Source organism: Gopherus evgoodei, chromosome 9 (assembly GCF_007399415.2).
Source record: "Gopherus evgoodei ecotype Sinaloan lineage chromosome 9, rGopEvg1_v1.p, whole genome shotgun sequence".
Classification (NCBI taxonomy): domain Eukaryota; kingdom Metazoa; phylum Chordata; order Testudines; family Testudinidae; genus Gopherus; species Gopherus evgoodei.
In genome coordinates, this window is record NC_044330.1 from 100,266,092 (window position 1) to 100,338,180 (window position 72,089).

A 72,089-nucleotide genomic window follows, 5' to 3' on the forward strand; every position below is an offset into this window, starting at 1 on the left:
TAGGTCCCTTTAAACTCAAGAGTGTAGGGAACTTCCATTTGAAACAGGGCCAGTGCCTGAGGCACAATCTTGTAGGGGATTGTGTGGATCCACCATCCCGCTCAGAGCCCCCTGGCATTTTGTGGGGGAGGGGCAGGGCAGAAGGAATGGGTAGGGTGCAGCATGCGCCCAATGTGTCCGCTGAAGGGTGCGGAGGAAGCAACAGGGCCCAGGCTTCTTTCCTGCCACGTGGCTGTCAGGAGACCACACGGACTCTAACAGCATGGCTTATCATGCTTCAATATTAAGCACAGCCAGGCCTCAGTTTCTCATCTCCTCAGGTAGTCTGCTGCTTCAGTGAGTTGGGGATTTGGCCCACTTGCCAAACAAGAGGCTCCCTCTTTTCCAGCAGGAAGAACATTCCAAAACAGAGGTTCCTACAAACAATGCCTTGCCCTCCCCAGGCTAAGCCCTTCTCCTTGACTGCAGGAGCTCTGCACCAACGCTTTGCCCGGCCTAGGCCAGACAGCCTCACTGCAGGCTACAACTGTCAGCCTCTCTTGCATTGAGTGGGGGGAGAGATGTTCTCCCAGAAGTCCAAGCCAGACACTCCTAAACAAGAACACGTCTATACCAGGCCCCAAGCCCAAACTGCCATGTTGTTACTCAAGGCTTTTCCCTTAGCTTGCTTTCTTCCTGGTCCATAAACCTTCCTGCCAGAGGCAGTGCTCCCCTTCTCTTGGTCCAGGGCCTACAAACAGTTCCATCAAATGCTCTTTTACCCCACCCCATATTTTTTTCCTTCTCTTGACACTTCAGCTCTGGCTCCCCTGACAGCATCACTAACAATGACTTCATCCCTTAAGCACTTCATTCTACCACTACCCCTTTGCAGTGGGAGCATCAAGATAAGCCCTGCCCTCTTTCTCCTCAGGCCTGGCTTCTAGCCTGACATCTAATGGTCTCTGGGGAATTAGAATTCCCAGCACACCTGCCCTGGGAATAAGGACATGCTGAACCCAGACCTGTCATTAAAGGGACAACACACCCTGTGACAAATGGCAGTTGTGTTTAGCCCCCATTCAGGACACTAGTTCCTTCCACTTCTTTTAAACATGCACAATCTGTCTGTTAATAATCAATACTTATCCCACCACCCTGTCCTTCTGTACCCCCTCAATAATGGGGCATACCCATTCTAGTACACTGGAAGCTTGATTATTGACTCTGGATTTCCATTTCTTTTTAAGTTTAAGTAGCAACCTGGATATTATTTAAATATAGTTTAACTCTCAAGTTTTCCCCATTCAAGCAATATTTAATCTGAAGTATCCTGCTGTTGCCTGCAACATCTTTAATATTTCATCTCAGCCAAAAATCACCAGCCTTCAATTTTACAAATAATTACACACATTATCCTGCCATTACACCACTCAGGTTATTGTTCCTATTTTATCTGATTGTTTCCCCAAGCAACGAATATGAACATTTTACAAAGGTAAAAATTCAAATTCGTACCACCACCTTCTGTTGAAAAACTAGCAGATACAGAACCAAAGGGTTATATAAAGTGCTGTAGCTATATAGAAGGAAATTAAAAGCTAAAATCTGTAAAATTTGCTGGTTCTCACTGCAGTAAGATATATTAAAATATTAGGTATTTTTAAAAACATCTATAAATATTCACCATAATACAGGGTTTCTCAAACAGGGGTCATCACTTGTGTAGGGAAAGGCCCTGGTGGGCCAGCCAGTGTGTTTACCTGCTCCATTTGCAGGTCCGGCTGATTGCGGCTCCCAGTGGCCGCAGTTCGCTACTCCTGGCCAATAGGAGCTGCTGGAAGTGGTGCAGGCTGAAGGACTTAGTGGCCACCGCTTCCAGCAGCTCCCATTCACCTGGAGGAGTGAACTGTGGCCAGTGGGAGCCACGATCGGCCAGACCTGCCAACAGGGCAGATAAATACACCTGCCTGGCCCACCAGGGGCTTTCCCTACAGAAACGGTGACCCCTGTTTGAGAAACCCTGTATTATGGTGAATACTTATAAATGTTTTTATCTGTCCTGTCCACAAGTCTGGCCGATCTCTGGCCAGTGGGAGCTGCGTTCACTGCTCCAGGTGAATGGGGGCTGCTGGAAGTGGTGGCCAGTAAGTCCTTCAGCCTGCGCCACTTCCAGCAGCTCCCATTGGCCAGGAGCAGCGAACTGCAGCCACTGGGAGCCGCGATCGGCCGGACCTGCGGATGGAGCAGGTAAACACACTGGCTGGCCCCCCAAGGGCTTTCCCTACACAAGCGATGACCCGTTTGAGAAACCCAGCCATAATATCTGTCTGCCATTAGAAAAACAAACAAACCTTTCAACAAAATGTAGCTTTACAACTTATGAAGTGAAAGAAACCGACTTGGCAGATTTTCAGAGAATAATCAGCTTTGTGAGTGTTTTGTACATCACTTAGTACAACGAGGTCTTGGCCCATGATTGGTGCTCCTAAGTACTATTATATATTTGTATTGTGGTAGAAAAGTATTAGAGCAAAGCACATATCTCTTCACCTTGAATGCAAAATGATAATTGTCTTAATTGCAAGACTTCACGCAAGCATGTATAAATTGAAAGTTTAAGCAGTATAAGGATTGTAGAGGACTTAAATGGAACTTCACTGGTGTAAGAGTGACTTTCAACCTCCTGCTGAACTAAGTGTATCTCAGCCAAAGCTGGAATCAGCCTTCCAGGCTGTATTCTGTGTTCTGCAGTTGTTATAAGAGTGTTCTACGTCTGAACATACACAAATAGTTAATAGAATGTCAGTAGATGGCACAGGAGGATATGTAACAGCTTCCTGGGTTTTGTAGAACCAATAAAACTTGTGTGCACTGCAAATTGTTTCTGTTGTGCAGCATTTTATGACAATGCTTAACAGGGAAAGCATAATTTCCTAGTGGTGAGGTTACTACCCTTTTGTTCTGACAGTGTGTAATTCCTTTTCTGCCTCCTCAGAGTAAGTGGTGTCACACTCCTAGGAGAAATGGAGGAGACAGTTCTCTCTCAACCAACAGATGGTCTGTCATTGGTTCATGAAGAGAAAAAGCTGATGTGCAAACAAAAATATCAAGGAAATTCTCATTCTGAATCTGACTATTGTTTTAAATTATGGGAATCATACATCATTTAGCTATAAAATGGACACTTTACAGTACACTGATTATAGAAAGAAGTGTTTCACCACTGCATGGTCTCTATATTCTCTTCCCCTTTCTTTCTCTTTCACAAACTCTGGGAGCCAGATTCTCTCCTCAGTTACACCAGTTTTATGTTGCTTTAACTCCACCAAAACCAACACAATCACATCAGCATAAAACTGGTGTAACAGAGCAAAGGTTCTGACTCTAGTTTCCTTGTTGCTAGTAAAATCAATATCTATTGTATTGATTGTAGAAGTGACCCCTTTTCTTTCTCTTTATTCCTGCCTCCTTCACACACTTTTGTCTCAACTCCTTTGTAAATAGCAGAAACAAAATGCAGCTGTATCTCTTTTTCTGATGTTCTTCTTGTTTCGGAGGGTTTTCCCCCACCAAGCTCCTTCCCCACTTCTACTTTATTCCCATGGCTGTCATCTGCCTAACAATCATGTCCTCTGGGTTGCTTTAGCTTTCGTAGCCAACAGTCATCTGGAAGGCACTGACCTTAACTAATGGACACCCTCGAAACCCTGCACTCACAAATTTTATAGCACTTTATATGGTCAAAGCAGAGATCCAGCTGATTTGAGTTACAGCTATGAGCCCTCAGCACTTGTGAAAATCTTCCCTAGGTGTCTCTTGTTGGGCACCTAGAAAATGAGAAACACACAGGTAGTGGCCAACTGTCAAATTTTTAGTTTCAGTGACAAGGCCGGCATCACTGGGGAATGCTGGCAGAGGCAGAGATAGAATCCAGTTCTCCAGGACAGCATTCAACTCTATTAATCAGGATATCATTCTTTCTCTTCCTGGGTCCTCAGCCTCATTCAATACACATCTTCCGATTTCTGCAACAAATGAAGCAGAGACCCTGCTGAAGGCAAAACATAGGATGATCATGTAATTATCCTAATGCATACGCACAGGCAACCTTAGTAGCAATCCAGAATGACTGTGCACCCCATGTCAAAGGGGTTTCTGTACATCATGGTAGATTTTAGCATTTAAACAGTGCTTTGCAAACAAACAATTTTGTGATCATTACCTTAGTGAGGTAGTTAAGTGTTATGATGTCCATTCTCCATCTGATGAAACTAAAGAAGAAAGATTAAGTGTCAGAGCCCAGATTAGAATGCAGTAGTTCCCTGGTCTCAGTCCCATGATTATGCCACTAGACACTGCTGCCAGAACCCATAGGCCATTCTCGGCAGTTATGGGAGGACTGTGACTAGCCAGAGTGACCTTAAGGATAATCCAGTGACAAACATTGCCCTTCCTTCAGTGGACATTTTCACAGCTGTATGTAATCACAAGATAAAGGCCTGGAGACTTTCTTTCTTTCTCTTCCCAAGTTTAGCCTTGACGTTTTTAGGTCTTCCCCCCACAACCGAGGAGAGTCTATGGCTTCTTCGTGAACCACAAACGCTGGCTCAAGGTACAGGACTGAGCCCTTTGCAATTAGTGCCACCTCATTAGGCCACAAACTATGAAATATTAAGTATCCCTCTCCAGGTGCCAACCATCTCCAAATCCTATTGGCCCAATGGGGTTTGACACAGCTGAGCCATTTGTAAGATTGGGCTCAGTTTTTTTTTTTTTTTTTTAACTGCCAGCAATAGTTAAGACACCACCTCCTGCCAACTTATTCTTTTTACAAAAAATAAATTAATGGCGCTCCATCCATTCTTTCACATTCCAATGCTTGGTAGCTGCTTTGCCTCAGTGTGAGAACACAAGCATAGCTTTCCTTTTGTACCAGTGGCACTGTACAAGACGATCACTAGCAACCTTTTATATCCTCATATTAAGTGGATTTACAATGAATAGGTCTGTGTAATAGATCAGCGTATGTGTTCACTGAAAAAGTCATCTCCATGATGACAATGCAATCAGCTGCACAAGAATACATATTCTTACCTTCCCCGAACAAGTCTTCCTCCTAACAGTCTTTCATTCTTACTGATGTATGCAGTGCTGAAGAAGACCTCTGTGTAAGGTTGAAAGCTTGTCTCCCTTGCCCCCCCCTCCACAACAGAAATTGGTCCAGTAAAAGATATTCTCACTCATCTTAACATTCTTATTGATGTTGATTATAAATCATCCGGACATTGACCTCTGCTGCACATTAGCACTGAGAACCTTTTAATGGTTAGCTCATAATTGGGTTGCTTCGGTATTCCTATCCTCTTTTATTTTGACTTAAAATTTGGATCTGATTTGGTAATTCCCCAGGTAATTTCTAAACTGTTTCCAATAGGAAAACTAATTTAAAGGAAAAGAGAAATTACATATTTTGGTCTCAATTTTTTTCCTTTCTAATCTCCATTAAAGTCCCTTACAATGTGTATTATCTCACTGATTTTATGTCTCTTTTTTTTCTTCTGTAATTTTGGACTAACTGAAAAATAACAAATGACAGTCTTAGAAAAGAGGCCTAAGGAATGGTATTATTTAGCCTATATTAATTGTCTGCAGCTAGTTAATCTTAACTTCTGTCATGAATAAACACTACAGTGATAGAATAACCACATTTGGGGGACTCTGAGATCAGTATGGGTACAGTGCCCATTGGGGCCCTGGATCATGACCGAGGATCCTAGTTGCTAGGTAATACAAATAAAAATATTATTTATTATTGTTTTATTAACAACCTTCATGACACAGTACTATATGTAAAATCGAGTATCTTCATTTCAAATGGCATTAAAAAATATTTAATTACTTGACTGGAATTTAGATTACTCCACTTCAAGTAATAATGGACCCTAACCAAAATGCAATTTTTTGTGCGGATTCTCTGTTCTTTACAGAGCTCTGCTCTGAACTGAATCTTGACCTGAAGTGGAGACCAGCTTTTTGGGTCTCTCTGCCATCATCTCTCTTTATCTCCTGCCAATCCATCCCTCTGCTTTCCTTCCCCTCCCCAAAGCTTTTTGTCATTGGGTGTTCTTTGTTTTAACCATTGTGCCCAATAAAGCCCCAATCCTGTAAACGCTTATGCACATGCCTCATTTTTACCTCCATTGATGTGTATAAGTGTTTGCAGGATAAGGACCTTAGCTTCCTCTGATGTCTAAGGGGACACCAATATGCTCCATTCTGGAAAAAACAAGATACATCTAAAAAGGAATACAGATATAACCTCATAGTTAGCAGTTTCCTCACTCATCTTAATGGAAAGCTGTAATGCTGCATTCCTGCCAATAGATGGTGTTATGTGAGGTTAGGAATTTGTGGCACACCCAGGCTTGCTCATATTATTATTCAAAGATGGCAGCTTTGTGCAATTAGTAAGTACTGCTGGCATCTTTTGAGCACTTGGACATGCTAGAGAACAGTGTTCTTGAAGTAGGAGAGTGCCCAGATCCCTGTTTCTATGATTGAGAATGGAGGGAACTAGTTTTTCAGAACCATCCTGCAGTTGGCTCTCCTTTGTCTTCTCTGGGAACTCCCTATTAAGATTCAGGGAAGAGGATCAATATTCATAGATTCCAAGGCCGGAAGGATCATTGTCATCTAGTCTCTGACCTTCTATATAATGCAGGCCACGTAATTCACCCAAATTAATTCCTAGAGCAGAACTTCTAGGAAAAATAAGCTTATCTTGACTTAAAAATTGCCAGTGATGGAGAATCCACCATGTCTCTTGGTAAATTGTTCAGAATGTCGTGTGTAATTTAATCCTCTAGGGGTATTCCACCTGGGCCGCCCCACTAGTGCAGTGCTGAAGCTCCTGCAGGAGGGGCTCTGCATACAACTCAAACAAGGCTCTCTGTGGTATAAAACTCTCAAGAGATTGATGTTTTCACCTCATATTCCATTCTGTGCACAAGTATATTGGTTCCTCTTTATGCCAAGCATACTCGCAGCGTATTTGCATGCAGGATTATTACTTACAGTTGCCTGTGTAATAACGTCTCCCAAATGTTTTTGTTTTAAATAGAAGTATAAAGGCTAGATACAGACTATCTAGGTCATCCCCCTGCAGGGGAATATTCCCTAATGTGGTTTGTCCACTGATTTAGCATTCACTACTTTTTGTGACTAGAATTCATAGTTTAGGGAAATTTTTTCCTGATGTTGAAACTAAATTTTCTGCTGTTCTTTCCCAAATTCCTGCTGCCAAGATTGGAGGCCTGCCAAAAGATTTCAAGATAGGCTATTTGCTAAAGGAGCTAGATAAAATGCATGGAAATCTCTCACATCCCAGTAGGAATTCCTGCCCCCACATTTGTCCTGGTGGAGGAAAACACTATTTCTGCAATATCAGGTGGCTGGATAGGAAGCTTGTCTTTTTTACACCATAAAAGAAAATTCAACAAGAGAATCCCCTGGAGTATTTTCAGAAGAACCTGTTCCCAGTTTGCTAGCTGTTCCCATGTGGCAATGCATGATGTTTTAGCCAGACTATGTCAGAAATGGAAGGCCAAATCCAGAAATTGTGCCTCAGTTTTAGATTTTAGCCCAGGCAAAAAAACTCCAAGTCAGTTTGGGAGAAGAGAAATGAGACTGAAATAACTGTTTGTTTTTTTTTTAATTTATCACTATTTTGATATTTCCTTGATTTACTTAGTACCAAGCATAATAATAGTGCTCACATCTTTACTGGCTGATGCTCACACATAGCTTATTGATTTTCAAAGCAATCTTGCACGAAAGCAACGTGTCTAGCCTTATATCTTTCCTATAATGTATTCCAGTCTCTGTCTAAATAATCACAATCTCCCATTTCTATTTATCTGGGCCTTTCCTATGGATTTTATTTTATTTGTTCATTCATTTCACAGTCCAGTTATTCTTTATCGGACAGATCTACTTAAGACTCCTGTAATTAGTTTATTCCTTGTAACATTTCCAATAATATTTTTTTATTATTACCAGTTTCTCCCAAGTCCACTTTTTGAATGACAAACCGCCTTCAAAATAAATCCCCATTTGCCAACATCATGCAAATTCACTTGGCTATACCTTCAGCAACACAACATGGCTTCTAAAAGAAAATTACTGACTTAAGCATAATTATACTTAATAAATGAAACTTTTTTATTAAAAATAGATTCTGATTCATTCACTTTTTTTAAACTTTGCAGGAAAAATCAAGTTGTCTCATTTGAATTGAAGCGAGCAATGCTGTTTGCTTTGTGCCTAGAGCTAAAATGTGGTCCCAGTACACTTCAGTCTTTCCCCTCAGATGACTGCCCTGAACTTAGATTTTCCCCGTTATCTCTTTTGCTGTGCAGATAGAAATATCATGTAATGCTCATTGCCATGCTGGCAGACTGCTAATGTCAAGGGCTACATTCTGGCGAGGGCTGCATGTAGGCAGCCAGGGATGAGTAGGAAGTTGCACTCTCTCCACCTTTCGAACCCACCGAAAAAAAATCAATCAAACAGTGCTACTGTTGGGGAAAAAGAAATAAAGAAGGAAGGGAGTAAGTCTAATGAAAAATACTGTAACTGTACAATTTTAGGACCAGAGTTCTAAATCTAAAGTACAGGCTTCACTTGAGCTAGATAATCTTTTTTTCTCTCCAAATTAAATCACTTGTTTGACAGAAAATAGGTTTAAAGTGCAAGGGGACTGGAGGGATGGGGAATCCATAAATGCCAAGCTAGTTTTGCAGAAACTCAAACTCCATTAGGTTTGTGCATGACGTAATTAGGGGTCTGATTTTGCAGTGTTTAAGTCAATATAACATTGACCAGGAGTAGGGGCCTGGTCACAGGGTCCACCTGTGCAGGGCCCTGTTGACTTGGCTGGAGTGAGTGGAGCTGTGTCTGGGTGGAGGCAGCCACACAGCCCCCAACCTGGAAAACTAGTCTAAGACAGTACATTTTACTTGGGTCTTTAAGTTTCGTTATATGGAATCTTAAAGAGTAGATATGTATTAATAAGGTGATCTGCTAACAATGGAGACGAAGGACAAAAGTTATCTGGATTAGAAGAATAAGCATAAGTGCTGAAGGCTTAATTATGATTCCTGTTTCTGAATCCTTGTCATCCTCTGCAGCATGAGCCACAGTTGGAGATGGGACATTGAATGAACAGTGTGGACCAGTGCTCTGAGGTCGTATAGAGAATCCTCTTCCTTAGCTGCCTGCCTGGTGAGACTTGCTCAAGTGCTGTTCAAACTGATCATCAGATTTGGGAATGGGAAATGATTTTCTCCCACGTCAGACTGGCAATTTTCTTGGGGGAGAGGGGTAACTCTCCTCTTTGGCATGGGGCATGGATTGGAATCATCTGGGCATGCCTCACTTAGTCCATTTCCTGCCATTGCAGGGGACTCAGGCATTGGAGGTGCTACCCTTGTTCTCTGCCTTTGGCACACAACAGTCTAGTCCCCTGAGGGCTAAATGCTTTGGTCTAACTAGTCATTCGTGCCAATATAGGGGTAAGTGGGTGAAAAGGCCTGTGATGTACTGGAGGTCAGACTAGATGATCTAATGGCCTCAAACTCCAGGAAGTCTATGACTAGTTAGAAATATAAGCAAATGATGACAGTCTTGATTTTTAATCTTGTACCTTCAAACTCCAGTTTTCACTCTGTCAGCAAAACAGCTACATACAATGTGTGCAGAACTGCTAAGAACGATATATTTCCAGTGGTTTATGTTTTTAAAAAATTTTTCAGCATTCTAGATAGTGGCCTTGATATGTTTCTCTCAGGTTCGTGCATTCTTTCTATGTGCTTAAACAGCAGACTGGGCTCTTTTGCACAATAATCCAGCCGAAGGGTTACACATGGAACAAGAACATGGATACTCTCAAACTGTCAAGGCCCACCTGCTGGGGTCCATTATATGGCAAGGTGGGTGGTCTAATGGACCGGGCTCTGGACTAGGCTCCAGGAGGCCTGGTTTCTGCTCCCAGCCGTGTCAGTGACTAACTACGTGACCTTGGACAAGTCACTTCACCTCTCTGTGCCCTGTTTTCTCTCCGACCCTTTGTCTTGATTTTTCAAATGTGAAACCCGTTGGGACAGGGACTGCCTCTTATTGTCTGTACAGTGCCTGGCACAGTGGGACACCAATCTCATTTGGGGCCTGTAGTTTCTGCTGTAATACAAGTAATAGTGAGACAAAATTGATCAGGGACACAATATATTTTCATGCAGGAAACTTGAAATGAACAGAGTAATGTCTTTGCTAGAAAGGACTCTTTTCATAAACTCAGATGCAGGAGTCTTTATTTCTGATAGACATGATTTTTTCCCAGTAAAAATGTGGAGTACAGGGCTAAAATGATCATTGCCTCTGGAAATTAAGAAAATTTGAGAGATCTGCTCGCGTGGATTCCTGTGAAGAATTGAACCTTTCTCCTCATAATCTTAGGCTGTTATACAGCTATGTTATTAATGTGTTTAAAAACGATGACACTTCACAGCTAACACACTGCAGCTCTCTAGACTCCTAAATATGTCTATCATATTTTCAAAGGGGCCTTGATACAGTTTGAAAAATCTTAATAGTGTTAAGAATAATTGAATCCTCGCCTTATTACATATGGACTAATTTGAAAGCTCATTATTTATTTGGCAAGTATGTAGCATAAAAAATTAATCTAAAATGACACATGAGAATAAAGTAGGTAACTCGGAATGAAAGCTGAAATCAAGATTAAAGGTGCACGATCAAGCCTCTCTATTCTAACACTAATAAAATCTTTTGATATGTCAAAAGACCTGAGATGGGTATGGCTAAGCAAAAAAAAGCCAATACAAAGGAAAGGAATACAGACATAGGCAACTTCAGATCGAGAGCTCATTCTTAGCAGGCAGGAGGAATATATGAAATGTAACTATGATGTACATCAGTGTTTCCTAAACTTGGGACGCTGCTTGTTCAGGGAAAGCCCCTGGCGGGCCAGGCCAGTTTGTTCATCTGCCTCGTCCGCAGGTCCGGCTGATCGTGGTTCCCACTGGCCGTGGTTCACTGCTCCAGGCCAATGGGAGCTGCTGGAAGTGGCGGCCAGTACATCCCTCCGCCCACGCCACTTCCAGCAGCCCCCATTTTGTGATTTTTTTTTTCCTCTTTTTTGGTTGTTTGTTCATCTGTATATTTAGTGCCTGATTCAGCAAAGCATTTAAGCATGTGCTTCGCTTTCAACAGCTGAGTAGGTCCATTGAATTCAAACTAATGCACATTCATAAGAGTTCTGCTGGTTCAGGGCCTTACTCATTAAAATATACGACTGAGGACACCCCAGCTGTTAGTGTGAATCCGCAAGATTTTCCTCACTAAGGCCTTTGAGCAATGGAGCATTTGTTATCCAATGGTTTTGCCTTTATTGTGAAATGTTAATTTCAGTGAAATGCAGATTCAAACTACAGTTGTGTGGGATATCCATATGGAAATGAATCTATTTGAGCTTGCTTAGAAAAGCATAAGACAGAGTAGCTATATGAATGTATATTAGCTATTCAGTATCTTTTAACTGTCAGTTACTCTCAGAAATCAAAGAAACAATAACCAATAGCTTAGCTGCCTTTACCCTGATCATCAAGGTTTGGGGGAATAGAAGAAAACACTAGTTTTAAAATACAATGAGAAACCTGTACAGGAGTTCTCAAAATAAAATTCCAGGCAGATACTTGAAATATCTTAGCTCAGTGGCTCTCAATCTTTCCCGACTACCCCTTTCAGGAGTCTGATTTGTCTTGTGTACCTTCAAGTTTCACCTCACTTAAAATTACTTGCTTACAAAATCAGACATAATAGTCCAAAAGTGTCACAGCACACTATTGTACTAATCTGAAATGGAACCAGATTTCATTAAAAAATGTTTCATAATTCTTTCCCCAATTTTTTTAAATATGTATCAAAACCTTATCAAAATGGTTATTGACAATTTCCATTTCCCTGTACAACCAGGCAGGGGCGGCTCTAGGTATTTTGCTGCCCAAGCACAGCAGGCAGGCTGCCTTCGGCTGTTTGCCTGCAGGAGGTCCCCGGTCCTGTGAATTCGGCGGCAACCTGCAGGAGGTCCCCCGAAGCCATGGGACCAGTGGACCCTCCGCAGGCATGCCACCGAAGGCAGCCTGCCTGCCGCCCTCACAGCGACTGGCAAAGTGCCCCCCGTGGCTTTCTGTACCAGGCACGCGCTTGGCGTGCTGGTGCCTGGAGCTGCCTCTGCAACCAGGGTTATTTTTATAGTTTATAGGAGGCAAATTTTGGAGGGGAGAAGCCAATTTGGTAATGGTTTTTAATTTTAAAAAATTCCAAAACATATTGGGCGGGGGGAGGGACATAAAATCTTGAAAATATAAAGTTGAAAATTTTTTGGCAATGTACTTGGTTTTGCAAAAGGCCATTTTTCAATTTAAAAAAACAATTCAAACCATGTTGACTAACTCTATTACATATAATATAAGAGGTATATTTATCTAAATGAATGTTCTTCCTTGCTGATAACCTTTTTCTCCATATCTTAGGTTGGGAAATTGATCTATTGCAGGGATCAGCAACCTTTGGAACATGGCGCACCAGTGTAAGCCCCCTGGCAGGCCAGGCCGGTTTACCTGCCACTTCTGCAGGTTCAGCCGATCACAGCTCCCACTTGCCGCAGTTCACCATTCCAGGCCAATGGGGGCTGCAGGAAGCAACAGCCAGCACCTCCCTCTGCCTGCTCCGCTTCCCGCAGCCCTCACTGGCCTGGAGTGGCAAACCACGGCCAGTGGGAGCTGTGATCTGTCGAACCTGCAGAAGTGGCAGGTAAACAAACCAGCCCAGCTCACCAGGGGGCTTACCCTAGTGGGCTGCGTGCCAAAGATTGCCTATCCCTGACCTATTGTATTGGTAGACATCCACAATATGCTTCCCTGGACAAGTTCACCCCAAAGTAACTAATGATTAGAAAGGGTCAAACACACCATACAGTGGGAAAGGCTCATTGGAAAATAGCTAATTCAAGAGGCACACATTTTAGGGAAAACAAATGTTCCATTTCCTGTGAGTGAGAGTCACTGGTGCCTGTTTGGAAACCCTGTTAGAAGTAGTTCACTGTTAGGGAGAAGAGAGAGAAGATGTAGCATATGATAGTATTGGAATGAGTGAAGCAGCTTTTAGGAAGGCCACAATCATGGCTGGCTGTGGAAAGACAGAGAAGCAAAACAAAAACCTAAAGGTGTTTCGCTGGGAGAAAACTACAGAACAGTTCCAATTTCTTAAGACTAACATCATTGCATAAGGAATGACCCTTGATGGGACACAGGGGAAATAACTCTTTCTATGGGGTGGGGACTAGGGACCTGATGTCTATTCAAATCCTGTTTCAAGGGCTGAAATGCATCCAAAGTAAATGAACAGATTTTACTTTTCTTTGTTTGTTGTTTAGTCTGCATTTCCCTTCATGTGGGAGCCAAATAATAAGCCGCCTCAGTTGGAGAACTGTGCATCCAGCTTCCTGGCCTTCTTATTTCTCAAGACACACACATCCATCACAGGCTCCAACTGTAAAAGAAAATGGGCCTGCTCACTAGCCAACATAGTTTGCTGCAACTTTCCATGGTCTGTATTATGCAGGCTGAAAAGTTAATCATGCTTGTGTCTTGTTTATTGCATGTAATGGCTATATATCATAATAACTGGCATTCAAATTTGCAGCTGTTGGAATAAGAAAAATGTATGTCTTGGGGTCGTCTTGCTCTGACTGAAGTTAATGAGTTTTGTACATAAGCCACATTGCCAGTGTTATAATGCATTTATTTTACTAGTCAAGTATTATATAAAAATACTGTCAAGGTGATCCTGGGTGACTTTGGGGAAAATGATTGTATTGCCTATTTTAAAAAGCCATATCCTAAAATATGTTGCAAATAAATAGAGATGGGATGTTAAACATACAGTCTTCATGACACAGATTTGTGGCCTGCATGACACAGTTAGATTCACCATTTTAAGCTTTCATTTTAAAAAAAAAGGGTTTTTAATAGATATTTTACTGAGTGTAAAATTTCAGGTTGTCTGCCTGAGTCTGCAGAGAGCCTGAAGCAATGATTCAATGGTGTGGATTTCCCTGTTAATGTAATTGAAGGATCAGTGTTAAAGCCCAGTGCTGACACTCTCTTTTTTTTTTTTTTTTTTTTTTTTTTTTTGTGCACATGACCTATTTAGTCACCAATTATGTTAGTGGGTGGAATGCATAGTGGGTAGGAGTGAAGCACATTGGGTTAAGAATTCTGAGGTTCTGCAGAGTAGAAAAACTAGAGGGAAGAAAATAGTCCACAGTTCCTACTATACCATGAGTTTGATACCCATTGTCAGGAAGTGGGACCTGCAGCTGAGCCAGGCTCTGGGCAACCTCATCAGTGCAGCTGGCCTGTAGTAGGGTTGCCTAAGTGGCTACCTAATTGGCTGGAAAAGTCAACAGACTGACTGACTCTTAAGCCCTGCAGCTGCAGTTCAGTGATTGCTCAAAGTCTTTGCCTGACCATGTTTATGATGTCTGCTTGTACAAAGCCTTGGACCCAGCCCTGCTTTTCCCTTGCCTCGCTCCAGCTAACCTGTTTCTGACTCTGGGGTCCGGCTCCTGACTCTGGCTATGTTTCCTGTCTCCTGCTTAAACCACTAGGTCTGTGTCTCGCTGATGTTGTTCTGATCACCGACACCCATGACCTAGAGAAGGTATTCTGTGCTTATTCTTGGGCCCTCATTTTCTTATCAACACATCTTCGCTGATGTAGGTCCCAGTCAGAGCTGCCACCACTGCATCCTGCTTGCATACCTTTAGAGATGCCAATCCTCTGAGACTCTTTGGCAGATAGAGCTGGCTGATGTTTGGTTTGATTTAAGTTTATTTTAAATATGATGAATGTTGGCCATTTAACTGAATCTAATAAGCATTTCCAACAAACTCTACTTAGATGCAAAGCCAAGTCTTAGAGAGAATAAGCACAGTGCATTGGCTGAAATTCTTCTTCTCCCAGCAGCGGTAATGTCTCCACACTGCCCCTAGGTGCTGGTGCTGGGGGGGCTGCTGGACCCCCTGGCTTGAAGTGGTTTCCATTATATACAAGGTTTACAATTTGATTCAGTGGGTCTCAGCACCCCCACTAAACCAACTGTTCCAGCCCCCCTGCAATGCTTCAGCAGTGTGCCTTCACTATGAATTGGAGGGGTCACCTCTAGTGGGCAGAAGGACAATCTTGTTCCTGTGCTAATGCAATCTTTGTCCTATCTCCTTGAGAGGACTGCTGATTTATCCTCTGAACAGCTGCCCACTAGGAACTGGAGTTGAGACAACTAATTTTACATCAGCCACTGAACACTTCACATGGTAAATCTTCCATCATTCACAATGTGGGAGAGATCTGAGCTGCTGTTCTAGAGAGGAAAGGCTCTGTTTCCCATTTCTAATCCACTGCCTTTGGTGCAGTCATTTTTAAGGCATTCATTTTTTTTTATACTGAAGATTAAAACATTGCTCAGAATTCATCTTATTGGTCTTAGTGTAGCCCAAGGTCCAGCGTGCTTCAACAGCAGCCCTGGGAACTACAAGTTGTGGACTGCTAACTGCAGCATGGTGGGAGAACTTCCTGGTTCCTACCAGGATGTACCCTCTGCCTCCCCAGCAGAAGGTCTCAGCACTGACTGAGCTGGGAGCATGTAGCAGGCAAGTAGAGAAGAGGCTGCTGGACTGTAATCCTTTTCTGTGTTCTTATCAGAATAAAGCCTTGTTCTTGGTGGTCTGGCTGAGTGGGTCTGGTCTGAGGGCAACACTGACACAACTCAGAGCACACGAAGAAGCCTTAGGCCCAGGTTCCCAAAGTTTTTTGTAAAAAGTCGCAACGCAGGCTTCCCCTATCTTGAACAACCTCCTAATGGACCATGGAACAGGAGAAGGGGGTTACATTAGGAATGTTGATCTGACTAACTATTGAGCCCAATCCAAAGCCCATCGAGTTAACTGAGTTTTGGATCACGCCCTGGCACTCTAAAATGAGTTATCATGTAGATTGTCTAGAGCTGGTTAGAAAATGGGTTTCTTAAGCAGTTTTTAGGTTTCCATTTTTTTTTTTTTGATTTTTTTTTTTTCAGGAAAGCTGATACTGTCAGAGAAAATCTTCACTGAATCGACACCTCAATTTTCCATCAAAAACAGATTCAATAGAAAACTTTCAGCCAGCTGTAGTATCATGCTACAATAACCTGACACAAAGGCGTTCTCTAGCATTTTAGTTTCAGCTACTTATGAGGTGAAATTCTGCCCTCACTGAAGTCAACTGGAACTTCTTTCATCTAAGTACACACAGACACATGGCCAGCTCTACATTTCTTCCTCATGAGAGTCGTCCCATTTGATTTCAGTGGGTTTACTCGTGGGGAAAACAGAATTTGGTCAACAACTAACAATCAAGCTTCACATTTAATATGTGGAAAATAATTGCATAATAAATTATGGAAAATGAAGATCAGATAATTAGAAACCTTTCCAGTCTCTTCAAATCTGTTTAAATGTGCCCTCCACCAGAGATTATTGGCAGGACAGATAGGGGAAACATACCATCATTTGAGTTTTTTAGATGCTGTTTATGTGAAGAATCTATTTTATGCAAGACTGATAATCAGAACCTTAGATGTCACTGACGTATGAGTAAGCCTTCTTCATCAAGCATTAGTACTGATAACATTTATACGACCTAAAACACATTGCTTTTTAATGTCAAGAGAGGTAACATTGTCACCAGTAACACTATCTGTTTCCTTCTTTCATATATTTGTTCCCTTCCACAAAGATATAAATTAGTTTAGAACATAATGTTACCTCACAAGAAGCATTTTCTTTCATGGTCCAAAAATTCATTTTGTTTAGCTGCTTTAATGAAATTCATAGATTCATAGACTCTAGCACTGGAAGGGACCTCGAGAAGTCATCGAGTCCAGTCCCCTGCCCTCATGGCAGGACCATTATTTCTTCTTTAAATGTGTAGTAGATATTTTTCGATTTAACTTTCTGGGGAATATTGAGTATTCTATATTATGGTGTATCACAGTTGTCAGTGCCCTGCATGAAGTAAACCACATTCCATCCCTGGTGGAATTCAGTCCCGATTGTCCTCCTCTATTTTGCTCACATACAGAGTTCTCCTGCATCAGTAAGAAGTGCAGAATGTTGTAATAGTGAAGTAGTAATTTTAATATTTGATTTTCACAAGAAAAATCTTTCAGTGACTGACAAAAAGCCAAATCCTCTTTATGATCAAGTCTGAGCTCTCTCTCCAGATGAACAGTGCCTATGCTCTCCCTCCATCCCCTACATAGGGTCCATGGGATCCAGCACCATCTGGTAGCTCTAGCCACTTCCTGACCTGTAGCCCTCCCTGAGCCAGGGTAGAGCTGGAGTAGCTTTCAGGTGGTGGTTGGGAGGGGACAGGGAAGAAGGGCCATATAATGCCATCTCAGTTAATTAAGTAATGGATGGAATTAGACCTGGGTGAATAATTGATTTTTGGGGTTCAACTGGATTTCTGAAAAATAGGGAAAAATCAGTTTGGGTGAAAGTGAATTTGCAATTTTTCAGAATTTTTGGTGAATTTAAAAAGACCATTTCAGGGTCTGCTCCAGAATGGGGATGTGAACCTGTCTCCCACATCCCATGTGAGTGTGCTAATATTTGGAGTAAAGGTTATAAGGTGGAGTTGAGGCAGGCAGCAGCATTAGCATCATTCCCTTTTCCTCTGACTGTTTTGTAACTATTTGTGTCAAATTCAGGAATAGTTTTGGGTCAGCCAAAACTGCATTTTTTCATCAAATAAACTGTCCGCAGAATTTCATCCAGCTCTAGATGGAACTGCTTGTAGATCCATTGTTGTTGTTTCCCCTCTTGTTTCTTTCCCTCTTACCTCTTGAAGAAGACGAAGTGTGGCTGAAGTTAGAAGCACTAGAGAAAGGAAGAAAACAGAAAATATTTCTTATAAATGAATTATGTAGGATTTAGGGGGAAGCAAAGTGAAGAACCTCGTAAAGAGCCACTGAGCACCATTTGAGTTGCTATGTTTCTTCATGTATCTTTGAAGTCAATGGGAGTTGAAGGTGCTGAATGCCTTCCATGATAGAGTCCAAAGCATTTAAATCAAGAAAGGTATGACTTAATACATTTCTGTTCATTTTCTGCAGATAGAGACTAATCCAGCAGTTAGGTACCCAATTTCATTGGGAGTACTCAGTGTTTAAATGTTGTGCTGAACTGGGCCTGAAGATGACATGCTGCTTGGTGAGGTTTCAGTAATGCTCTGCTGTTAGTTTTGATTACTGATTTCTAACAAATAGATGCACCATTTCCAATTACACTGCTACTGCGATATAATGCCACCCGATACAACACAAATTTGGATATAACGCAGTAAAGGAGTGCTCCAGGGAGGCAGAACTGTGCACTCCGGTGGATCAAAGCAAATTCAATATAGCAGTTTCAGCTATAATGCGGTAAGATTTTTTTGCCTTCCAAGGACAGCATTATATCAAGGTAGAGGTGTATTTTTAAACTGGTTTAAAAATGACAATTTTTCCACAGAAAACAAAAAAATCTTTTGTGAAAATATGCCACAATTAAAAAAAAATCTTAATACAAAAAAAACCCCTCTGAAGACTGAAAAATTGTTTCTACCAGCTAATCCTGTTGGGTTTTGAAAACCATTTTTAGCAATTTTTTTTTCAGTAAACATTTTTATTGGTTTAAAAAAAATCTGCACTGAAAACCAACATTTACCAAACACATTGTGTTTAGGTTTCCTATTCTAATTTTTTTCTGAGAAAATTCTGATTTTTGACAAAATTTATAAAATTACTTTGACCAAAAAAAGACTATCTCTAGTATCTGTGCCTAAAGAAGTCAGAAATCCTCAATAAAATCACCAATATTATACTTATTAGAGTTTGAATATATCCATTTTATTTTAACCCCTCCACAAATAAACACTATTGGTATTTCAACACAAAATCATTAAAAGCCAAGGTGAACTCAAGTTTAATGAACAGTATTTAATTATCCATCTTATAATCAATCAAGTGTCATTTCCCAGTAGAAAATTCTCACGCCCCTCATGGTCATTTTCTGTCTGACAGCTCTCTTAGATGTATGACCTTTTATAAGAGAAAAAATGTATTTGGTGCTTCTCTTTTTTTTCATACAGACACTGACAACACTATCTTGTTTATACTACCTTACTGGTTACCTTTTATGCTTGCTGTCTTACATTCCTATCTCTTATTTCACTTCAAGAATATAGTTTTAGGGACAATGTTGTTCAAAATCTACAATGTTGTGGGTTTCTTTTAGGTTTTTCCCCCCCCCCCCAGAAACTCATATTGATTTACTACCTCAGGGCTGGTAACACACTAATTCATGTGACTGATCTTCATGAGTTGTTTCTGTACTAATCAATTCCTGGTTTTCTGACATCAGATTCTGGCTCACTCAACTCCAGTTAATATTAGATTGGAGAAAATGTATATGCCATGAAGTGGTAGATTTGTAAAGAGTGAACAATCTTTCCTCTATGCAGTTAAGTTCCATCTGTGCCTTTTTCCGACGATCACAGTGCCCACTGGTTCTTTGGATTCACCTTGTACTTTTCTCGAGTGCTTTCATCCTTTTCACATCTGTGATCCCAGCTCTAGTAGTCCTTAGAAGCAATTCCTTCCTGAGTTGGCTAACCCAAACCCCTGTTCCAGTGCAGGAGTTTCTCTAAACTAATTGCTGAAGAGATGAATCCATAGTCTCTAACACACTGTTTTTCACATGACACAAAAAAGTCATGACATAGTCCCAGCCCCAAGGAGCACAGTCTTGGTTTGATAGAACTTTTACTTTTAAACTCCAGGAATCAAGAATATTTGCTTCTTAATAGCAAAAATCCTAAATTGTGGCTGTGGTTTTATGTCTTATATTCCTGTGGAAAAATGTAATTTGAACAATGGGATAGAGCAGTGTTTCTCAAACTGGGAGGGTACTCCCTGCTGATTAGCTCCTCCCTCCCCTTCTCCCTCTTCCTCCCAGCACCTCCTGCATGACAGGGAACAGCTGTTCAGTGGTGTGCATTAGGCACTAGGAGGGAGAGGGAAGAGGAGAGATGGGGCATGCTGGGGAGAGGGCAGGAAAAGGAGCAGGAGAGGTGGAAGAGGGGTGGGGCCTTGGGGGAAGGCATGGAGTGGCAGCAGGGCCTGGGGCTGAGCAGGGAGCTTGGGGATCTACAAAAAATGTAAAATGAGGGTCATCGGGTTGCTAAAGTTTGAGAACTGCTGAAATAGAGTACAAATTTCAAGACATGTTTGATGTTGCTGTGGGCATATAAATAGGCAAGATAAGCAATTTCTCTCTCCAAAATAGAATGCTGGACTACAGATTTCATCTCTTTCTGGATTCTTGGAGTGGCTGGAGTTCTGTGCAGTACACCTGAAAGGAGGTCTGGAGGCAGCTTGGTTTGGTTTGGCTCGGCTCCTAGCACAAGTTAGAGCAGTGTCATGCGCTCACCGAAATGACTCCTAGGGTTGCTCCAGTAGTCTGAGATCTGAGTGCATCGTACTGAGGCCAATCCCTTTACATCCTGGCATTGTCTAGATACGCTCAGGTGTGTGTGGGGACTGGTGGATGAGCTCTGCTAATTCTGTGCCATACAGTTGTCCTCCTATGCTAGAGGAATTCTCAGCTTCAGCAGCACAAATGGGCTGGACCTGAGGCCAGGTATCTGACCCATTGTTTTCAAGATCCCTGCTTTGAATGATCGTAAGCATCATTTTTTCTCTATGACTAAATACCTGACAAAAATATTTTAAAATTAAAATTCTTGCTAAAAATGTTATTTAACCCGATATATGTACTTCACAGGAGCACACTTGCATATATCTTTAATTGTTTTTATGAAAATGCAGCAATGTATTTATTTGCATTTGTGTAGAGAGTGAATTTTTCCTTGTGCTTGTTGTTTATTAGGCTCCAGTTTCTTAATAGTAACATTTTCCAACATCATAGTTCTGTTGAATATGTTGGCCCAATTGTTCAGGGCAGCAATTAAAAGCTCAGAATGAAAATAAGGACAGGAAATATGCCCATGTGCACAAACTATGGATGGGAGTATTTCTGGGTTAGAAATACAGTTTTGCTGTACAATTTCTTCTGAAATTGAATACTTAATACTTCAGAGCAGAATTCAGTCAGTGGAAACACACAAGTGGCATATCAGTGTGAAAATATACATCTCAGCAATTGTGTGTGTAGTTTATTTGAGAAAACTGTGCCCTCGTTTGGTCCCTCAAAAATGCTAGTGCAATTCAGCACCATGCAGCATTTTCAATATGCTCCTGTTGCTGTAGAGCAGTGTTTCCCAAACTTGAGGCGCCACTTGTTGAGGGAAAGCCCCTGGTGGGCCGGGCTGGTTTGTTTACCTGTTGTGTCCGCGGGTCCAGCCAATCGCGGCTCCCACTGGTGCGGTTCACCACTTCAGGCCAATGTGGGAAGAGGCAGCCAGTACGTCCCTTGGCCCAGGCCACTTCCAGCAGCTCCCATTGGCCTGGAATAGCGAACCGCAGCCACTGGGAGCCGTGATCTGCCGGACCTGAGGACGGGGCAGGTAAACAAACCGGCCTGGCCCACCAGGGGCTTTCCCTACACTAGCGGCATCCCAAGTTTGGGAAACACTGCTGTAGAGTAATCTCCTGAGGTGATTTTTGAACTTCGGCGCTGGGATCATGTTTTTTCTTTGCCCTCCCAACTACTGTCCTTTAACCTTTAATTTCAGGTATTTTTTTCTTGGAATTTTGATTAAACTGATGTTATTCAGAAGCAAAAGAGATTTAATTAATGTTACAATTGTCCCTGATCATCTGTGCTATATATGTATATGAAACCACCACCAACAAAAAACACAATTCCACCACTACTTTATTAGAGAAGAAATTCCTGCCTCTGTCAAACTTTTCTCTTCTTTTTTTTTGATTATAATAATACTCAGGTCAGATATAGGGCTTTTCATTCTTAGATGGGGAAAATGAGTCACAGGGAGGTGAAATGACTTGTCTAAAGTTCACCCAGCTAACCTGTGGAAGAGCTGGGAATAGAATCCACAAATCCTAAACCCCAGTTCAGTTCTCTGTCTGCTGGACCACTCTGCCTCCTGTAAGTCTTTGTCACTTAAATTTCAACAGGCTGATTTCTCCAACTGCATGCATATGACTGCCACTGATGTCATTGTCATTATACAGATGCATAATTATTGGAAATATCAAACTCTAATCATCTCCATGTCTCTTCCAGCCATACTGTGTCCTCCCATCTATCCATGTCTTCCTACCAGAAAGAGATCAACTCTTTATAACCGTAAAAGTAATTACACAGGGCCATTTTGTGCAATTTTACTCATGTTTTTCAGCACCTTATGCCATGAGTAGAGTAGTGGGGAATGAATCATTGGGATTATACAAAGTAAAGTACAATCAACCTAAGTAGGTGTGCCAGAATATGGCTCTTAATGAGGTTTCCTGTGTATTAGAAAAAAAGATCACCACATGGCAAGGCAGAGTGGGGTAGAAACAGGAATAGACATGGCTGAAGATAGATCAATGCCATGGTGTTTAAATGAAGTAGTTGTAGAGGTTCATAGATTTCAAAGCCAGAAAGGGCCATTAGATCATGTAGTCTGACCTCTGACATAACAGTGGCCATGGAATTGCATCCATTTACTCCTGTACTGAACTTTAATATAACACAAGAAGCTGCCCTGAGCTGATACAAAACAAGATTTTTACCATAGGCAGGTAAAAGAGAAGAGCAAAGCAAGCCAAGCCAAGCAGAAAGGAGTGAGAGTAAAAACAGAACAAAGCTAGAAAAAGGAACAGCATGGTGTGAAGGGGAAAGATGAGTTTATTTATCTATAAACATGTTAGTAATATGGGGTGATATCCGGAGCCCACAGAAGTCAATGGCAAAATTCAGTGTGTTCAATGAGGCCAGAATTTGACCCCTGTATGCTGCCCAGTACTTGGGGTTGCTGAGTATATAAATAGTAACGAAAAACTTCTGACATCTTAGTAGTGCAGTGAGACAGTCAGATCTAGTGAAACAACTTCAGCCCTGGTGTAAATAGGCGTAACTCCACTGAGATCAATGGAGTTCATTTGGCCTAGTGTGTTTAATTTGTGGGGTCTTTAGGTATCCTCAAAAGAGTAATTAAAGAGAACTCTAAAATACAGGCAGTTCTGAAACTATGGTAACAGCTCCCATTGACATCAGTGCGAGATCTGGTACAGGCTTTAGGATATATGTGACCCTAAAGTACAATCCTCTGTCCCACACAATGCCAAAAGCAACGGTCATTGCCGAGATGAGGTTCTGTTGTGGTAGTGGGTACACAATTCTCCCCTCCAGGCTTTAGCGTGGTAGTGGAAAGACCTTGCAGCTGGTATCACTTCCCACCTGCCCCTAAAGCACCAATGTTTTGACCTAGGTTTCCCTGCTGTGGAGAAATGGAATTGTTTAGCTGGTAAATCTACACAGATAAAAGTGCCAAGAAAACTGGGACAAACTCAATTTAAAATCTTAAAATATTTGGGGCTTGATGGGGAGTATGCGGATTTTTTGGTGAGAGGGATCTTATCACTATCTGACACCAGTTTAAAGGGACAGGTGATAACTCGGAGGGATAGTTTTGAGATGGATATGAACAATGACTGCTGATGAGTGGAAACAAACCATAAAAGAAGGGCAAGTTGACTGATATGTGGATCAGCATTATGTCATATTTTGTTTGTGCCGTATATCCTCAACCACTAAAAAAAGATACAGGCAGTAAAATAGCTTGTAACTATATAAGACTGGTATCCATCCAAAGGTCATACCCAGTACGGAACACGGATCGGGCTAGAAAACTGGAGTTGTAATGTGAAGACAATTAAACTCCCTTAATATTTAAAAGCAAACAGATTTCTGGGCTCTACCATATAAATAGTGGAGATGTCTGTATTAAATGAAAAGAGAGAAAAATGGCCTGTATGAAGAATTTCTATGAAGACTTTGGGAAAGGTTATGTATTTCCTGCTTGGAAATTACATGGCAAAAAAACCCTAAACCAAGTAATTGGATCCCCATCTGCTCATCAGTTACACAGCTCCATAAACTAGATAACCAGCCACAGGTCAGGTGGAATTTTAAGCCTTCAGGGCTGCAGGAAATCACTTCCAATCAAGTTGAAGTTGTCAGGTCTATAGTCACGACCCTTTAATTCATGCTCTAGTTTGGCACTGTTGTCAGATACAGTAAATTATGAACTAGAGGTTTAGGGCCAGATTGGGAATCCCTTAGACACGTTGACAAGCACTTAATCGTGTGAGAAGGCCTATTAAAATCAGTGGGACAATCACCAATGGGTGACAATATAAAACCCTAGAATAGATAGGAAGATTACTGTGATGTACCTTCAGGACCTGATCCCTGGGAGTGTTGAGCACCTGCTGAGAAATACTGGATGCCAATATCTCTCACTAACCTTCAACAACTTATGGTTGGGCCTCTGAGGAGAAGAACTATGCCAGGACACACTCCCATCTTTGCAGAAACAAATTAAAGTGACTGAATGCAGGGTCTGGAGATCACAGCGAGGTCCCATATCACAGGTGCTGAAGTTGGTACCATAATTGAAAGTCTACAGTAGGGATGAGCCTGAATCAGTAACATTTAAGTGAGTGCCTGAGGTCTGGATGTCCAGTTTGTGAGCTATAGGGACTGAATGAATACTCTATGTGGTTCTTCGAGTACCATCTATTTGTGAATGTGACAATTTCCAAATCGTATAGTTAGCCCAGCTTTTCTATTTTCTCCAGGCTTACGTTATCTCTAATTGCTTGTTTGAAACATTTAGATGCTTACAAAAAATAAGGATAACATTTTTTTTTAAATCCCAAATTTTTACTTACACTCTACACAAAAAAACTTGAACTCCGTATTTGTGAGACACTGCTATACTTAGAACATAAAATAATGGTGGTAATATGGTAATCATAGAATTGTAGGACTGGAAGGGACCTCAAGAGGTCATCTAGGCCAGTCCCTTGCACTCATGGCAGGACTTTCACTTTTCTGAATGGGATCAGTTTCACTTTCAAGTTCTCAGAATTCAGGCACTGCGTGGGAATGTTTTTGTTTAAAAGTAATTGTTTCCCTTATAATTAAAAAAAAAGTATACAAACTATCAGTTTTCTATCTATAGTATCTTGTAAAAATCAAAGCTGCTTGTAATAGCATTTGACTTGACTTTATCCTTCACTGATGTTGATGGAAACTTAAGGGGTATTATGTCATTATGCATTGTTTGTGCGTGTGTTTGTGCAAAAGGAGGGGAAAAGGAAACAAGAACAAAGAGATGATCCAGATTGTTTGAAACCAGCTTTCTCTCTTATACTGATGTGTCAGCATGATGGAGTGCAAGTTGTGGAGACTCTAATGGTTTCATCAACTAAGCTGATTTCTATTAAAAACTTGTTCAGATCCATTACTGATGTCATAGTAGAAAGGATAGGCCTCTCCAACAGGGATCAAGGAATGTAACTCAAATGAGTTGACCTTCAGTATCCAGATACCTTATACAACTTTTGAATGCAGTGATGGAACAGCCATTGGGTTTCTCTCAAAGCTGTATCTTTGACACAGTCAGAAATGTTTAACTAACAGCTAGCATTAGGAGGGACTGATGGTACTAATATGGCAAGACTCTTCTTTCAGATCCACACAACAGTACTCAGCTTTGGTATTCTCATCTAATTACCTGGCTGTGTGATACTGCTCCTGATGTCAGTAGAATAACCTAGAGCATGTGTATGGAAAGCCAAATGCCCCTGTTTAGTATTATTGTGCATAACTTTTAATTAGCCAATATGCTGTCCTTATGCTAGATTCTGGGCTACCCTACAGCTTCTTTTTGCACAAGGCATTGTATGAAATTTCCATACAGCTGTGCTGACTGAGCATAGAGAATTTTCTCAGCATAGGGAAACCCCAGCTGCCGGGTGAAGAGGGCATGCTGGGGGGGGGGCGGAGTAGCATGTGACTGGAGTACTGCTACAGTTGGACAGTCACTGTCTGTGTACTGCTCTGTACGAACCGTGAATGTACTCTGCCTCTGGCAGCCCTAGAAATTGGAAGCAGGGTAAAGGAGTAATACAGACACCTTCTGCCCACCTTCCTGGGCTCCTACAATGAGCATAGCTGAGCTGAACCCACGCCAGCCCTCTGTACTGAGATGTCTGCAGACCACAGTGGAACTATCTATAACCGGATTGTTTCTGGGGATACTGAAGCCACAAAAGTATAGTTAAAACTATTAACATTAGCCAGGATTCAGCAACTGTTTTTCAGTTTTTAGGTGACCAAACTCAGATGATTTTTAAATCCCTGGTTATCAAACATGGAGTGGAATTTTCCCCTTATTACACATTGCACAGTCAAGTCAGTGGGAGTCGCCCATGTATGTATGGGAGGCAGCATTTAGCACTAGAAATGTTTTGTTTTTTACATCTACTTTGTGACAGTGCTTTGGAGATTGGTAAAATAATAACAGTAATGCAACATTAGTTCTATTCCAAGAAGGTAGGAAATAAAGTAAAGCATATTTATTCTAGATTCATTGTTGAAGTCAGGGTGCGTTAAATCAATTCACAGCTCCCTGCCGGGTTACCATTCATAACAGGGAGTAAAAGGCTGAAATTGCAGGCACTATCATTCATTGACCAGGGATGATTAAGGTTCCATCACCAATCCAACTGAAACTAATGGGAATTTTGCTGTGGACTTCAGTGGGAGTATAATAAAGAAACCTGTATAATTTATACTGTGTTTCTTAATACACATGTCCTCTTTCATCTCTCTGTGCAATTACATTGACCCAGTGTAACCGTGCCAAATTCAGGACAAACTGCTGAGAAATAGGGTAGCCACACCCCAAACTGGTGGTTATTCCTCCATAAGATATACCAAACCAGCAACAAAAGTAAATTTCTGTTTCATCACACTGGCTAACAAGAAGTCATATAAACAGTTTCCTTAGGTATGACAGTCCTTATATTACCACCAAAACCACTAGACTTAGAGATGAGTGGTTCTTTAAAATCAGTCTCCTCAAATAAAGAGTTCTTCTGATCCCAAAGGACCAGCCACACATCCAAGTCAACATACAACTCAGATCTTACCCCAAAGCCATGCTGATGCTAATCCTTTAGTATCTAAAATCTAAAGGTTTATTTATAAAAAGAAAGAAAGGTGAGAGTTAAAATTGGTGAAAGGAATCAAATACATACAGTAATTGCAAAGTTCTTGGTTCAGGCTTGTAGCAGTGATGGAATAAACTGCTGGCCTAATAAGTCTCTGGTTGCTTCCATATCATTGGAAGGACCTCAGTCCCTTGGTTAGAATGCTCCCCTTAGTATAAGTCCATAGTCCTGAGGCTTGAGCAGAATAGAGGCAAAATGGAGGTGTTTCCAGGGCCTTTTATAGCTTCTTGGAGGGAAACCCATTGTTTCAAACAAACCTCTCTGTGGAAAATTACAGTAACAAGGTGGTGTTTGGAGTCACATGGGAAAGTCACATGTCCATGCATAATTGTGCTTAGTCACAGCAGGAAATTACCTATGCCCCATACAGAACATTTACAGGACAGTCCATTCAGTGTAGATGGGCATCTCCCATGGTCCATTCTGAGTAAAGTGTCCCTTGATGAGCCACTTAATTTGAATAGTCCCTTCAATACCTTATGGGTGTTACCTGGATTTCAAATGTTTGCTCCTGGGTTATAAAGCCAATACTGATAACTTCAAATACAAAAATGATACATGCATACAAATAGCGTAATTATATTCAGCGAGTCATAACCTTTCCATAGATATCTTACATGCCACATTTTGTACAAGATTTGTTGCAATTATATAACAGTGGTTGCAACAATGATCTATATTGTCATATTGTAATCAGATAACATCACACCCAAACATTAGACTGTTGGGATGCTTTCTAGTTTATTAAGGACTCACTGACCTCAAAGAATTCAGCCCATTTTTACTTCAAAAATGTCATTATCTATAACTTGTAATGTGTCTGCCCTGTCCATTGTTCTCTTATGATTGACTTGATGGTTAGAGAAACCAGTATCATTGGCATCCTGCCTTTTCATGATCATTTGTTAATGTTATTTGTTGAGAGCAAAAGTAGTACTATTGTGAATTTAGGACTCAAAACCAGAGCACTTATACAATACCTTAGAGTGATCTCTTTTATGGTAAGGACCACCATCAATCCCTAACACCATTAAAGTATGGCTATCAATGTCATTAGTGAGTAGCTATAGCTCCTTAAATCCATGAAGTTATTTTACTGGGACATATAGACATTATTACAACTGGAATAATAATGCCCAAAACACAGTCCAAATGCACCTCTTCATTCTGGCATGTTAATCATTAACGTTATTGCTATTACTCTTACAGGGTTTATGCAGTGACCCCATAATAACAGTGGGGAATGGAATGGCAGCTTATCATAAACAGATAGTAGGAGTTAATAGAACAGAAGTACTTTATATCTCTTTTGCTTGTAAAGGGTTAACAAAATCAGTGAGCCTGGCTGTCACCTGACCAGAGGACCAATCAGGGGACAGGATACTTTCAAATCTTGAGGGAGGGAAGTTTTTGTGTGTGCTGTTAGTGTTTGGTGGTTGTTCGCTCTGGGGGCTCAGAGGGACCAGATGTGCAACCAGGTTTCTCTCCAATCTCTCCGATACAGGCTCTTATAAGCTCATAATAGTGAGTACTAGGTAGCTAAGGCGAGTTAGGCTTATGTTTGTTTTCTTTATTTGCAAATGTGTATTTGGCTGGAAGGAGTTCAAATTTGTATTTTGCTGAAAGGATTTTAATTTGTACTTGTGTACTTAGGCTGGGAGGGTATTCCCAGTGTCTATAGCTGAAAGACCCTGTAACACATTCCATCTTAAATTTCAAAGATAATTTTTACTGTTTTTCTTTCTTTAATTAAAAGCTTTTCTTGTTTAAGAACCTGATTGGTTTTTTATTCTGGTGAGACCCCAGGGGACGGGGTCTGGATTCACCAGGGAACTGGTGGGGAGAAAGGAGGGAAGGGGGAGAGAAAGGTTAATTTCTCTCTGTTAGGATTACTTTCTCTCTCAGGGATGGTCTGGGAGGAGGATTGAGAAGGAGGAGGGAAGGTGGATTTTCCTCCCTGTTTAAGATTCAAGGAGTTTGAATCACAGTGATCTTCCAGGGTAACCCAGGGAGAGGAAGCCTGGGGGAAAGGGTTTACTTTCCTTGTGTTAAGATCCAGAGGGTCTGGGTCTTGGGGGTCCCCGGGCAAGGTTTTGGAGGGATCAGAGTGTACCAGGCACTGGAATTCCTGGTTGGTGGCGGCGCTACAGGTTCTAAGCTGGTAATTAAGTTTAGAGGAATTCATGCTGGTACCCCATCCTTTGGATGCTAAGGTTCAGAGTGGGGATTATACCATGACACAGCTACTACCTAATTTTCTTCAAGCAATCTTGTGGTTTAAAGTAGATTTTGTTTAAGGATATAACTTCAAATTGCTCCTCAGATTTAAGCATTACACAAAAGGTTTTGTTTTAGTTTAGTGTATTGTGTTTCAGCACATTGATTTAAGGCTTTTATCATGCTTCATTAAGTTGAGTAATGACTTATCAGTATCTACATGATGCTTGAATGCTTGTCTTGATAATAGAATTTGTTTAATTTCTGAAGCCTCAATTTTAAGCATTAAATAATACATCATTGACATGTAATCCTTCGAGGCTAGTGCAAATGATTTTCAAGCCCAAGTATTAATTTTATTTATGATCTAAAGGATAAGATTATTTATAACATTGAAATGGCCTTTTGGCTTAGGAAAACCCTAAGTGAGCAAGAAGGAGCAGTTAATGTTAATCTGTGTCTCAACCTCATCTAAGGATACTTGTGGTAGTTAATTCTGCGATATAAAATGTTCTGTCACAGTCACTTTAAAGTATTGAACCTTGCCAAAATCTTTATGCAGGGAACCAATACACTGAACTTAAAAGGTGTCATAGGTGCCCCTGAGAAAAATTGAGTAGCACTGCATGCAAGTGATCTAGTTAATATCTTAGCTGTGAGACTGCCACTATTGTATCTGAATGCAGTCCATGTAAAATCAATAGCAATGGGGTGAGCACCATTAAAATCTTGACTTCTCTTGAATGGCAGTATTAAATGGTACTACAAAATATGGAGTATTCATTAATAGAGATGGTCAGAAAAAAATCTGACAAAATAGATTTATCAAAATTTGTCAATTCACTGAAATGGAAACATTCCACAGGACTGTGTCAGTTTTGAGGAAATTCCGGAAGGAACTATGTAGGTTTCTGATTCTGTTGGCATGGCTCCTCAACAGCATACCATGCGGCTAATGAGGACGTGAGTGTTCAAAGTCCTGAGAGCTGTGGCTCTGAGGCTCATAGTTCATCAGCAGCCTGGGCTTCTAGGGCTTCCAGGTTTGTGGTTCCTCAGCAGTCCTAACTTCCAGTGGCCCCTACTCTAGGTCGGGCAATCGGGAGGACTGGTCAAGGGCTCCCAGAGTCACCAACTCTTTGGCAACCCACCGGGTAGGCTGCCTCACAGTCAGGGCTTCCAGGAATTCCAGAATTCTCTCTCTAAACAGACATAGATTCATAGACTCTAGGACTGGAAGGGACCTCAAGAGGTCATTGAGTCCAGTCCCCTGCCCTCATGGCAGGGCCAAATACTGTCTAGACCATCCCTGATAAACATTTATCTAACCTACTCTTAAATGTCTCCAGAGATGGAAGTTCCACAACCTCCCTAGGCAATTTTTTCCAGTGTTTAACTACCCTGACCGTTAGGAACTTTTTCCTAATGTCCAACCTAAATCTCTCTTGCTGCAGTTTAAGCCCATTGCTTGTTGTTCTATATTAGAGGCTAAGTTGAACAAGTTTTCTCCCTCCTCCTGATGACATCCTTTTAGATATCTGAAAACTGCTATCATGTCCCCTCTCAGTCTTCTCTTTTCCAAACTAAACAAACCCAATTCTTTCATCCTTCCTTCGTAGGTCATGTTCTTAAGACCTTTAATCATTCTTGTTGCTCTTCTTTGAACCCTCTCCAATTTCTCCACATCTTTCTTGAAATGTGGTGCCCAGAACTGGACACAATATTCCAATTGAGGCCTAACCAGCGCAGAGTAGAGCAGAAGAATGACTTCTCTTGTCTTGCTCACAACACACCTGTTAATGCATCCCAGAATCACGTTTGCTTTTTTTGCAACAGCATCACACTATTTACTCATATTTAGCTTGTGGTCCACTATAACCCCTAGATCCCTTTCTGCCATACTCCTTCCTAGACAGTCTCTTCCCATTCTGTATGTGTGAAACTGATTGTTCCTTCCTAAGTAGAGCACTTTGCATTTGTCTTTATTAAACTTCATCCGGTTTACCTCAGACCATTTCTCCAATTTGTCCAGATCATTTTGAATTATGACCCTGTCATCCAAAGCAGTTGCAATCCCTCCCAGTCTGGTATCATCTGCAAACTTAATAAGCGTACTTTCTATGCCAACATCTACGTTGTTAATGAAGATATTGAACAGAGCCGGTCCCAAAACAAACCCCTGCAGAACCCCACTTGTTATACCTTTCCAGCAGGATTGGGAACCATTCTCTCTGAGCACAGTTATCCAGCCAGTTATGCACCCACCTTATAGTAGCCCCATCTAAATTGTATTTGCCTAGTTTATCGATAAGAATATCATGCGAGACCGTATCAAATGCCTTACTAAAGTCTAGGTATACCACATCCACCGCTTCTCCCTTATCCACAAGGCTCAGATACTCGCACTCCAAACTCCTTCACTGGTAATTTTTCCGGCCATGCCATAGATATTATCATACAGTGTAACCCACATGCTTTGCCCATCTAGACTCTCAGTGCTGTTCATCTGAAGCATGTCTGGGCTTAAATGGCTCTTCATGAGTTGCTTACCTATCAAATCTCACTCTCTTTAAATCAACCTGAATTTAGATTGTGGCATCTGTGACCGATTGTGACACCCTGATAGACAGAACCTGCCTTCTGACTTGATTTAGCTTGTAAACTCCTTGGAGCAAGGGTCGTCATCTTCTGTTCTGTGTGTACATGGCCTAGAATTGTAGGGTGTGACTGGTAAATGGAAAATATAAGTGCACCTGTAATACAAATAATAATTAGTAGTGAAATCAGATGTAGGGAAGTGATAAGTGGGTTGAGCACTCCATCAACGGTATGGCTGCTCTGAGGACAGTGGATGGGGATAGTATGAAAATGGCATAATTCTTAAGACTTCAGGGATGGTTCCATTGCCTTTTTAAAGGCAGTTGCCATCTTTGATAACTTTGCTTTTGTAATTTGCTGCATAAGAGCAAAGGACCAGACCCTGAACCTGGGAGCCTCTCATAAGTATCTTCTCTTAGAGAAAGTAGCTTTGAGAACATTTCCATTAGAAATAGAGACACTATTGGAGTATTTTAGGAGACTCCTATGTGTACCAAGGTATTTTCAAATCTCTATTAATGCCCTAGAAATGTATTGGACAAAACACATATTGTTGTTGCTGAAATGGCCTAAAAATCGATGTCGATGTATGTCAATGGTCATGTTTATCAATGTAGGGTCTGGCACTTTAACCTGAATAACTTGAATAAAGTCCAAAGTTTTAATATTTTCAAAGATTGGCATACAAATAAACCACATGTTGTTTATACTCCTGAGACTGAGAGATGTACTGTATCACTAGCAGCCTGTGAATAACAAAATGTTAGTGATGGATAAAGTGTTACCATTAAAATCCCTATTAAGTGGAATCATTTTGTAGTGACTCTAATGGGCCAGAGTAAACATCTTCTCCTGACAGCATCCTATTAACCTGTGTGTCCTTAATAACAGGGATCCATCCAATCAAGTAGCCTAAATTCTATTCGTATTTTTGAACATCTCTTATGTTTGTCCTGTGTACTAATATGAGCATCTGGATGGTCTTTAAAGTATATAATCTGCTCTTTTAATTCATACTGTGCCAAACTGAGCATGACAGAATTTGTCATTTGGAATGATAAAGGATTATGGTTCAGAAGTTATACCCATTAATAAATTGAGTATAATGTGACAGTCTTGCAAAGAACTGAAGCAATCTACATGTTCTCCCAATAATATATATTTTCCCCTTAAATCTATTCTTAATGTTCCTTGTACATTAAAGATAAGGTTGAAAAAATGGATAATATTCTAATTTAATATTCTGACTGCTCCCCCCAACCCCAGCACATACATGCAAATACCCACACTTCTGCAGACATAACAGCAACTCAAACTTTAACATTTTTCACTAATGAAATTTACGGTGTTTAACAACATAGATGCCATGCAAAGATTGACTCAGCATAGACAGGGATATTGGAGCCTTGTTCATGTCCTAAGCAATACTGACAGTCTGGGAAGGCTTCAAATTCAGAAACAGTTAGTTACATTTAACAAACTATGTGAGGTGGAGCAGTTGTCACAGTGTTCCTTTTGCAGCTGTAGTGTGGACTCCATTTTGAGCCAGTTAATAAATACAGTGAATAAACAACAAACATTTATTCAAGCCTCCATACATCTGCAGCAGACTTTTTTCCTTAATGAGTTCCGGTATGTCACAGATGATGTTTAAGGCCAGGTATTCAAAATATTGGCATTTTGAACTGAATCATTATGAAATGGGAAAGGAATGAAGAAAACAATGCATTGCTATTTCTTATGTATTTTGATAACTTCTTAAATGTAGCTCTTTTTATTTGAGTATATTTAGGGTATATTTTTCCTGCTCTCCTGCATCATGAGTAGCCATTTACACCATGTAAATGTAAAATACTAAATAAAAAAAATGTCAGTGTTAGCTTTTATATTCAGTTTGCACAGTGTAAATGACAACATGAGGTGCAGGGAAATAAGAATCAGGACATTAGAATTTTAAATGAATGATGGGAGCTTTCTGAAAATCCCAAACATGCAATGTTAAATATCTCGAGTTTCATGGATTCACCGAGAGGTCCAAAAATATATCAGTTCAGATTTTATGTTAACATTACCAACAGTCCTTAAATTACACCATAACATTGTTTGTAGTAAATACAATTAGTTGTTTGTTGCTATTTTAAAAAAGTATTCATTTGTCTTTTGTTCAAGCTCTCTTCTAAATTGTCTGCAAACCCACATTTACAAATAAAATATGAATGCAAATAAATTTCTACTAGTAAAATATAGACTACAGACTTTCATATTATGTGATAAATTAAAATAATCATACAGTAAGCCATAGGACTAAGAGGAATAAAAGGTCTCCAGATTCCTCTATATGTGAAAAGGAAAAGGAGGATACGTTCACACCTGGTTAATTTGCATACTAAGTTCTCTGGCTCCTTTATAGATATAATGGGAACATTGCAGGGAGGGGATGTCCCTGTCTATTACCAGTTATAATTTTCATATGCTCCAGTGCAACACAAGAAGTACTTAATGTTGTCTTATTTGGAATTTTATTATGTTCTATTCTTAAGAATTGTGTTGACTTATGGTCCGTCATAAAAGTAGACCAATATCTCAGTGTATGAATTTATGAAGGTCATGCCCTTGGAGAAGTGGGTCATCTTGTTCTGGAAGTCAGTGGGCATAGACTAGCTAGAGGAGCCCAAGTTGGACGTAGCAAAAGTAGGAATCCTATTTGCAAGTATTATTTTGCTCTGATGGGAAAAGTATCGTGTTTGGCAGAATGCCCCTAACTTGTAAATATTGGCTTTCCTTCATTATATTTTGCTTGCACTGGGTTAAATTACCCAACGCATATAGGAAGGTTATTTATTGTATTCCATGATTGCTGTATTTTATATAACCATTAAGGATCCTGAATTATCCCTCAAGGTAGCCCCCAAATTCAGCACATGTATTATAACTTATGATTTAATTCTGAATGCCCTATTGTCAAGGGGAGTGTGTGTGTGTGTGGGGGGGGGGGTTCACGCAAGCTTGGGTCTATTTCATGTTGCTCACAGTGCTTTAAATCATTTTTGCTGTGTGATTTACACCATTCTAATATAGTACAGGGGGTGGAGGAGGTGTATGTGGAGGTGTGACTCAGGTTCATATCATTCATTTACAAACTGTAGTAAGTGAAGCTCAGTACTACTTCTGTATACTAGGGATTCTGGGCCTCCCTGTTCATATGGAAAGGTGAGAGAAGCCAATTTTTTATTGGAATTTTTCCAGTCCAAATGAGTTTCTTTAGTATAGAATTTGCTTGTGTGAGGTACTGGTTGCATGACAGATGGCATGCTCTGCACGCCATAAAGCAGTTTTGGCAACAATGACCATTTTCACAATGTGCACTTTGCCAATTAGTGCGATTGGCAGTTTTCCTGTACATCACTTTTTTTTTTCAATGCTTTGCAGATTGTACTGTTTGCGCCAGTTTTCATCTCATTCCCCTCCATAAATATCAACACTCAGGTTTTGTATCCTTTTAGGATCCATTTAAAGGAAAGCTGTCGGACATGTTCCTGTTCAATTCCCGTAGCTGAGAACAGTGCTGGTTTTATCTAGTTTAGGGACAGGCTCGACAATTTGTCATATTATCAAGAATCTGCTTTAGTATCATACCTATATTAGTGAGGTAGAGGAATATGCTATAGCTGCAGAGAGAGACCAAGATCATGTTAGTTATCTCATTGAAGGATATGCCATTCTATGGAACTTATTTTCTCATTACAGTTGCAAGGAAGTTTGTCAGTTAGATCGAGATTGAGTTTAGGCCCAAAATTATAATATTGAATATAGGCCTAATGTTCATCATATCGTCTTTAGCTGTTGAACATTTTGACCTTCATGTATAAGAACCAAGAGTCCAGAAATTTTTAATCCACTTGGACACTTTGGGTTAGATGCATAAAGGAATTTAGGCTCAAACACTAGATGAAAGCACCTAAGTCCCTATTTTCAACATCACTGTGATCCCCCCAAACCCCTGCTTGACTGCTGCCTAATCCTGGAGGTGCCTGAACTCACTTAGTACCCAAGTTTTTTGCTCTAAAAGATTTTTAAGTTTCTGCTTCTGGGTATGCACGTTACTGCATCACTCTAGGCACTGGATGCCAATTTCACACTTAAGCCCCAGTGCAATCCTCAAACCATGGAAGCTAGGTGCTCCTCTGCCTATTTTCCCTATCAGTGCCAATCTGGTAGGTTCTAGATGTTCTGAGCATACCTAACTACACAAAATGGTGGCGGGGGGAGCAGGAAAGGCACCTTCCAACATAACCACTAGCCCAGGGGTTAGGGTACTCACACAGAATACGCGAGACCTGGTTCAATTCCCCCCCTCCACCTGATAAGGTATTTGAAGGGGGCTCCCCTCTGCCTCAGTTGAGTGTTCTAACTATTGGGCGATACAGGGATTATTTTTCTCTGCCCACTTAATATTTAAAGTGGAATGGCTTCAGCACAACAGATGGAGAAAACCCCTGTAACGAGGCATGCACCATCCATGCCCTCTGATGCCCAGAAACTTCTCAGACTCTCTAGTTAGTGGCACCTAGATGTCCTTTATTTATATCCCCACCACTAATTCCAATACAATCTTGTGCAGCTATGTATTTGCAGTGGTTTCTTGTCCTTTCCCATAGGGCTAGAGAGGAACAGAGATCTCCCTCAAGCATACCGGGCTCAGCTAACCCAATCCTCTTCCTCCTTCCTTTCTGTGTCTTCTTTTACAGTCCTCAGCTGATAGCTAATTTTTCATCATCCCAGTCTGATCAGCTAGTTAGTCACATATCTCCCTGAATGAGCCTTCTCCAAGGGAACAAATGGGTGCCTGAGTGATCCAGAGGGCTGGTTCATTTCTTAGCTTCCAGCACTCTGTCACAGAATCACATCAAAATATCTCATCACCCATTACAGGAATCTGGTCTCCAGGCCCACTAAGACCCAGACCACCATGGTACAATCATTAATAGTTAAAAATTAGTAAATGATTAATATATGCTTTAGCAGATGTATTGTGTTAGAATCCAGCTGGTTACAAGGTAGCTTATGACTATTTATAATAGCTTGAACTGATTTGCTTATAACCATCTCTAGTAGCTACTACTCATGTCTGTATATGCTGGCTGATAACATCTATTAATTTTTTATCTCTGTAACAGGATCAGCACCCACCTTTTATGCGCACTCCCGGGTGTGTCCGTGTTCTTTTAGTTCTGGTGACCCCTTCCAGTGGTTCACAGGCAGTTTTTTGAGTCACACACACACTAGCTGCAAGTGAACCAGATCAGACCCCTTCCAGGGTATACAGTCCAACAGGACCTGTCTCGCTAGCCCTCCCCAGGCTCAGTCTTTAAGTATTCCTGGCCCTGGTATGGGACCATACCCCCAGGGCCTCCTCCATGGAGACACTATCATTCTGCAACCCTCTCAGGGCTCAGCCCCCAATCAGTCCTAGCAACCACCCAGAAGCTCTCTTGCTCCCTGCCAGCAGACTGTCTGTAGTCCTGCTGCTCTGCAAGCCAGGCACTCAATCCTTCCTTCTCCAGCTCCAAGCAGCAACTAACTAGTGCTTTGTGCAGCAGATCCTTTTATATGGTCCTCCTGGCCTCTGAGTGGCCATTCCAGTAGCCCCTCTGATTGGTTGCTTCTTTGCAACCACTCTAGGCCACTTGGAGGACCTCTCTATTGCTCCTTTTCTTGGGATAGATGTGGCAGAACCCTGAGGCCTCCAGCAGAGGGCCTTTGAGCCTTGTCCACTCCATCACAATCTCTCTGTATCCTTTTTATCAATGGATCTTTAATATAAAGTGTGATGATATCTTTTTCGCATAGGGTTTTCTTCATATTATTAACATCCCCTCCCCCCCCAATTCATACATCTTAAGCTGTAGTCCCAAGAGAATGGAAATTTTGCAGAACTGTTGAATAATTGACTCACTCTTGTGGACCAATGGCAGGCCTAGGAGATGAGGAATTTCTTGTTAATTGGGTACAACCCTTAATTATTTGAGGGGCAGTTTGCTGCATCTCCTGTTGGCCCTTTCAGTAGCAATCAGCATATTGTAGTTATGGGCTTGATACAGGACTTACAGGGTGAATTTCAATCACCTGTGTACTGCAGGAGTTCAGAATGGATGATCTAATTGTGCCTTCTGACCCTGAAGTCTATGAATTGATCAATCAATTTTCTTTTAACTTGGGAGTTTAGTGATTGTAGAAATGTATGACTGTCCCTCCCTGTCAGTCTTCAAGGGAGACCACAGATCCTCGCTGTCATGCACTTAGAACGGTAATCTGTAAAAGGGGGGAAATTTGCTGTCACTAGGGCTCTGGCCTTCTTGTCTGGGCCAAGCATTAATCTGTTGGCCTGGGCTCCTGGACTATTCACTACTCTGCCCTGCCTGAGAGCCAGAGCCCTCATGCTGTTGGAGTGTTCCACCCTACTTGAGGCCTTTTGTGGGCTTTTACCCTATATTATACCGATTTCACAGAGGAGACCAGAGTTTCTCAGGTTGGAGATCCTGATCCCAGAGGGAGTTGCAAGGGGGGGTCACAAGCTTATTTTAGAGAGCATTGTGGGTATAGCCACCCTTACTTCTGCACTGCCTTCAGAGCTAGGCGGCTGGAGAGCTGCAGCTGTTGGCCAAGCATCTAGCTCTGAAGGCAGCGTCCTGCCAGAAGAAGTAGGGGTGGCAATGCCAGACCATGCTACCCTTACTTCTGCGCTGCTGCCTGCAGAGGTGGGTGGCTGGAGAATGCTGGCTGCTGACTGAGGGCCCAGGAAGTAAGGGTGGCAATACCATACCATGGCATCCTTCTTTCTGTGCTGCTGCTGGCGGCAGCTCTGCTTCAGAGCTAGGCTCCTAGTCAGCAGCCACCACTCTCCAGCTGCCTAGCTCTGGAGTAAGGGTAGCAGAAGTAAGGGTAGCAATACCACAACTCCTCCTCCAATAACCTTGTGACCGCTCCCCAACTCCTTTTTAGGTCAGGACCTCTACAATTACAACACTGTGAAATTTGAGATTTAAATAGCTGAAATCATGAAATTTACTATTTTTAAAATCCTATGACTGTGAAATTGACAAAAATTAGCCCTGAATTTGGTAGAGCCCTACCTATAAGGCACTGTCCCTGGACTTTATTAAGTGTACCTTCCAAAGACAATTTCCCTGACCAACACAGGCTCCAAAGGGCCAGAGGCCTGGTTCAGAGGCCTTTCACTTAGACTCAGAAGCTAAAGACTAAAAGTATCTTGCCATTGCATTGGTGTAAGGGAACCAGCTCAGCCTTTGAGGGGAAAATAAAGAAAAGCACAGAATCTGGTATTTTAAATTTGAAGATGTTTTAAATAAATGAAAATAAGAATTGAATTTTTCATAATGTTGCACAGCAAGTCTCTAAATATGATGATCACGGGTTGAATTAGTCAGTGATCTGCCAGTCTCTGGTACTCTAATACAGTGGTTCTCAAACTGGAGCCACCGCTTGTTCAGGGAAAGATCCTGGTGGGCTGGGCCAGTTTGTTTACCTGCCATGTCCACAGGTTCAGCTGATCACGGCTTCCACTGTCCGCGGTTCACTGCTCCAGGCCAATGGGGGCTGCAAGAAAGGCGGCCAGCATGTCTCTCGGCCTGCGCCGCTTCCCACAGCTCCCATTGGCCTGGAGCCGAGATCAGCTGAACCTGAAGACACGGCAGCTAAAAAACCATCCCATCCCCCATTCTGTAAGTATGACCTAGATTTTTTTTGTTCCTAGATGTGTACATTTACATTTTGCCATACTAAAGTGCATATTGTTCACTTGTGCCGAGCTTATCAAGAATTCCAGATTGCTCTGAATCAGTGACCTGTCCTCTTCATTATTTACCAATCCCCCAATATCTGTGTCATCTGCAGACTTTATCAGTAATGATTTTATTTTCTTGTAGATCATTGATGAAAACATTAAAAGGCATAGAACCAAGAACTGTTCCCTGCAGGACCTTACTAGAAACGTGCGTACTCTGCAGTTCCTCATTTTGAGACCTATCAGCCATTTTTTAATCCATTTAATATGTGTCATGTTAATTGTAGATAGTTCTAGTTTAATCAAAATATCAGACACCTTAAAGAAATCTGAGTATATTACATCAGCACTATTACCTTTATCAACTACATTTATATTCTCAGCAGTAAAAAAGATACCAGATTAGTTTGACATATTTTCCATAAACCCATGTTGGTTTTCATACATTATATTACCCACTCCATTATTTTCCCTGGGATTAATGTCAGATTTACACACCTATAATTGCCTGGATTATCCCATTTCCCCCCTTTTAAATATTGGTACAATATTAGCTCAGATACTAAGCCCACCACAGCATCCTTTGTGACCTTGGGCAAGTAAATCACACTTCCTCAGTTCCCCATCTGTAAAATGGGAATAATGGCACTGTGCTACCTGACAGGAGTATTGTAAGGATAAATACATTAAAGACTGTGAGGTGCTCAGATACTATGTTGTTGATGGGAACTATATAAGTACCACAAATTGATAGCTCTCCTTCCTGATGCACCAAGAACTGGGCTGCTTGCTTGGTGATGCAAGGCAGAGATTCCCTAGGCTTTCTCGCTCTCTTCTCCATCCAAAGCTTAGCTGAGGGCAAGCCCTTATTCTGGCCCTCTTCTCCCTATTAATATTTAACAGGTCTACTCTTCTATTTTGATGACTCATCCCTGCTTATGCAGCCACAAAGGTAATGGTGCTTTGGAATAAAAAGCCAAGTATTCCCCTGTCAGTCTTTCACTAACGTTACTGTGATAAAATGAATGAATCTAGGTTTCTGTTCTGGAAAGGTCAAATAAACAGTGGGGTTTTTTTTGTTTTTGTTTTTTAACAGAGCTGATTTGATCTGCATTGTCCCCACTCTTTTGAGGAAGCTTGGACAGCCTGAACAATATGACAAGGAAGCAAGTGCTTTCTGCATTTCAACCTCCATCACTTTGTTGAAATCAAAAAACATTTTGTCATGATGACATTGTCCAGTAGCGCTGCCTGTCTTCACTGTCATTTTGAGTCTTCTCTCTCTTTGTGCCTATTGACTATAAATCATTGTCAGGGCTTACCATATGCAGCATGCATCAGGGAACATAAGCTGCTGATTGCTAAACTCTTTTTCCCCCCACATTCTACCTGAAGGGCTATTGTCTCCTGACTATAGTTTAGTAAAATATTTTCTTGTCAGCAAAAAATTACTCTTCCCTCAGTGTAAGCAGAAGATGAGGTTGCTTTGTGTCATATTTATTATATTAGAGGACTTATGCTGTATTCATCTTGGAAAATCTATTGCTCAGTGAGCTTTCTGTAATATAATAGTATTTGATGCAAAATGAGTTTCAGACAACTACTCTAAAATTGTGAAATGGGAAAAAATAAAAGCTGTCAATAAATGGAGCAACACACTGTAGCTGCCTAGCAGGGGTCCTGCTGAAGCAGTGGGGAGCTGCTCCTCACTCATATCCTCCTAGTGGTGGGGTCCAGCCACATTCTTCCGCCTATGAAAGGTGGAGCACTCTACTGCTTGGCAGAGGTTCTGCTGAAAAGTTCCCTTCACAACATTTTCACAAGCTGCTCTTTTCTGTAACCTTGTACATCTGCCACTCCCCCATGGCTCTCACCACAGACACTTCTGTAGTGTAGCATCCTTCCTCCCCACCGGCTCCATTTCCCTTCCTTTTTTACTGGCACCCCTCTACAGTCCCCTACATATTTCTCTTCCCTCTCCAACTTGATCTCCTCACTCCTCCCACCATCACAAATCCAGACCCCACATACACACCTTCCCCTGCATCCTCCCTCTCACCTCTAGTGATGTTTGCCCCAACCTGGCCCTCCCACCATCCTCACCCTTTCCATCTCCCACACTCAACCCCTTCATCACATATGCCCCTCTCATGACATCATTGCTAACTTCATGCCCATCCCTCTTCTTTCCCCCTTGCCCTCTCTTGCTGTCTCTGGAATGCTGACTCTGTCTCTAATAAAAATCACAGCCATCTACAACCTCTTCATATCTCACTACTGACTCTCAAAGAGACCTGGTCCCCTTCACCTGACGCTGCCTCTGCACCTCTACTCTCTTACAGAGGCATCTCCTTCTCTTGCCTTCTGCCCAGGATCAGACTACAGTTGAGGTGTAGGGCATCTCTTCTCCCATTCCTGCCACTTCGAACCCCACTGCTCCTAATAATAATCCTATTTTCAATTACATGGTCAGGAAAAAAAAACCCAAGGATATTAAGAACACTAATTAATTAGGTTATGGAACAGCATTGTAGGATAACTGGCTTGTAAGATTATTGTACACATTTTACAGAATGGTTAATCGAGACACTGAGATATTAAGTGATATTAAGTGTCTGATCCTAAACCAGCTGGGAGTCTTTTGATTGACTTCAGTGGGTTTTGAATTAACTCCTAAATGACTTTCCTCAAGTCATGTAGAGGGTCAATGGTTGAGTTGGGAATAGATCCCAGGAAACTTCCAGTGCCCTTCCTCAGCCAGTAGAAACTTTGCCAACTTAAAAATTATCTTTGAGTAATATGAACATATGAAATATGTCTGCTCCTTATGATATATCATTTCCTATATGCACAATAAGAAAAGTCATTGCTATTTTTAAATTGAAGTTACTTTTTAGTGTTTAATTAAACTTCTAGTGTTCTAATCATAAATTATTTTTAACTGCTCCACTGTGTGTCCACCTCTGTCAAAAGATGTGTCAAGTGTGAATTCTGCAAGCTTATTAGATTTGTGCTATCATGATAATTGATTCTTGTGAGCTGGATTTGGCAATGTGACATTTCTCAGTATGCCCACCATGAATAACTGTCTTGTGAAAGCTGTAGCAATGATGAATATTGTGTAATAAATTATTGTATGATTTGCTTTAACTCTGATTAATTTAAAGAGATTGAATGTTCCTTGGGCTGAAATATGATTTCACCGAAGGAGAACTTGTCCTTATTATTATGTTTATTTCATTGTATTTGTAGTGGTCAGAGACTAGGACCCATTGCACTAAGTACTGTACATACGTAATGTAATAGCAGTCCCTGCTCCAAAGAGCTCCCAATCTAGGGCCCCAAACCAAGAAGGCACATGCTTAGCTAGAAGCATGCAAAAAGTCTCATTGACTTCAATGGAGCTGCTCACATGCTTAAAGTTAGGCTCAAAGTACCATGCTGAATTAGGGCCTCTAATGCAGGGGTTCTCAAAGTTCATTGCACTGCCACCCCCTCTGACAACAAAAATTACTATATGGCCCCAGAAGGGGGACTGAAACCCAGGGTGGGGTCTAAAGCTTGAGCCTCTCTGCCCTGGGTGGGGTCCAAAACCTGAGCCTCGCCCCCCCCCCCAGGCAGAGAAGGGGTCAAAGCCTAAGGCCAAGGGACCTGTAACCTGATCCCCACTGCCCAGGGTGGTGGGGCTTAGGCTTTGGCCCCAGCAAGTCTAAGCCAGCCCTAGCCACCCCATTAATATGAAGTTGTGACCCACTTTAGGGTCCCGACTCACAGTTTGAGAACCGCTGCTCTAATGTCTAGACCTCTGTGTATTTCAAAACCACTAACCATGAGAACTATTTTGATTGTGGTTAATCACCTGTTTAGGAGCACCTTTGAAAGCCATTATCAGCATCATTAAAAGGAGCAGGCCAATGGGTTCAGAATTACTGGTAGCTTCAACCACCACAGAAGTATCCTTCTGAATGAAAGCACTATAGAACTATTAGTGCCATGGGGATGCCATTGTTCTCCATCCTGTGCTGACACTAGAAGAGAGGAGAGTAAATGGGACGGAGGAGAGTTTGAGGATATGGGGCTTAGAGGCTAAGTTGTTCTTGCTAATGACTTTCCTTTTAAAGCATTATAATATATAAAAGGTCTCTCTTTTTTACTCTGTGCTTCGCTAAATTATTGCTTCACTCCTGCATTCCACTGGGCCATGTATTTGTTGTGCTTGTGCTGGACTTTTTGAGATTATGCATAGAAATTATGTAATCATTTTGGTTTTTTCTAGTGGGTTTCATCTGTTAGGAAGCTAAACCTGCATTCCACACTCTCTTCCTGCTAGTCCATCTCACTAATGCTGTCTCTATTGATTACTCTGTGTTGTTTAAGTACCTTAAGTAAGAAGCAGGTATTTCTTCCACTCTCTGCTTCTGGTTTGAATCTTACCTCTCTCGTTGTCTGTTTATGAACGGCGTCTTTACATTGTCTCTTTTTTTGCTTTGATATTGAATCTCCCAAGTCTTAACAACTTTTCAGTGGGAAGTCTCTCATAGTTAGTTTCAGCTTTTCAGACCCAGAGAACATTTCTCTGCAGCTTCCTTGGCTGGCTCTCTGACACATCTATCTATCATTCCATCTGCTTCTCTTGACTCTCTCTCTCTCTCTGCTTCTAGCCACACTCACTTCCAACTACTGAATATTTTAGATATTGAGGTTCTTTTGAGCAGAAAACTGATTGTGCCCCATGTTTGTGACTCCAATACTCTTTAATTCAGACCTTTACACCACTTTCAAGAATCGAAATCATTGTTATCCTTGACCCTGAATTCTTTTCATCCTCCATTTCCCTTCTTTGTACATGTGCCTGTTGCCTTCTTTAGAACATAGCCAGAAATCAGTCCTGAAACAAGTAGCAGTTCTTTGAGGCACCTGGACCTCTGCCCTGGATTGAGAAGAATTAGAAAATCAAACTAGAGCATGATAAATTTCCCTTCAGGGCAGATCCCTGTTCCACTCCCTGGGGTTAACTTATCAAAAGAGCTTTTCAAGTGGAATGATTCTTGCCAGAGCTGCTACTCCAGTGCCTCATACTTTGAAGTGCATGTGCATGGACACCAAAATAGCAGTAACAGCACTTCACTGAACCTGCTCAGCAGGCACAACAGAACCTTGAGTGACATTCAAAAGATACCTACAATTAACATGAGTTAGGGTGCTCCACCTACAATGTTAACTTACAGCCTATCCAGAAGGCATTGAAGTCAATGGAAAGACGGGGACAGGTGAGCAAACCCCACAGGTAAGTGGGGAACAAGACCTGGGAGATGGGTTGGAAACAGGAGGGAGCACGGGCTATAATGGCAGAGAGAAAGGAGGGCCAGGGCAAAGCTGGGAGGCAAGATCAAACTAGTATCTTAGATGCCTATATACAAATGCAAGAAGTATGAGTAATAGGCAGGAAGAACTGGAAGTGCTAATAAATAAATACAACTATGACATTGTTGGCATTACTGAAACTTGGTGGGATAATACACACGACTGGAATGTTGGTGTGGATGGGTATAGTTTGCTCAGGAAGGATAGACAGGGGAAAAAGGAAGGAGGTGTTGCCTTATATATTAAAAATGTACACACTTGGACTGAGGTGGAGATGGACATAGGAGACGGAAGTGTGGAGAGTCTCTGGGTTAGGCTAAAAGGGGTAAAAAGCACAGGGGATGTCGTGCTGGGAGTCTACTACAGGCCACCTAATCAGGTGGAAGAGATGGATGAGGCTTTTTTCAAACAACTAACAAAATCATCCAAAGCCCAAGATTTTGTGGTGATGGGGGACTTCAACTGTCCAGATATATGTTGGGAAAATAACACCGCGGGGCACAGACTATCCAATAAGTTCCTGAACTGCATTGCAGACAACTTTTTATTTCAGAAAGTTGAAAAAGCTACTGGGGGGAAGCTGTTCTAGACTTGATTTTAACAAATAGGGAGGAACTTGTTGAGAATTTGAAAGTAGAAGGAAGCTTGGGTGAAAGTGATCATGAAATCATAGAATTTGCAATTCTAAGGAAGGGTAGAAGGGAGTACAGCAAAATAGAGACAATGGATTTCAGGAAGGCGGATTTTGGTAAGCTCAGAGAGCTGATAGGTAAGGTCCCATGGGAATCAAGACTGAGGGGAAAAACAACTGAAGAGAGTTGGCAGTTTTTCAAAGGGACGCTATTAAGGGCCCAAAAGCAAGCTATTCCGATGGTTAGGAAAGATAGAAAATGTGGCAAAAGACCACCTTGGCTTAACCACGAGATCTTGCGTGACCTACAAAACAAAAAGGCATCATATAAAAAATGGAAACTAGGTCAGATCACAAAGGACAAATATAGGCAAATAACACAGGAATGCAGAGGCAGGATTAGAAAGGCAAAGGCACAAAATGAGCTCAAACTAGCTATGAGAATAAAGGGAAACAAGAAGACTTTTTATCAATACATTAGAAGCAAGAGGAAGACCAAGGACAGGGTAAGCCCACTGCTCAGTGAGGAGGGGGAAACAGTAACGGGAGACTTGGAAATGGCAGAGATGCTTAATGACTTCTTTGTTTCGGTCTTCACTGAGAAGTCTGAAGGAATGTCTAGTATAGTGAATGCTTACAGGAAGAGGGTAGGTTTAGAAGATAAAATAAAAAAAAGAGCAAGTAAAAAATCACTTAGAAAAGTTAGATGCCTGCAAGTCACCAGGGCCTGATGAAATGCATCCTAGAATACTCAAGGAGTTAATAGAAGAGGTATCTGAGCCTCTAGCTATTATCTTTGGGAAATCATGGGAGACGGGGGAGATTCCAGAGGACTGGAAGGGGGCAAATGTGGTGCCCATCTATAAAAAGGGAAATAAAAACAACCCAGGAAACTACAGACCAGTTAGTTTAACTTCTGTGCCAGGGAAGATAATGGAACAGGTAATTAAAGAAATCTTCTGCAAACACTTGGAAGGTGGTAAGGTGATAGGGAATAGCCAGCATGGATTTGTAAAGAACAAATCATGTCAAACTAATCTGATAACATTCTTTGATAGGATAACGAGCCTTGTGGATAAGGGAGAAGCGGGGGATGTGATATACCCAGACTTTAGTAAGGCATTTGATACGGTCTCGCATGATATTCTTATAGATAAACTAGGAAAGTATAGATACTTGATAGAACAAGAAGCAATGGGCTTAAACTGCAGCAAGGGAGATTTAGGTTGGACATTAGGAAAAAGTTCCTAACTGTCAGGGTAGTTAAACACTGGAATAGATTGCCTAGGGAAGTTGTGGAATCTCCATCTCTGGAGATATTTAAGAGTAGGTTAGATAAATGTCTATTAGGGATGGTTTAGACAGTATTTGGTCCTGCCATGAGGGCAGGGGACTGGACTCGATGATCTCTCGAGGTCCCTTCCAGTCCTAGAGTCTATGAGTCTATGAGTCTATAGCCATTGATTTCACAGGGCTTAGAGTCAGTCTGATAGTCGCTGCTGATTGCAATCATTATATTTTTGAGGGGAAAACCTAAGCTGAACCTCATGAGAACATGTCAATATGAAAAGTTTGGTTAGCTTTCTCCATCTTTCTTGTGTTACATGCATCTCTCTTTTTACTCATTCTGGGTGAGGCTTCAAGAGGAAGGACTGTGCTGAAATACTGCAGTGTGAGGGGATGTTTCCTAGCCTAAAGTGGAATAGGATGGAGATTTCATGACAACCTCTTGTGACATGTTTTACACTAATTTTTGCATATTTTAGGTAAGGTCCATAATAAATATAACTACTGAAACTACTGGGGTTCACTTATAACTTGCGTTAGTCTCTGCCTTTCTTGACTATGACCTTTCCATGCATGCATCTGATACTTCCAGAGCTAGAGCTGGTCAAAAGACCCGGGGAGGGGGGTGAAATATAAACTCTTTGAAAATTTTTCCCAATTTTTCACTAGAAGATTTCCATCCGGAGCCCTGACTGGGTTGAGAGCTTGCAGGAGAACCCACTTCTGAATTTTTGCTTGACACCGTCATCACAGTTCAGGGCAACTAAGCCTGTATTCCCCATCGATGGCCCAGCAAGTGCACCCACCTTAGACTTCCTGCTCTCTCTTGGCTGGAGACCTGCATCCAGGGCCGGCACTTCCATTGAGGCGAACTAGGCAATCGCCTAGGGCGCCAGGATTTTCAAGGGGCGGCATTTTGCCGGCGGGGGCGGCAGGCGGCTCCAGTGGACCTGCCGAAGTCGTGCCTGTGGACGGTCCGCTGGTCCCGCACGGCTCCGGCGGACCTCCCGCAGACACGGCTGTGGCAGCTCCACTGGAGCCGCGGACCAACGGACCCTCCACAGAAATGGCTGCGGCAGCTCCACCGGAGCCGCGGGAGCAGCGAAATGGCCGTGCGCCTAGGGCGCAAGAAACTCTAGCGCTGGTCCTGCCTGCATCTCTCTCTCTCTCCCTTCTGAGAGGAGTATTTCCAGGCTGAGTAGTTGCCTGAATATACTGTGACCTCTCTAGCAAAAGACAAACTGCCTAAGTTCATCTATTTCATTGCTGTTAGGATCCAAAGGTGCAGGTCTAGAACCAAGGCTTGGGTGGGTCCTTAGCTCTCTGATGCTTACTTGTCGTCACCAAGGGAAAGCAGCAAAGCAACCTCTTGCTACATCTGGAAGTCAACAGCACATTCTCCATTGGCGTATCCAAGGCCTGTGGCTGCCTGATTTGCTCACACCTCCTTAGACCAGGAGATGAGTTGGATGGGCTTTCTAAGCAATTATGAAGACTTCCTGCTGATGCCACTATGCACCCTGCTCTTGCCTTCCTCACACATTCTGTATCTAACTCTATTCCTCATCTGCTCCTCTCCTAGCTCCCACTGTGCTCCTGCTCCATGCCTGATCCTGGCATCTCTATGATTCCTGCCCTTTCATCTTGCTCCTGACCATTGGCTACCAGTCCTGGCTCTGGCTCAATCCTTGGCCCTGACCTTTGGTACCTTACCCCAGCTCCAATCCTCAGCTTCAATTCTTGACTCTTTCTTTGCCCCTTGACTATAGCACTGACCCCTGCTTCCATTTCCCTACCTGGACACCTGCTCTGCCCACAGGGAAGACTATGTCCTGTTCTTATCAGTTGTCTCTCTGAGACAGCACACGCTGTAATTGCCACCACAGAGCACATTTATTCTTAAGGTGAAAGAATATTATCAAAAAACAAACAAACAACCACAAAAAACCTATACTCATGCTAATAAGCTTATCCTAGGTCGCCCCCTCTCTCCAACAAGGGCTATGGTTGGTGATTAGTCCTTCAAACCACAAACAATGGGTTTATCCATGGTCACAAGTTCATCACAACTTGAACTCAGAACCAGCCCACTCATGCATCTGAAACACCCCCTCCCCATCCTGTTTGGGTCTCTGAAGGAACTATGACTAGGTAATCAGCTAAACAATGTGTATCTACTCAAGATGCAGCTTCAAAAGGATGGATCCAGAGGTGGGTCATTTGCATTCCTCTCCTGTTTGTCTAGCACATCATTTCAAAGAGTTATATGAAGTGCATAGCACATCCTAGGGCAGTGGTTCTCAAACTGGGGCCGAAGCTTGTGTAAGGAAAGCCTCTTGCGGGCCAGGCCAGTTTGTTTACTTGCCGGGTCCACAGTTACGGCCCCAGTTTGAGAGCCACTTTCTTACGGTTTACATTAGCTATGTCTGCACCTTAAAATAGCTACATACAATAAAGCTTAAATATTTGCATCTTTAATGCAATAAATTCCTAAAATACTTAAACCTTAATTAATAAAGTTTAACCTTACTAAAGGTTTAACTAGGATATTGTCATATCTGTCTCAAGACTTTCTTCCTATTGGAGGATGGAAATGCCAGAAGAGAAAATAAACCCTGCCCAAGTATGAACCAGTATTTTGGCCCATATGTTCCACTAATCCAACCTGCCACTGGCCTTACCGGGTGTTATGTATGTTATGAAAAGACCTTGGCCCTAATTATATTGGGAAATATGCCACTGTTTATTGCATGTCGCAGAGGGAAGTAGATGTTCTCAAGTTTTGTCAAAAACCAAATCCAAGAAAACTCTGAGAACCTTTTGTGCATGTGAACAATGTCAAAGCATCATTCTCGCACATTGATCAGAAGACATAATTAAACTTTTGGAAATCTGCACTTTAGCACAGTGGGACATGCTTACATAGAAGAGAGTACTCAAGGCTCAAATGTCCACCATAAATACTCAGGGTTGGCAAATTTCGCCATATTTGTCTTTTTTGGTTTTTGTTTTGGCTCCTGGAGACAACTTACAATGTGGGAAGAATCTCCACTTTCATTGACGGTGGGGGTGGAGGAGGAAGTGTCTAGCCTTCCTGGTTATAGAGAAAAGTTTGAAAATGTGACCTGAATGCAGTCAAGAAGACCAGAAAGCAGATAAAAGTACCCAGAATTTGTCCACTATTATTTCAAATTAAAGTCACTGAGTAAAGCTCCTCCCCTTCTCTATTTCTGCCACTTACCTTCATCCCTTGAAATGCTCACTTGTAATGACCTTATCTCCTTGAAGCATTTCAGTCATTCCCATGGCATTTAAATTAACTTTGATTTGGGAAATGTATATAGCATTTTAAAAATAGCAAATCCATATGCAAATTAAGTACAATGTAGCAATGCATCCGTGGTATTATGTATTGTTGATATGGAATCTGTCCTGCTTACTAAATCAATGAAAGACAAAAAACCTTGCTAGTATCATATTCTTAACATAATATGTGTATTTTAACTGGTGGGCTCAATCCTGCCTACTTTGAAATGTTAATGGTAAAACTATAACTTGACTCTAGTGGGAGCAGGACTGGGCCTATGAACTTTAGCGCTGTTAACTCTCTGATCTGTGGTTGCTTTAATTTTTTCCAGAGGCCAGTTCAGCCTCCGGGACTTAAGAAAAGGTGACTCAGAGTCACTTTTGCCTGCTTCCCCACTATATATCTGAGTTGAGCAGAATATTCAGCACAAAGCCTTTGAGTTGCAGTAATTTGTCTTTTGTAAATATTGTTGCCAGAATTGTTAAAGACTCCACTAGTTTTGAAGTGGATGCTTCATTTCATATATATTATACAGCCTTGATATTTTATTCATGTGAATTCATATGCTTTTTCTTTATGAAGACTTTAGGTGCACATTAACAAAACTCTTTCCAGCATTCTGAGCTAAGAGGAGAAAACATTATCTAAAAGTTGTATTTGTTCTGGTAGAGGTACAATTGCTAATTTTTGGAGCTCTAGTCAACAGAGCTCTTCTGTGTCCCTTCTATAAACAAAAGCTTATTGAACAGACTTCTTGATAGCAATACACTCTTACTACAGTGCACAGGCATAAGCGACATGTAGAGCCAAAGGAAAATTGGCTCACAATACCTGGGTACAAACTATGAGACCAATCTTGCTTCCTTTGAAGCTAATAGAAATTTTACTTCTGAATTCAGTGGAATTAGGTTCTCTAGGAATTTTTGTTGACTTATCCATCATTTTAGTGTTCATTTCTGATTAAATGTTAATATGAAGCAACATAGACAGAAGTAGGATGTATTGCAGGAGGCATTACTCTACTTTGAGAGTCACTGAATAGCACGATTGTAGATGCTTTTGCTAGACCTATTAGTCTTTAGGCATAACAGTTACATTTTGTAAAAATGCTTTTTGTCAGTTGTGATGCCTTTAGAAAAATATTTAGCTGCTGAGCACATCAGCAGAGAAGTTTGTTCTGCCTTAATCTCTCAGTCTAATTACCAGTTATACCCAAAGCAAAAGGAAAAGAATTAAATGATGCTAAAGCATGACAAATTGTGCTTCAAACACAGTCCAGAATGGCTGTGAATGTTCAGACTTTGGCTGTGAACAATTGTATTTCAACTCACCTGTCAGATTTTAATTCAAACTTTGTTTCACTACAATTAGTGGAATGAAAGTTTAAAAAAAATGTACTGGAACGATCATTGATAGACCTGTAGGAGCTCATAAACCTTCCCAGAGATACAGTCAAATGAGAGAGAGATTGTAGTAAAAATGAAATGCATTCCCAGACAAGTGAAATAAAAATGTATTTGGGGTTAATTATGAGTGAGCCCAGGTGTTGTACATTGATTAAAAAATGCTGATTTTTCCTTCAGCACAAAATGATAACATTAAATTTCTCTGCAAAATACCTAAAATATTGGCACTGGCAATAAATATAAACCTGACAGCTTTTTTTCATAAAGCTATGTTTGGACAAGTCATTATAGCAAATGACAAAAGAATAGCAGATATAAATTTTTCTTTAGATTTTTTCTATTTAATATTGAATGTTAAGATAAATCTCTGTCTTCTCCTTAGTTTTTTTATGGAGTGAGAATTTCCTTCTAGGAGACAAAGTCAAAGATTTACCACATGATGACTTTTTAAAAATAGTGCACTTTGTAGATGCAAAAGACTCCATCATTACAGACAAGTATCACCTTGTATTAGTCAATTATTAGTCAAGTATTAATTATGTGATTCATTAAAGTTATGAATGTTTTCTACTCAAGTGTGTTCAGTATAACATAGTAAATTGTTTAGTTTTAAATGACAATTTAATAACAGTCTTTTCCAACTGGCTGAATTCACAGTCCCTGTGTTATTACTACAAATGTTTATATATTTCTACCACACTAATAGGAGATAAATATTATCTAAGTAGCATATTATTTATACAAATGAGGAGCCACATTTGCCATGGATTCTGATTAATGCTCTGTAGTCCTGCCACAGCACCCAGCCATAGAGACATTTCCCCCTTGGCAATTGCTTTGTAAAGCTGTTACATGGCACGTGTACATTAACTGTGAATGTGTAACTCACAAAGTGTATGCTGTACGCCTCTCTAGTATCCGGCTCCCTAGAGGCTAACCGTGTACTGCTGCTATTAGCTCATGGAGTTATTCTGCTAGCTCAGTTAGGGAAGGTCTGTGCTTCAGAAATTTTGTGTTCATATCTCATTGGTGACTAGAGCTGTGCAAATAACTGATTTTCTTTTTGTTTTGGTTGCCAAACCAAAAAAATAAAAATTGCAGAAAAGAATTGTTTCAGGTTGAATAAAACTTTGTATCATTTTGGGTTATCTTTAAACTTTTTTTTAATTTGAAAAATCAGAATGTTTTGTTCTGAAAATGTTGAAACATAGTATTTCAATATTTTTAAATGTTTATTTAACTCACAAAACAATTTGGTGAATCTGAATCTGCATTTTTCTTTGAAAAATCTGAAAAAAAAATGTGCCTTTCCCTACTGATGATCCCAGCCTGGGTCTTTGCACAAGCTTCTGAGTAGAGATCTGATCCATGGTCCACTAAATTCATCATAAACAAATGCCATTGATTTCAATGGGTGTTGGATCAGACCCAGTGACTGGAGTGTAACCAACATCCAAGAGGAAAGCAATTCATCTCCTTGACTAAAGAGCTTGCTCTCCACTTCCTGGCTAGCTTGGCAACTCACCACAACACAGGAGGATTCCTTTGTACTTTTCTTGGCCTGGGGAACAGGTCGGACACTATTCATGTGAAACGTGCCTACTCAAAAACATTAGAATTTGAGTCGAATGAAGAGATCCACTTCCTAACTGAACAGGTCTTGCTCTCTCAGATGGTTGCCCAAGGCTCTTTTAGGTGGTATGTTCAGTTGCTCTGAATGCCTACCAGCATCCCTGTGAGAATGATCTTCAATTTTGACTCAATGAAAGCAGAAAGGAAAAGACCCTAAAAACACAATGGCTGGATAGTGTCAGAAAGCTGTCGCACACAAGCATCTCACCTTGTAACATGCCAGATTTGGCACAGGACAGAACATTATGGATGCACATGTTGGCCTCTATGCTGTCTAAGGGCTCATCTACATTACCTTCTGGATTGACAGGCAGAGATCGATCCAGTGAGGGTTGATTTATCGCATCTCGTCTAGACGTGATAAATTGACTGCTGAGCACTCTCCCTTTGACTCCGGTACTCCACCAGGGCAAGAGGCGCAGGCACAGCCTATGGGAGAATGTCAGCCATCAACTTTCCACAGTGTAGACACCATGGTAAGTAGATCTAAGTACATTGACTTCAGCTACATTATTCATGCAGCTGAAGTTGTGTAATTTAGGTCAATATCTGCCCCTCAACCCCCAGTGTAGACCAGGCCTTAGTGACAGCATGAGCACTGACCTAACTTCTGGGGAACAAGCCAAACTTTTTTCTAAATTAATACCTTTTAAAATAACACTTTAGTCAATGTCCATTTAAAATATATAAATTTTTAAATGACATCCCTTTTCTTGTTTCCATTCGTCTTCTTTTGTATGGCATTAGTGGAACAGTGAAAGCAACAGTGTGACTACAGTTGGATCTTCAAGTCTCTCATCCAGTCCAGAGAAGAGGAGGTAACCCTGTGAATGGCTCTGGCACCTCCAAGACAAGCATGAATTGGGCATGATGCGTCTGACAGTTCGTAGCCTGCTACAGTCACAATTCGGTGATTCCCTGACTTTCCATCTATGGAGTAATATGTGCATCTTCCATGCCAGTGCAGATATGATTTAGAACTGTTGCATCTGGACCCTGAGGAAGAGAATCCTGGTACTTGGACAGTTGGGTTGTTGATTAGATATTTTTTTGTCTGGTACAACAGCAGCCGCTCAAACTTCAGACTCTCGTTTCTATTATGTCCCTCTCAGAAACTCAGATTTGTATATATAATTTTCTCCTCCTTTGTTTTCTACTTTGTCGCATTTTTCTATCTCTCCATCTGCAAACTTTATTGAGAAGTGCATAATTTATAATTCAGTTCCTTCTGAGTATTAGGACCTTTCTAAGTTATTGCTGATGGAAAATTAATTGTATTTTTGTCTTACACTAATTGGCAGATTATTGTTATGGTCCCTGTTAATTGGTTCACAAGATTTGTAAGAAATTATTAGTTTATTCTGTTTCTCTTTTCTTTCTTCTGTGAATTCAGAGTTTGTGTAAGATGCTGGATTGACATCTTTGCAGGCTTTTTCTCATCCACAGAGAAAATTCAACATGGGAAGCAATCATGCAAACATCCCCTTTCAATGTGTTAGTTCAGAACAGGAGACATGACCTCTGTTATTGGTGCCTCTGATAGTGTTGCAAAGTTGGTTGCCAATTAGGTCCTGATCCAGCGAGCACTTAAGCACATTTTGGACTTTAAGCATGTGAGTAGCCTATTGATTTCATTGACTTTTCCCATGTGCTTAAAGTTAAATATGTTTTTAAGTGCTTTGCTGGATGCAGGCCTTTGAGATTTTGTGATGTGGGCATGTGTTACATGGACTGTGGCTACTAACGTAATTTTATGTAATTATCCTGGATAATCACTGTCTGCACAACATGCCAAACACTTTTCTCAGTTTTTTTGTTTCATTATTAAATATCCAGCTGGATCTATTTGTGCCAGTGATACATAAGGCCCTGTACGATCAGTGAAAACATTTTCATTCATGGTAATAAATGTGATGCTATAGTTGGGCAGTTATTAATAGCTGGAAATACATTTATTTGTAATAACGGCCTTTTGGTGAAGAACATAAATTATGCGCATCTCATTTTCTTTTCTGACAAAACCCCAGATAGTTCCATTGAGTTTTAATCCATTGAGTTTTAATGAGATATAAGGGCAGAACTGAGTTCTTAGTTTGTAGTTTTGCAGTTTGAAAGAGTCTGATGTAAGGAAAGTTTCCGATATTAATTAAAAGCAGTTTGATTTATTTATGTTGATATAGTTACACAGTTATCAACAGAAACAATAGCTGATCACTTCAGATATCCTTTTTACTTTGCATTATTGTAGCATAAATGCTTTGTGGGGGAGAGTCTGAAGGTGGAGGCGCTTGTTTAACAGTTTGATTTAAATCTCCAATTAGCCATGCAATTGTGCTATATCTTTGCTTAAGAGTCAGAGCTCAACTACTTTCACATTTTGTCCAGAACATGAAGTTTTCAGAATAATGATATCAGCCTATCTGAAATTACTTATATTTTTTAGACTGAATAGTGAAATGCTTCCTGTGATTCCTGACATTTAAGATAAAGATTACAGAGGTTTCATGCTGATGAGTCTAAAGACATTCATTCTGCTTAGGATTCAATCTGAATGCTTACTGCAGCATGCACTGAAATTCAGTTTGACATCTCTTGACCAATTTTCCTTTTAATGAATGATAGCCAAGAGGTTTGGAAAATAAGCGAACACTATTTGTACTATAACTGTACCAAAACTGACTCATGTCTCTTCCCAATAGATAACAACAGCTTTCAGTATCAGTTTCCCCTGCTTCAAACTAGAAATCAGATGAACTGGTTTACAAATGATTTGTTTGACTCTCTCGGTTACTTTACTTAGGGTAAATGAAAGCTAGCAGATTACATTCCAGGGATACTAACCATCCTCTCCTAAAACGGTACTTGCAGGAGGGGTGTACTGGTTATTTAAAAACACAGTTTAAATTTTCACAGGTTAGTGTAAATAGATGGCAGCCTCCTGCAGTGTTTGGGAAGGAAATTGGATGCCTGAGTAGTGTCTTGGATCATATAATTGGATATTCTGTACTAGATTTTTTAAAACTGTTTCAGTTCATTTGGGTTCATCCCTCCGCCCCCAGTTTTACTATAAGCTGACCCACACTACATGCATGATACTCACTCTTTCTGTGAGCTGTCTAAATAGTTGCATTCCACTGGAAGAATAAAACTCTTGAGTGTAGGAGACAGAACTGTCTCAGGAGCTGGACCATGAAATTGCCACAGTCCTCACCAATATCCCAAACTAATGTTAAGTTCATTTCTTCAATTTGTCTCTCACAATAATTGGTTCACAATTTTAAAACTACAAATAACCAGCCAAAAAACAACCTCCTGTTCCCACACACCGCAATTAAAAACAAGCCATTTACTCCTCTAAGAAACGAACAGAGGGATTTTTGTTTTGGTTTAAAAAAAACAAAAAACTGATGGGGCTCTTGGTTTCTTTGGCTTTTGTGGCTATCTGAAACCCTACATAACACAGATAGATGGAAGTAAGAGGCTGAGATCTGAGTTCACTTTAATCAAGGCCTCATATGATACATAATGAAGTAAGACTATCTCTTTAAAAGCTCAACTCCTTTTCTCTGTTACAATATTTTTCTAGACTTTTCCAATAAATAGGTTTACCATGCAAACTGGTGTCTGTATCTCAAAGACACCAGATGAGAATAACAGATGACAGCAGAGAGTTATTCATATAATCAATAAAATACAGAATGACCAAATGCTTCATGCATGGAACGAGACATTGCACTGCAGGTAAGTTTACCTTGCAATCAGTTCCCCAGTAGGTTTTCCAGGATGCCTTGTAATGGAATAAGAACCCCAACTCAACCCCCTTTTACTCATAATGGCTACACCTGGCTACACCTGTGCCGCTGCTCAGACCTCTCTTCCACATTCCGATTCAGGTATGTAAAGGCTCACCTGCATCCACTAATAGTGGAAAGAGCCTCAGATAAAAAAATTCCATTGAAATGTAAGAGTCAGAGACAGAATTGCCACTGAAATCTTCAAAATACATCCAGGATATGATGTGCAACTAGGTGACAGCTGGGTCAGAGCAGCCTCTTCAGCACTTACACAAAAAGTAGAATGAAGTCCCGTCCAACTCACAGCTGAAAAGCTGAGACCGACAAAAGTGGTACGTACAGCATGAACTACCTCGGGCCTTTGAACATCCCCCTTTGTTCCTGCCTATATGTCAGCAGGGTGACAGGAAAAAATATTTTGACAAAAAGTTTTCTTTTAATCAAAAAATGTGTTTTTATGAGAAATATTTTTGCCAAGGTTTTTCAATTTTTACTATTTAAAAAAAAATCAGTAAAATAAAAATTGTGGGAAAATGTCCACTCTATTTTTTTACACTTCAGATCCACTTTTCCCACTAGAAAAGTGTGTGTGTGGAGGGGGAGTGTAAATCAGCTTAAATAAGGGAGAGAAAGTAATACTTTCACTTTCAAAAGTAATATTCTCTTTTTTTCATTAAAAAGAAGTCTGTGTTACTTAAGTGTCTCACTTAAAGAGCGATACAATTTAACATTTGTGAGAGTGACCTAAAATAACACACACATTTTTTCTGTGCATCTGGGTCAGTTAAAGAATGAGAGAAGGTAGGTTTTGTCCCGGCAGAGTAAAATTTCCATTGAAAAGATTTTTTGTACAAGAAATTTTGAAATATTTTTTTTCATTTCCCCCACCCAGATTTTGTGAGAGAATAATAATTAAAAGATAGACTGGTTTTGATCGGCACCACAATGTGGAAAGCATTGCTTTTGGGCTTACCCTTGGAGGGATATGCTGCCCTTGAAGAGAGAAGGGCACAATATTCAGCAGAAAGAGAGCAGACAGAATCAGATTTCAGATACTGCACAAGCATTCTGAAAATGCTGCTCTTAACTGGGGACTTAGCAATTTAAGAATTCTTAGTGCTTTAAGAGTAGACACCAAAAACTGGTGAATCCAAATGCTGATAATAAAACATGCACCATGCGTCTTCAAAGATCCGGTTATCTTTGTTTGCACATGTTGCCTTTTGCTGTGGTACCGTATTGTTATGTGGGTGAATGCAGGGCTGGTGCTTCCATTTAGGTGGCCTAGGCAATCACCTAGGGTGCCAGGATTATTGGGGGGCGGCATTTTGCTGGGGGGGTGGCAGGTGGCTCTGGTGGACCTGCCGCAGTCGTGCCTGCAGAGGGTCCCCTGGTCCCGCGGCTCTGGTGGAACTGCCGCAGGCATTCCTGCGGACGGTCCACTGGTCCCGCGGCTCCGGTGAACCTCCCGCAGGCACGGCTGTGGCAGCTCCACTGGAGCTGCGGGACCAGCGCACGCGGCAGCGAAATGGCCGTGCGCCTAGGGCTCTAAAAACACTAGCCCCAATCCTGGGTGAATGCCCATAAAGGATTTTCTCAAATAATGCTGTCATAGTTGAGAGACAAGGTGGAGGAGGTACTTCACCCACCACTTTGTCCCTCTAACATCCTGGGACTGATATGGCTACAACTACATTGCATACTGGCATCGTTGATTTGAAGAACACAGTTCTCCTCGCTATTATCTCCTGCCTACTTACAGCCTTCATTCTCTCTATCCATTTAATGTTCAGATAGAATTTGCTTCCTCTAATACTGCCAAAGGCAGTGTTTGCAGCGGTTGTCTGCTCCGTAATTGCTAGTCAAAGCGAGTTAAAGCCGCCTGGGCCAGTCATCTCTGGCACTTGACATTTTAATTTCATTTTTTAAATTGTTTTGTGCATGCATGAGTAGTGATGAGGCAAATGTATTTGGAGAAAACTAGGTTCTCTCTGAACATTAGCATGGTTGCATGGTTCATAATTTTTGTTGCTATGGGCTTGATTCTGCATATCCCTTTACAGCGGATATTAGAATGGAGCAATCTGTATGTTCTCTGGCAGCAGAATGGGCTTGGAAACAAGGCAACTAGAAGAGTCAAAAGAGGACTACAGCTTTGCAAATTCCAGAGGTTGGGTTTCAGATCTAAAATCAGTTGTCAAACTAATCCATATCTCATTTCATGTGAACATGCAAAATTGGTGGGTTGGATACATGAGTTCTGTTTTGGCCAGTCTCTAATAACCACTCCCAAAAAGTCTTTAGCATCCTTTTCTTAATGTGACGTAGCAAATATATCTGCACATTAAAGATAGGTCACATTGTGAGCTTACTGGAAAAGAATCTTTTCCTTTTTGGATTGCATTGGTTGACCTCCTTGTGCTTGATTTCCTTCCCTCGAGATTCAAAGGCATTTACACATTTGTATTGGAAGTGTTTGAATCAAACTCTTTTTCCATTTCATATGTAGGCATGCATACTGTAAAGTGGACCTAGGTTTCCAATCCATATCAAGAAACCTAAATGAGTGGAGGGATCTTCTAAACAACTTTCATAGTTTATTGTGAATTTTTGGATGCTCAGCACTTCAGACCATCTGGATATTTATTTAGGTGCCTAAATTTGTATTTCGGAGCCTAATACTAGAAATGATCATGTGCAGTCAGTGCACCCTCCCTGTCATGTAGAGAGCCACAGATGAGAAAGAAAACAATTTGGTATATGGAAGTCATGTACTTGAGATTAGGGCAATGGACTAAGTCTACTGCATTGTTAAGAACTAAAGCAACTGTAGTAGGTTAATGAATTGTTTTAATAATATAGTGATTTCTGCCTGTGCATTTTAGTTGGAGCTAAAAATATTTATCTAAAATGCCCAGACCATGGTCAACATTTAGTTATGCAAAGCATAATACAAAGAAAAGAGGGTGAGTCACTCAATAGACATCTTTCAAAAATAGATGTTCAGCAAAAGGCATGCTTCAGTAACATTTTAATTTTACCACAGGCACAAGATCTATCTTGTGCAGTGTATTTGAATGAATAATCCTCTACCATATGAAAGACAGCATAAAGTGATCATGCCACTCTGCAGACATTGCTTTGTATCCTAGTGCTACATGAATTCTGTGCTTAAGGCTTAGTCCTTTGTTCTACTATTATTTTCTATCACAAAAAAATTATCTGATTGTATGTATAATATGGCTGTGCTGAGAAGAAAAAAACAATGTTCTTGAAAGCTGATTTCCAGTCACATGTATTGGAAATTTACATGTATTTTCCCATGTAAATCAATCAGAACAGCAAAGAGGCTGATTGAATTGCAGGGTAGGAATGGTCTTTTAATTCAGCAGCCAAACAAGTTCTTTAGGTGCAGCTCCTGTATTTGTGGGTGTTTCTGTGATTTTTGTGCATGCTTACACCCGATCGCAATCTAGCTCCTGGACTCTATTAAACACTTTATTCGAAGGGATTTGTTTCCATTAGATTAATTAGCATTAGATTCTTTCTTTAGCCACATCCCTGAGCAAGGAGCACTGCATACATTGCCCCATCTCAGGAGTTGCCTTTTCCTCCCTGCTTCTTCCTTGCTAAGGAAAGTTGTGGGCCAAAATTTATCTTCTCTTTTGGAAACAGGGCCTCCACAATGCTGGGAGCTGCTGGCTGAAGTCAATACCAGGCTCTGGTGGCTATTAGTTATTTAAGGTTTAAATAACTTTAATTTATGTAGAAGACAAGGTGAGTGAGGTAATGTCTTTTTATCGGATCAACTGCTGAGGATGAAAAAGGCAAGCTTTCGAGCTCAGCATGAAGAAGAGCTCTGTGGAACTCAAAAGCTTGTCTCTCTCACCATCAGAAGTGGATCTAGTGAAAGATATTATCTCACCCTCCTTGGTTTTCTTATATCCTGGTACCAATAAGGCTACAACAACACTGCAAACATTAATTTACGAGTTACATACAAGCGTTCCATACCTTACAAAGAACAGCAAAGCACTGCATGCTCAAGGAGGGAGATCGTTTATTGCTAGCCTATATGAGGAGCACGTGACCACACTGAAATCTGTACACTGTGGACTTGCTAATCCCTGCTGCATTCAGGCCATGGCAAGAACAGGCTTTGTGGTCACATAGAGGAGGACCTTGCAATAGCGCACAGAGCAGAATGATGCACGGGACACCAGGGTTCAATTTTGCAGATCCTAGTGTATCTGTGCAGTGGACCTGTACGATTCCACCCTTCAGCAACCCCCTTCCCTTCCACTCAGAAGACACTGGCTACCCCGTCATGGGAAATGATTGCTACTAAAAGTAGGATTAACTTCCATTTGGGTCTGCACATTAAAATACACAGGGGCCTGAAGGAAGGAAGCTAGGTATAAAGGACAACACTCCGTTCTTGTCTCCTTCTGTGTCTGATCTTCCTCTGCCACCCAAGCTGATAGATCCTCAGGTGTGCAAAAGAGTCATGAGTGCTTGGGAGTTGGGAAAAGCACATGGTATCCCTTTGAATATAGCATTTATTACTGCAGTATCTGCTCCTTGTCTCCTCTCTGAAGAGTGGAGGGGAATATATGACCCCCTGTTTGCTCACTGTTGTAATGAGGATGGTAGGTAGTGCTGATGTTTTATGAGGATTATTGCACAGAGATACTGATGTATATTTGAACAAGAGACAGCATACAGAATGGACATCCTTACTGGGGCCATTTAGGGAGACACAAACAGCATATGCAGCAGATATTGCCCTATTAATGCTCATAAACTTGGGAACTGTGCCACATAATGTGAACCTAAAGGCTATGCAGTGCTAGGGGTTGAGCCATGAAACTGCTAGTTTGGTAAAGGCCCATTTTCTGAAGTTAAATAGTAGGAACATTTCCTTCAGATGAGAGGGAAGATTATATTTAGCATAAGTTATTATAGTTCCCTAAACAATCATTAACGCTGACAATACAGTCAATGCACTGCATGAATCATCAAAGCAATAAATACATTTAAAACCCCATTAAAAAAAACAAACCTACCAGATTAGCCAGTGATGGATTAATTGTCATTCTGCTGCCATAATAAAACTGCCAAATTATCCTTCTATCTATTGAAATAGCAATCATAGTCTCACTTTCTGCTCATTTGTTGTCTATTTTCTGCCATGATGTTAGAGGTATTCATGAATAAAATCATAAAAGTATAAAAAGAAACTTGTGAATTAAATATATAAATATGACAAGAGTTACAACCTGACATGATAATCATTCATTTAATAATTTATACTTTGGCAGTAATGAAATTCACAGTAGTCAGGAATAGCAGTGCTAAAACATGCCGCGGGGCGGGGGGGGGGGGGGGAGAAGGAGAGATGCTGAAGTCATCAGGTGTTTAAAACCTCTGATTGTCAGTTCCAGGGGGAAAACAGTTCTTGGAGCTCAGAAACAAGACAGTGGGAATGTCAAATCAATGTATTTGGGAAATAATCTTAACTTTTAAATTAAATAATAATATAATTGCATAACATGTACTTATAATGTTATATCTCTCCAAACAATCCTGCAGTTGGACCTACCTGAGTTTACTTTAAATACAGACATCTACACATGCAAGGAGGATAGCTCAGTGGCTTGAGCACTGGCTTGCTTAAACCCAGGCTTCCAAGTTCAATGCTTGTAGGGGCTATTTAGGGATCTCAGCCAAAAATCTGTCAGTCCTTCTGCTAGATGACCTCATGAGGTCTTTTCCAACCCTGATAGTCTAATGTTAACTTTCTCATTTTCCAGCTACTGACCAGACTTCCACTGCAATTAGGTAAATAAGAATGGCAGGGTATATTGTATCTGAGGTCCTTCCATTTCCAATGGTATGTGTAGCATTAACTGGCTGCTACAAGCCTTCTCAGTACTAAGATTCCACCTTAACTCTGTGCAGAGACCTTGGCGGGGATTTCACCTTCCTCTGAAGGGTTGTTCATTGGTCATTTGGTTGCTTGAAGTAGAATAAATGGAGTGTTCTCTGTTACTTGAAGTCTTTAAATCAAGATTTGAGGACTTCAGTAACTCAGCTAGAGGTGATCGGCCTATTACCCAAGTAGGTGGGTGAGGATCTGTGGCCTGCAATGTGCAGGAGGTCAGGCTAGATGATCAGTGTTGGTCTCTTCTGGCCTTTAAAGCCTATGAGTTTTGTCTTAACTGTGAGCCTTTTTGGCTGAGTTTGCACTTATGAGCATCCCCGACACTGCTTAAACTTCCAGAGCACTTGGCACACTGTCAAACTTGTATTTGATCATCTGAAGCTGTGCCAAAGTCATGGATGGGAATATGGTTGGGCATATTTGCAAGAGATTACACGGAACACTGCCAAAATTTGGGAAGGTTCCTACCTGGATTCACACTTTGCAGCTAGCTCTATAATGGGCCAAAACAAAAGCTGAACACCCATAACATTTTAGGAAAATTGTGATCTTGATGTGGTTGTGAACTTTATGCTTTGGGACTCCTTCTGTTAATAATTGATGCAGGCAGGAAGTGAAGAATGTCATATCCAATGGCATATGAGGGAGAGATGTCCATACACTTAGTCCAACCTAAATTACAATTCAGCCAGGACATTCACATTAAAACCCTGTACTCTTACTAAAAATGCCACAAGTGATCCGGACTTTGATTTTACATTACTTCTGAGAAATAGTACTTCTACTGACCCAGTGTACCCTACTGTCATTCTCAGGCTTTAGTTCAGTATTGATTTAGATGAAAGAGTGCCACCTCCTGAAGGTCCAACACTACCTACAGTATATGGGTTTTCCTTAGAGGTTTCTGATCATAGTGCTATCCTGGCTTCACTCTGCTTAGTTTGTGAGATTAGACATGGTGGTCATATGGCTGAAATGAGTATTATCTAACTTAGACTTACTACTCCCCAGATGTTGTTGCTCTTGGTCCGACAAACAAATGTGTTAATACAAAGACCTTTACCTGCATGGAGGGACACTGCATGTACAAGTTCTGTTCTAGTGAATCTATTTGCAGGATAACGCCCACGCCCCCAGGTATAATTTAGTTTTATTTTATTTATTTTGGGGTGGGGAGTGGAGCACGGAGAGGGCAGTCAAATATATTATGTTCTCATTAAGTATTTTTATTGCATAGGTGCCAGTTTTTCAACTTTACAGTCTAATAGGTTTATAAATGTTGAATAAGATAAGTGTTTAGTTTTGCAGGATCAAATCCAAGAATGACAAAATAAGAATGGGAAGAAGAAGAAAAAAGAATATGAGAAAATGAATCTATTCTTGCTTTATCCGAGGCTGATGATTACCTTTTCGGATTAGCTTTGTCTAATCCATGTAGCTATTGATTTGGCAATAATTTGTGTCGCATCACATAATTAACCATGGCATACCATCGTTTTTTTCACTTTTTAATTATTTTTCTGAACTGAAATATATCTGAGTGCACATAAATTAGAAAAATCTGTATTTCAAGAATTTACCAGTAGATGGCACTATCCAGGAGTGTGTGTGGAGAGAGAGAGAGGGGGAGAGAGAGATGTATTCTTGCAACATACATAAATCTCATGCTTTTTTCCTTTTTATTAAAAGCTTTTGAAACGCTTAATCTAGCACATATGTTAATTGAAGTACAAGTCTGAGGGCAATGTGTTTGTACAGGAGGGGGAGGGACAGGGTTAAGAGATAATTTTTTAAAGTGTTTTTCCTTACAATTAATTGTCTGTTATTGATTTAGAGCATATTGCCAAACAAACGAAGCAACCACAGGGAGTACTGCAACTGCAGAAACAACAATTTCAGATATTTATGTTCACCAGCAGAATTAGTTGCTCGAATGCTATATCAAAATGATATATTTTTACTCACCAATATAGAAGATGTGGGTTACCATTAAAAAGTCAGTATTTGACACCCACTGGCATCTCAGATTTTTTTTCTTTATAGTTAGTACAGAGAATATTGATAAATATGAGGTGTCTGATGGCAGATGCTAATTTTTTTATGGTGACCACTGTACTTACCATAAATTTCCACAGGATGTGGATGCTCTGAGTTTACTCTGGTTTGTATGAGGCAGCAACAGACTCAAGGGGTTATTGGTTCACACAAGCTACAGGAGAACTCCAGACTGTTTACATTTATGAGGTCATGTTCTTAATTACTTTATGAAACACTGGGGGCTAGACTGTGAATCTACTCACTCACTAGTAAGCACCTTTCAGTATGGTTAGCCCCACTGAATGAAATGATCACATGAATAGTTGCTTATCAATGAGATGAAGGGGCTTGCAACTGGATCTTTCGGAACATAAAGGATGAGTATATATTAAAAATATCTTACATTTTCATTTAATCTTATTTATATTAACGATATGATGTTTTTCTAATGCTGTTTAGTTCTCTTACACCTGTGGCTGGCTAGACTTTACTGATTCATTTTGATTTGTATGTAAAATATATGCCACATTTTCACTCATGGAGGGTTTTCAAGTGATCACTGTTTTATTATAAATCAGAAGTCCTGGAAATTGTTCTGCCTCTGCTCAGTTTAACTCACACATGTCATTTCCTAAAACTATACCTGCCTGCTGGAAAGGAGTTTGCTGCAAATAGATCTGTAACTGCTATCCAGAGCTCTTCTTTTATTGGCTATTTATTGGCTCTGTTTATAGGAAGCGTCTTGTTATGAGGCCACTCACACATTGCAAATAAAAAAGCAGAGAGAGACGATTAAGGAAAACCTTCAGAGAATTAACCAACTAAACACAATGCATAGCCATAAAATACACATGAAACTGGAGCTCAGATCCAGCTAATAGGTACCGCCAGATAAGCCAGCCCACCATAAGAGGACTCCATGTCTAAGAAATAGGGGAACTGATAGAATGGGCTCCCCAAAATGGTGTAAAATAGGCAAACTGAAATGAATTCTATATGAGCCTAGATTTCACAAAGTGCTAAACCTCCAGTAAAGTGGTGAACCACCTCAACTTCCATTCATATCCACAGGAACTGAGGATGCTCTGCAATACGTAGGATCAGGCCATTGCTAATTTGAGGAGGAAAGATAGCAAGTTGGATAGGGCACAAGAATGGGGGTCAGGATACATGTGTTCTTTTCCCACCCCTGCTACCCATGGACAATTCATTAAATCTACCATTTCCCCGTTTCCAATGAAAGGAGTTCTTCCCTACTTTGCAATATTGTTGATGCTAAAATCCAGTAATGATTGTGCAGAAATAGAGACTATACATTGATGAGGGCTATGCAAGTACATAGATAAATAGATTGCTGTGTGTCCCATAGGCAGCCATTGAGGAAAGCTGGCACACCTTTGTGAGAATTCATCACACAACTGAAGACCTTCAAGTGGAGAACCTTTTCCCCCCATCCCAGTATAGACTGATCCTAGGGAACAAGAAGCCATGGTCAACTGTAGCCATTGGACAGGTACATAGGGTGAAAGGTCATAACTCACTTACCTAGGATCTAAATGCATAATTGTCTCATAGATGATCTGAGAGCAAAAATACACTTTTGAACTAGAATGACAGCTTTCTAATAGTACAAGTGTATCTGTATTTTTTTATGCTGTGAGCAGTATGAAGATTCCAAGCACCAGGATAATAAATTGACCTAAAGGCTTGGCCTAAAACTTTTGAAAATGTTAAGATCACCTACAAAGTCCACCAGATTTGAAAATATAAGTACTTTCACTGGGGTTCATTTTATCTCTGTGCAGGTCACCACAATCCATGCCATTTTGAAATACAAGAATACAGAAAAATGCTGATTTTCCCCTGACGACTGCAGAGACCCAATATTCCAAAGGCAATTTGTAAATGGACGGAAGTCTAAGAAGGATCTCGACATATGCTGACTACATATGTCACTAGTATAGACTCTTGTACCTTCTGGTTACAAAAATAGAACAGAAGGTTAAATACCGTTTTGCTTCTTTGTCCTCTGCTTCTTTAATTTTCCCTTGTATTGTGCCCTTAACACTGTTGTTTATTTCCCCCCATGTAAAGCAGACTGTTCTTTTTTTGCATGAAACTCTACGAATTTCAAGAAAATTCCAATTTTCTCGCAAAAAAAATGTTGATAGAAAAAAATACGTCCACCTTGTTTTGCATATTGCTCTCATAATATTAGCTTCCCTGCTTCAGCAGTCCAATCCCTATAAATGTCATTGTCATAAACAACCACAGCATATCCATCCCAGGTTGTTTTATGCTTTCAGAATACACTATTGCCAGCGAATATAAAAGACAAAAGATAGAAGAGAAAAGTTCAGAACAATGGAAAGTGAAAGTAAAATTGCACAAGAAGATTGCTGGGAAATCTTAACATATTTTGTTTTTCAGACAAGCACACAACAAATTTTATTTAAAAAGAACAAAATGTCAGTACCGTCCGTGTGTTTTATTTAGAAACAAAGGACGTGGTCCAAAGTCCACTGAAATCAGTGGGAGTCTATGCACATTTAAACATAGAGGTCAGTGTTGTGAGTTATGGACTTCTTAGAACTAAGTGTCATTGTAATTTTGCCTAAATAAGGATGTCATGATCGGACCACTAGAGTCCAAGGTGTACTAACCACTTAAAATAAGCAATGACCATTATGCCTTCACTTGTGGCCTGATGGGCTGATAAAATATTTATATCATTGTTTGAAGATGTCTCCCTACCTTATATTATTTTTTTGACTAGATCACCGTTCTTCATATTCAGAGTCATACAGGGTATTGCTACACTGTATGTGGCCTTTTGTCATCATGGTCAGTTGTCTTTAATGCAAGATACAGGAATGCAAAGGTAACAGGACATGTTAAGCCCCAAACCTGCATAGCTGTAACTTGTCTAACACTGTCCGGTGCTATTTGAAAAATAATTCAGTGTTAAATTCAAAAATCTTTATAGTTCAGGCAAAAACTGCCCTCTCCAGAAATGCAGCCCTGTGCATAAAGAAGCTGATGAGGAATCTTTGCCATTGAGCTTTAGCTGTTGAGAATACAAATGCATCTCTGTTCTTCAGCTCTCCCCAGTACAAATATGGGTGAATCTCTTGCATTGACATGATTGTCTCATGCACACGGCATCAAACAAATCAAATAGATTTATGTTTGCTTGAGAATTCAGTTTGAGTGAACATGTTACGTTTTACTGAAGCACCAAACATCTGTTTGCGCAGATAGCAATTACTTCTTAAAAACAATTTGCTCCAGAAAACATCCTTTCTTGTAAGAGCTGTAAAAGGTTGGCTACCATCCCCTAAACTGTTCTTAAACGAACAATCAAATTTCAGAATTAAAAGTGTATCAGTGGGCGGCAAGAAGACGCTAGCTGTAACAAAGAACTAATGAGAGGGAGGAAATTGTGCAGGGTTTAGTGTTTGCTTAGATAAATGCTACAGTAAAAAGCTTAGGTGTTATTAGAACCATAGACATGCAAACACAAAAGAAGGGAATGAAGTTGGCTCTGCACTGTGAACCCACACATGAAGCAGATGTTTTATGTTTCCCCTGGAGAAGATTTCTGAAACTGAATAGGGTGCAATAAGAAGATTATATTTAAACCTCACAGGAGCTGCCCTTACTGTACACTGGCTTTACCCTTTAAAGGAAGAGCATTGTGGAAATGAGAGGGATTTAAGGGCCCACTTTTTAACAGTGAACAGATTTATTTGACTGTTTTGGTGAACCAGTGATTCTATGGTGTGTTCAGTTTGTGATTATGGACCAGATCTAGGTCCACTGAGAGTCTCTCTGATGCAGTGAGCTTTGGATGAGACTCATGTAACTAGCATCTTCTCTTCTTCCTCATCAGGTTACAGTTCTTAAGTTTTTTGCCTTCCAGGCTTTGCACAGCAACGCCCCTGTTTTCATTTCTGATTTCATTTCTTCCCATAGTCTCTTTATCCTCTGTCCTAATTGTTCCCTTGGTCTCCTTCTTCCTTTCAAGGCTTTGTGTTTTCTGTGGCACAACCCCTTTTTCTTGGAAGGGGCTTCCCCTCTTCGCATACCAAGCAACATGATTTGTTGGCCTGTGCATCTGAAGATGCATATGACTGGGCAATGTGCTGACTACTAGACATAGTCACATTGATCAGAGGTAATGACAACCACATGAATGTCGGGATCATGTATGGTGTTCTTGCAGGATCAGGGTGTTAGCTTGCAATCTCCTCTGAGTGAAGGATATTGCCTTCCAAATATTCTGTAAAGCAGTATATTTGCTCATGGTACCCTATAGATAGTACATAGATATAACTCTTCCAGTGAAGTGGATTGTGTCTGCTTCAGAGGAAACTGGTATACTCTGTAAGATGTTGTCAGCCTCTCAAATAGAAATGATGCTTGCAGAACACTACCTATGTATGTGGATGAGATGGGTATGCATGTACTAACTCTGTTTCACAAGAACCATTGTTCTTGGAGATGTCAAAAATGCATGACTAAATGTTCCTGAGAAACAAATAAGTCTTAATGTTGGAACTTTAAATAGAAGTTTTGGAGAGTGCAGAAAAAGACACATTTTGTTTAATAAGAATGGTTTTAAGATGCAACTAATGAAGCTTTGTTCAAGTCCATTTCTTCCTAATTCACTCTGACCCTAGAATGCCTTAATATATATTTTTAGACATTCTTTTCACTGTCCAAAGAGTTAGAGTTTTTCATATGCTCTTCCCACCTATCCCCCCAATGTGGTCTGTCAGCACATTTATTAACTCTCCCAGTCACATAATTTATTAAAATTGAGATGCGCTTGTATACCTGTTATATACTTAGCTGTTGTTTTTCTACTGTTGCAGTTTTCACACCACATTTATACCTAGAACCTAAAGGAGCAAAAAAGGTCAAAAGTAAGATACATTCTGGGCAAATGTAATATATCAAAATATATTTTGTGTATAAAAATATAGGGATGATATTAGCAAACCAAAGAGAAAGATCCTACAATCTTTGCTTCGAGCAGTTTTTTTCACGCACAAGCCTCAGTCCTGCAACTGATGGCTAAAGAGACGTCATTACCAAAGTGGTGACTTGCCTCTGGGTGCTGCAAGCCAATATATCTGAAATATTGCTCTGCTGCTAGAGATCCTGATCCAAATTTCCCCAAAGTTCAGCGTGTTTGGATCCAGAGTGTTGATTCAGGCCATTCTTTACTTGTTGACATGATCAGAGCTAGTCACAAATAGGGAAATTCAATGAGTGGCAGAGGTGGACTTTGAACCCGGGCATAGAGGGCTGCTGCAGACTAGTGTGTGGCTTTTTGTTGGGATAGGAAGGTGATGATCTCAAAGTGGGGGCATGTAAAGAGCATGAAAAGTTTAATATTTTTCCATAAATGTAGTTGTTATTTCTGATTCTGTATTTTTAATCTTGCCTGTAATAAAGCTGCAGACTTTCCCCACAAATCTTTTTCATCCTCCCTTTGCATTATCTTTGGGCAACGCACACAAACACATTAGGGGCTGTCTAATAATTGACAATGTTGCTTAATAGTATACATGAAAAGGGAGATTATTTGATATTATATTGAGCAATAGAAAATGTGCATATTCATAGGGTTATTTGCTTGTAAAACAAGTAAATGCAATTGAGAGTAATAGACTTTTAAAATATTGAGCCCTGAAGCCATAATACAGGTGACTGTCATAAATAATTATGTTAAATTGGTTACCAAGGAGGTGTAGCAATATCAAGTTGCTATGGAGATGTTTGGGCCCTTCTCAGATATGCCAGAAAGGCTAATACAGTCAGCTATATTTGCACAACTTTAGCTAGATACAAATCAAATTAGAGAAAGGAAGGAAATATCAGTTTATGTGAGTTAAAAATACAGTTATGAAAGCAGGACTGGTATAAACCTGAATTTACACTGAAATTGAAGTGCACGTGAGTTCTACCTAAGTCCTCAAACTTCAGCCCAGGCCTGCAAGATTTTATGGCGTAAGTGTTAAATGTTCCTCCCCTTGAGAGTGAGAAAGGTTGGAGCAGAAAGAGAGAGTACCCAGGCTGAACATAGCTTCTGGTAAGTTGCTATGATTCAAGCATATAGTCGATCTTATATTAAACCATATTCCCCCTTAATATCATTTATTTTGTATTTGTGAATGGTTGCTAGGGAAATTGGATGCAGAGATTCACCTCGGCCAAAAAGCTCCATTATGTCTCATTTCTTTCATTGATTCTAAGTACAGAAGGGACCTCATCTAGTCTGATCTCCTCTATAACACAGGCCATAAAACCTCCTTAAAATAATTCCTAAAGATATCTTTTAGAAAAAAAAATCCAATCTTGATTTAAAAATTGTCAGTGATGGAGAATCCACCATGACTCTTGGTAAGTTGTTTGATGGTTAATTATTGTCAGCATTAAAAAGTTATGCTTTATTTCCAATCTGAATGTGTCTAGCTTTGACTTTCCACCATTAGATCATGTTAATCTTTCTCTGTGAAACTGAAGACCCCATTATTAAATATTTGTTCCCCATGTAGGTACTTATAGACTATAATCAAGTCACCACTTCTCTTTGGTAAGCTAAATAGAGTGAGTTCGTTGACTGCCTTTATCACTAGAAGGCAAGTT

At 40.7% G+C, this 72,089-nt stretch overlaps 1 long non-coding RNA gene across 1 annotated transcript; it reads left to right on the forward strand.

Annotated features, from left to right (window-relative positions):
- The first annotated feature begins 39,798 nt into the window (after positions 1-39,798).
- Positions 39,799-54,048, forward strand: LOC115657435. The gene is made up of 3 exons (XR_004001973.1): positions 39,799-39,811; positions 47,913-47,915; positions 53,937-54,048. It is a non-coding gene; the product is annotated as an uncharacterized LOC115657435 (long non-coding RNA).
- Positions 54,049-72,089: the final 18,041 nt, after the last annotated feature.